We start from the raw sequence: 72,089 nt of genomic DNA, 5'->3' as shown, positions 1-72,089 counted from the left end.
TGTGTTTGCCGATGTGCCCGCACCGCCGCGACGACAACCGACGTTTCTCGCCCGTGTGTTCCCTAACGCGAGAGCGTTAAACGCCGAGGCGCTGCCGCGAATTCGAAACTAAAATCCTTCGCTCGTCCGTCGTGTTTCACTGGAGGGATGGGGCGTGGATTTGAGACACCTCGCCTCGAATTCGTTTGTATATACACAGCCAGTGAATCGGCGACATTCTCAGTTCGTTGCATTTTCTACGTAAAATCAAAGTGTTCTCAGCGCACGTTAACAATTTTCAATTACAGAAAGTATTTGCACTTACGCAATTGCACTTTACCGAAATTCGCCAGTCGCTAATGCCGTACCTCCTTTGCCTCTGGTACGTTGAAAGTTTGTAGATAATCGAAGTTTATCGAGGCTCTCCAGACATATTTATCAACCCTCTCCAGGACTTTCGAGCCTCGAACCTTGTCCGGACTGACTCGAATTCATCGTTGGGATATTTAAATTTCGAGTGTCTCATATTCCGAACGAACAGTCACGAGAGGATTCGCGGGCGTTCGAGGTTCGATCAGCGTTGAGGGAACCGCGGATTCATACTCCGTGTTAAACCGATGCAAATATCGGCGCTGGATCGAATTCCCCGTAACGATAACGCCGCTTTGGTCGCCACGAGGTAACCCGCGGCTCTCTTGTGAAGCGGACTTAACACCAGCCACGTTGCCAGCTGAAGCATCCCGGGGCCCGACAACAGGAATGCCGTGTGTTAAAATGCCTTCTTCGGCTGTGTGTATGCGTGTACGTGTGTACGTGCGTTCGTTCGAAACGTACGCGCCTCGTGCGTTCCCCCTGGCTGTGTGTGCGTGCCTGAGTAGGATGCGTAAAACGTGCGTCTGCGTTTCTCTCCCCGTGCCCAGCCTCGGGCCCAGCATCACCTGTCTTCCCTCTCCCGACCCACCCCTCTTCACCCTTCTACAGCCATCTAACTCTTCCTTTCCTTTCCTTTCCCTTTTCTCTTGCCTCCCCTGAACCCTTCCTGTATCTTAACTCTCTCTCTCTTTCTCTGTCTTCCTCTCTTGTTCTTTGCTTCTCTCTCTCTCTCTCTCTCTCTCTCTCTCCCAGCAGAAAAAAATAATAAAAAGTGCTCGAAGAGGCTAGTAGCAGGACTAGTTCGATTTTTTTTAAATCTTCGATTTTAGGTCTCTGCGATTCGCGCATTTCGATTTTGAATCGTCGATTACTTCCTGTCGCAGACATATAGCAAACGGGTAATTCCCAAAATTCTCCGATGAAAATTGAAATTCGATTATATACGAGATATTTTCAAAGTTAAATATTCCCGACGAGCTATTGTTCCTTTTTCTTTCTATTAGCGAAATTTATTGTACGACGAAGGATTCATTTTTCGATACCAGTTATTAACGTGTTATCAGTTATAATATATATGACAACAAAGTTGTAAAATATGAAAGAAGTAGTACAATTACAAGTGATTGAAATATTAATTATTATTGCCGTTACTCGAAGTTAAATTTCGATCCTGACCCATCATTCGATCCCTTGGGAAGGGGATGCGGAGCGACGACTTTCTCTAACGTTTCTTCTTAACGAACGGTGTCTCTAATCTTTTAATAGTTTCGTTGGACGTTCGCATCTAGAATCTCTGTTCCATCGACGCTGTGGATATCTCGACAATTTCCGGTTTTCAGCGGTGATTCTTAGTCGCTAACTGACTGTGAACTCACCGCAAAATAAATGTATAATACTTCATCCAAACAGTTCGAGAATCCTGATCTTTTTTCAGAGACTGCGAGATCATCGAAGCCAAATGTTCCGTTTCTTCTTAATAAAAATTAACGAGCCGAATATAGATTAAAAGCAATCTACTCCTCGATAAAGGGACAGATTGATGTTAAAAATGAAAGGAAGAAAAAGAGAAAGGTAGGCGAAACGGTCAGGCAATTTTTCAGAGATTGTAATTTCGAAAACGATGGAGCAAAAGCAAGCGGTTGCGCGAGGCTTGGGTCGATCGGCGGGTAACCATCGGATATCGGGAATTGGAAATGGACGTTCGCCTAGAAAGGGGTACGAACACGCCGAGATTTCCACGTGGTTGTTAGCCAGAGGCGGCGCGTGCTTGCGTTTACGGATGGTTGTGGTTTTGCGGTTTTGTACGGCAGGCATCGTCGTTTCTCCGGGCCGCGGTATTGCCTACCGTATTGCGTGCGCTTCCGTATTGTCTTTAACCTTCAGGTGAACGCCATTTTATTTTTCATGCCTCGCGGAAGTACAGTATTCGAACACACACGTGCCACGGAAGAACATTCGTTTTATTTTGCGCGTGTTATGTGAAACGACGAGGAGAGACACTGACTGTCGCCAAACTATCACGTACAAATTCTACGATTTACCACTAGTTGGTTCTTCAACCCTCCGAACAACTTTAATCTTTTCGTTTTAAATTCGTTCTGTCAGTTGCCACGTTAGTAAGTGAATGTACATTTCCTCTCTGAAGATTTTTGAAACTAGTTGCATTATAACCGAATCCAAAGGGAAAATTTGTTTTAACGTTACCATCTCGACTACTTGTTACGTCACAACGAAGAGAAATTTGTTATTAACAACAAAGAGAATCGTCGCTCGGCGGTGACGAAGAACAAAACTGTAGTGGATTGTGGTTGTTGTTGGAGGTTCGGGGAGGGACGAACGAGAGAAATCCTGTAATTTTCGAGTAAAGTTGGAGAGCGAGCGGTTTCATCTTATCCCCGGTCGCGTCGGTGCCGTGTTCAGCTATTCTCGGCAATGTTAAAAGCCGAGACTCGTTTAATTTCCTTTTTTTCGTCTGCACACGGGCACATCCCACCACCCTTTTGTGCGGTGCACCTTCAGAGGTCTGCACCTACTACTCCTTCGGGCCCGTTTCAGCGTGCTACGAGCTAAACGTGCCCCGCGGGGGCCCGTGCTCTCCAACGGACCCCTCGCTTTTACCCTTGACCGATCTCCCTTCGGACGCGTCTTCTTCTTCGACAGTGCTGCATCTACTTTGTTTCTCGCCCTGTGTCATTTATCCTTGATTCTTCTTCAGCTGTTTGTCAGTGTCCGAGCTTGTACTTACTCATTAGGGAGAGAGAAAGAGAGAGAGAGAGAGCTACGTTATTAAACCGATTGACCGAAAATACACATAAAAGGTAACAGATGAGGATTGTTTCTTTCAAATCTGACTGAGAAATGCAGAAGTGCAATTTTGATTTAGTTAATACGTCACGTTATCGATGCAGGATTCTACAATGTAAGGCTACTCGTTTTCGTTTCGTACTATTTGTTCAAGTTTTATTAATTTGGTTTCAATGGGACCATTATATTACCAGTTTTGAGGAAAATACAGGATCTAGTGGTTCTATATAAAAATTTAATTTTCAGTTGATAATTACGATTCAATTATTAATTTGGACAGTTGGACTTTTTTCTTAATAAATAATTATTCAGACGATTGTTAATTTGAAATTAGATGGTGCCTTATGGAGAGTCAGTTTTTTAACACTACTCTAGTACAGTATTAAATTAGACACAATTCTCGTGCGTCGAAGACTCATGAAAAAAAAAAAAAAAAAAGAAATCACCCCTCACGAGAGAAACGGAGATCCGAAAATCATTCACTTCGTCACGACGTGTTGCAGTCTCTCAACTTTCAACAATCCTCTTGTCTCTCAACTCTTCAATGAATCCTCGCCTGTAAATACACGGCGGCGATAATCGAATCGATCGTAAACTAACCGAAGATCAAGCCGTCTGCGATACTGTCATCGTTGCCGCAGCGGTAACTGCAGTTTATTAGGGTTATTATTCTAACGGCGTATAAGTAATCGGCGGGATTATGATTTCGCGCGGACGATCGGCGGAACTACCGCGCCTTTCACTTTAACCGCGAGGAGCCCGAGCCGCGGGTAATAGTCGGCGATCGTCGCTGTCGTCGGCGCCACGTGCACATACGTATAACTTGTAAGTTGCTGCTACGAAAGGGATCTTTCTCTCTACCCCCAACATATACGCGCGGATATCGTTTCTACGCTTGCAGTCGTGTCGCCACGAGGCAGAATGGAGAGACAGACGGACAGAGAGGGAGAGGGAGAGAGGCCCACGACCTCGGAACAGTGTTACGTGTCAGGTACCATAGCCATACGCGTGAATAAGTTATGGTCGGTCTGCCATATCCACGAGGCAGCACGCGTGCATCAGCCTCGGTCCACGAGAGAGAAGTGCAAGAGAACGTCGTTGTTTCCTAGTATCCGAGACGTTAACCTTGTATAACCGATTGCTGCACCTTCCAACGACCGGCGGCACGGTGGCTGATTTTATGAATCTACGTGGACGAAATGGAAATGGTGGTGTAGCACATCCTCCAGATATTGCACAAGAGCGATCGAGTGACTCACCGAGACGTTCTTCTGGTACGAATTTTAAAATACACGCTCGTCGATACGCTCGATTGCTGTGTATTGATTGTTGTCGATATTGGTTAATACCGGTAGATGTTGCACAACCGATTGTTACATCTTTCAACAATCGACGACCGATTTGACGAATCCACGTGGATGAAATGGAAATGGAAATTGAAGTATCCTCGATGTTGCACCCAAGAACGATCGTGGGTCACCGAGTTATTCCTCTGATACAAATTTTAAAATACTTTTGAACGATACGTTGATACATAGATAGACTCGATCGCTGTGTGAGGATATTGATTCTTGCTGATATTGATCATCATAAATTGATATTACGAAATAAAACGATGACCGTATTTGTTCAAAGTGTGTTATTGCAAAAGTGTGATTCAAAATCAGTTCAGAGTGTTCGCAAACAATGCCAGTTGGGGATGAGATAGATGAAGAATTCCAATTAACACTATCATTTTGATCAAATTTGGAGAGCCTAGTATTGGAAGATCTGGTAGTAAGAACAGGAAAGTTAACCATCTTTCTAATATTAACCTCGGATTACGACATAATTCGAATACTTATCCCTCCTCCCGGTAATTGAATCAGAATATTATGGTTTTCAGCACTTAGTAATCTACCAGATTGCAGGATAGTACAGAAGTCACTGTTTCGTGGATTGAACGGACACGGACGGATCGCGAAAAACAAAAAAAGAAAAAAATGGCGAGGAGGAGAGAAGGTTGCAGGGTGGTGGAGGCTCCCAACGACTCCCCATTGCGAACGGTGGCGCGAGTTATTTCTCGTGGACGTAATTCACGTCGGAGGGGGTGGCGTGGGCCTCCTCGAGGCTTTCCTCGGGGTCCCCATCGCTCGCTAGCCATTGTCCTCCCTCTTTCGAGGCGCATCTTTGAGCTCCCGCATTCTGCGTAGCGTCACTTTATAATATTTACAGCCCTCCGGTAAATTCCTTCCGCGCGCGGTTTTATCTTGGTGACGGTGGCTGGAAGAGGGAGAGTGAGGAAGCGACAGGGGCTGGTGCTGGTCGCTTCCTCCGATCCGAGAAAGAGAAAGAGAATGGGGTCCCATCGAGACCCTCGAAGAAGCCGCCTTTGCTCGATTTTCTTCTCTTCTTCTATCCGCTCCGCAACACGGACAAGGAGAGGAGACGAATTTTAGGAATCGAAATCGAGTCGAAGCTGAACCGCGGCCCACGAAGAGAGAGAGAGAGAGAGAGAGAGAGAGAGTACAAGGAGGAAAGAGGAAAACGAGAGGAAAGGGTAGAGTTATGCCACAGGGCGCACAGTGGTCCCAAATCAAGATCCGGCAAAAGAGGACATCTTTTCAAAGACATTTTAAATATTTTTTAATAATCACTGACAGCGAAGGTGGAACACAAAAGAAATATTGTTTTCAGTTGTCACTCGATTAACTGTATGTACCGTAACTACGACTAGACCGGCGGAGTTCATTTGTTTCCTTATTATTATTTAATTGACACGCCGGAGAACGAGGAGAAGTTTGCTACGCAAATTGGACTTCGGAGCCGATAGAACGAGGTTGCGGACCACTGAGCGGCGCAGAGAGAAAGAAAGAGAGATAGAGAGAGGAGAGACCGAGGGAAGCGAGCATCGGTCGTGCATGTCGTCTTCTATTTGTTAGGAGGAGGCAGAAGGGTTTCTGGTCGGCCTCGTAACCGCGGCCTCTTATAAGCCCCCCCTCCCCTCGATGGGCCCCAATCGCGGACACATGAAAGCCCAGAAAGCCGAAAGTTGTCGTTGATCTAGTGCTGCAGCGGCCGGTTAACTAGGGCCCGATACCTTCGGATAAGGGCCCCCATCGAACGTTTTCGACTGCGAAGGGACCCGCCGTCATCTATTATATCCGCCAACCACCCTTTATCGGGATCCTCCCGCCGACTATCGGCTACCATGATTCTTTTCGATCCGTTTCGCCACCATCCGACACCGGGGGTGGACGCGCGCGCGCGCGCTTCAACGTCGTCCTCTTTGTTGAGAAATCGGCAAACACTCTCTGCTCGATCGTGTAGATTCGTTTTTCCTGGTAGTATATACACCGCGACGACATCTTTCAAGCGGACAGACGCAGAGAATGAAACAGTGAAATAATTAAGAATGCAAGAAAATGTAATATATTTATGTAATATGTAATCAGAGTGAAGAGACGAAAGGAACATCGGGTTTCTATATGGAAAAATCTGCAGTCCAATTCTAGTTTTATATCTAGATTTATTTGCTGAGACGAGCTGAATAGACAGTGAAAATTGAAGGAAAAATACTGTTATTTATGTATCGCATCAAGGGCTTCATTTTGTATAAAATTTCAATCCAGATGATTTCTTTATCGCCGTACACTGTGAGCCTTTTTGCATATCGTAAATGATCGATTTAACAGTAATAATGTTCAATGCTAGACAGACGGAAATACACAAAAGTGAAAAAAAGAAAGAAAAATAGTATCATTACGTACCATTGAACGAAAGAAAAATCATCATTTCTTAACGTATTACGTAACGTGTTACACTAAGTACGAGAAAAAGCTTGTGGATTCGGTTTCTTGGAATAAAATTTTCCTCTCATCGGTTACAGAATTCTCAGTCTCTCTACAACATGTGTTGGTATATTTTCGCACAATACACACACACACACACACACACACACGCGCGCGCGCGCGCGCGCGAAAAAAATATAATACATATATATATATATAGAAATACGATGTTGTTCGTTATGCTACGCGCGACTCGACAAACTCCTCGACTTTGGAAGAAAGAGGCGAGCGAAGAGAGAATTCTTTTTTTCCTTTCCTTCGAGCAAGCTGAATTCTAGATGGACAGAGACGACACGGACGTGCGTTAAATGTTGGCAGTCAGCCGAGATTCAAAGGATCGTGTTCGTGTTGCAACGAACGCGACGCGTTGTTTCCACTCAAGGCTCTGCTTGGCGCGGCTTGTACAGGCGTCCCGTAGGCGTCGAGCGTTAAACGCATTCCAACTTAGAGGTTACGCGTTGCGAAATACGCGGCGCGTGAGCGTGAGCGTCTCGTTAGCCGCGATTCGCGGCGACCTTGCCTCAAGTTCAGCCGAGTCACGGTGCATCGCCGACCGATAAGGAAAAAGAATCCGCGACTTCCTGCGCGAGACTTCTGCCTCGCCTCGCCTCGCCATCGCTTTGAAATTGCGAACGAAAATTTGCCTCGCCTTGGTTTCTCTTCGATAGCCGCCGCTACCAGTGTCGCAGAGTGTAGAAATAATTCCTAACGTTTCGTGAAATGTCAACAATTGGCAGTTGTCGAAACAAGTCGGAGCACATAAAGTCACACATGACTACGTACATTGATTAACACACGAACATACTGTTATCATGGTAAAAACGTTAGATTTATTAAATAGGTACGGATTTTGTTGGAGTGTTAATGAAATTAATGTTTTATATAACGCACGTAATACATTCCTATAAGCAAGTATTAGAACGTACGGTCGTATCGAACGGATTAACCTTTTATTCTACGATGTTACATCATGTAACTTATGAAAGTTACATATCCACATAATTCACTGTTTGATAATTTTTTCCCTCGATATACATATTTGTTGCTTTGCCATACATATTTTCAGAAAAATCGTCAAACTAGTTACCGAAGAATCAATCCAAACAGCTACGATCGTTTGTTTCTCATTTCAACTGATCGCGCTTTTAACGCGTATCCTCTTTTTCGTACTCGATAAAAAAATGCTCGTCGGTTCGCAGCCGCGCGGTGGCGAAAGCCGCGGTTGCTTTCGACTGACGCAATTTCCGCCGCGCAGCTTTGGACCTCGTGCGTCCAAGTACGAACGCGCACTTGGCTTCTCCCCCCCCCCCCCCCCCCCCCCCCCCTCCTGCTCGAAAGAGAACAGAGAAAAAGAAGAGAGAAAAGAAACACCTGACGTTGATGCATGGACCGCCGTGGACACGGTTATCTACTTATCTCTATCACTGCCCGAAACTATGATTTTCAGTCACGATTCGTTATCTACTGCTGGCGTGTGCCAGTTTTTGGACGACGCTCTTCGAAAAGGACGATTTATGTTCACCGATCTCCAGGATTGTCCAGTCTTGTCGTGGCCATCTTCTGCGAGAGGTGGAGAAGGTGGAACGCGAAACCCGCGAGAGGTTTGCACGCGAGGCTGTAAACGAGAGGGGGGAATATTCAGCGCGTTGTGTCCCATCAAGGCCTGGCCTAGTGTCGCTCGAAATGTCACCCGGCGTGCTAAAAAAACAAAAGACCACCGACAGAGCCTCCAATTGCCTCGGGATACGTGCACGCGCCTTCCAACGCCTCTGCTTCTCGTTGCTTCTCGTCCTGTAGAAGATGGAGGCGCGTCGTTCGTCGTTCGTCGTCCAAGTCTCGAACGAGGTCGACTACGAGCGCGAGCCAGCTCCGGGGGAAAGTTCGATTTATGACTACTCGCTTTGGAGAGAACGACATTTGTGTGTGCGTGTGCGTGTGTGTGTGTGTGTGCGTGCGTGCTTCGAAATCTCAGCGATAATGCCTGTTAACCGAAAGGTCGCCTCCGGAGACTAGGAATCGTCCGAGGGCCCCTACGTATGTATCCACTCCTCTAGCGAATAGTGAATTTTAGGCGACATCGACTTGTTTCGCTTCCATCGTTGTTGAAACCCGATTGCTATCTCCCCGGAACGTGTTATCTCGATTGCTCCATCTGCCGAAATTAATTATGCCCCTGTGCAAACTTGAAATTGTACAACAGGTATTCTTCGATTTATGTGGATTATTATACTGATCACGTGATTCTTTTTTTTTTTTTTTTCTTTTTTTATACGAACGAAAGCTGGATGGAGTCTACTTCAGGCATAGATGCATTTTGTAAGAAAAAGTGCGACGATGAAAATTCTAAAGGACTGAAATAAATTTTATTCACTGTCTGTTCAATGAATTCGATTCCATAGGATGGTACAGTGGATCGGTCTCTGGTCTCTGTGGATCTCAATGTGATTTTATTAATTTTGTGTTTCTGTAGAATGGAGTTCTGTCGAAAACAAGGAAGATAGAAACGTGAAGGAGTGAGAGGAGCAACGGATAATTAGCAGATGTATACAGTTAAGTCTCGCTGGATACATTATAAATTCAGTAAAAATTACAGATAGATATCTACATTTCTATAACCGAGCGGTTTTTTTCCCACACGTACAGAAAAAAACTACGTATAAAAAGTACGTACTACGTAAATCAATGATTTCACATTGCGCATATCTTTTTTTTCCCTTTTTTTTTTTTAATGCGATATATCGTCGTTGGACTCTACATTTCATTTTTATACAACACTATTGAATGGTACGAAGCTCAACTCTTCAAAGGTTGACACTATATCGACAAACGTTTTCAATACAATAGTATTTGGATAAATTTCATAAAAAACACTCAGTAGCATGTCAGCACTTACGATAATTATGAAAGTATCGAAAAAATCTCGAGAGATAATGTTGTTGGATTCGATTCATTTGGCGGAAACAGAGAAGAATGTCGAGAAAGTAGAATTATACTCAACTCTTTGAATATAATATCGTGCAGATAATTTTACAATGTATCGAATAAATACATCAAAGACATTTCGAACGCACTTCGAATTGTCGTTCACTATATCAATGAACTTTTAGATTACATTTTGGGTAACATAATTTCGAGCACTGAAAAGTTTAATGAGACGCACGAACAAGATGACTGTTATTAATGTCTAATAATACAGCGCGGATGCATCAGTGTAGAACAACATAGACACACGTCAATTTTGCCACTGCGAACGCTATAATGAACGCAGTGACGTGCAAATACTCTCTGTATGGCGCTATAATTATCATGAATCGTTTCGCGCGGACGTTAAACGCATCAACGATGCGAACATGTTGTCTTCATCGGCGGGACTCTTGTACCGTGTATCGGATCAAGTCAGCGTGACACCTCTTGGTCATTTTCATCTGGCTGAAACGATCGAATAAATCTCTCGAGTCTCGAGTGACACGATCGGCGGCTGTTGTCCGGTGTTGGTTGTCGTTATTAATCGCGAAATCGGTTCGCGATATCGGCGTTGTTGCGCAGAAACACTGCTACGTTCTGCGAGGTTGTCCAGCTCCGTGGAAACGTCCAACGAGCAGTCGAAGCCAACCAAACGACTTCTACTTATTGCGTAATTCCGCGGTGACGAAGGCGAGCGGGATCGCGGTTCTACACCATTTATATATATATATATATATATATATATAGAGAGAGAGAGATATATCGATATATATGTATATACACATGATATATATATATATACCTAGGTATGTACATATACACTCAGAAAAAAAAAAAAGAAAAAACGTGAACACGTGTGAATGTCACTGTGACCGATGCTCGTTCGCGCACTGCATACGATCGGAGAAAGACATACATTCGTCGTTCAAAAGTATGTGGACATTTATCGTTCTTTTTTTTTTTTTTTTTCTTTTTTTGGATATCGTTCTCCTTTCGCGAATTTAGCCATCAATTAAATCCAATTAATTCAGTGAAGTTATTTTTGAATTGGCAGTTAAACGATCGTTGAGAAACATTGCAAAAAATGTATGTGTTAATCTATACTTATCCATGTTGATATGAAATTCAATACTTAACGTGTGTGTGTGTGTATATACGTATTAATAATTGAATTACCAAAAGGGAAAAATTATATTGAGATAGTTAATTACATGTGAGAATATTAATATTACAACAGCTAGAAATCTTGGGAAACATGAAACGATAAATATACATGTGTCCAAATCGCACTTATCACAGAAGAATTTATTACGTGTATATATTATAAAACATTTTGAAACGTCATTAACAATGCTGGAATAAAACATACGGCTGTTATAATTATACTTGTATAATCGGAAGATGTATATATTATATGATGTTTATTGCAAACAGATTTAATATACAGTAAATTAGTACATAGTATGAATCAGCTTCTTAAGCATCTGATAGTAATACATTTGTGATGGATAATGTATCGTAAAAATGTATATATGTATCAATCATTTACATTAATCTTGTATTCACTCGCATTAATGTTTAAATTCACTTGATACTTAATCAGAACAGTCGCGTATTAATGGGATTGAAAAATTTCATTAAGCGACGCGCGTTTTATGTTGAACAATTCCTGAGATAAATCAGGAAGAGGAAGATGAATGAATAGTTGATTAACAGTCGTGCGATATACGCTCTTTAACATAGAAATTGTTCTGCCATAATATCGTACTATTATTTAACCGAAGGATCATTATACACAGCCACGTGGTTGACGCGCAGATTTTATTTGCGATTGACAGGATGTTTAATAAATTGTCGATAATGTATATATATATACATATATATATTTTATCTCTAATGCAGAGAGTATGTAACATTCCACGCCTTTTTCCTCGTAGTTCCAAGAATTAAGAAAGTGTCCACATACTTTTGTGCAACAGTAGAGACATACATATGTATACTCGGGTACGTACATGTGCAAACAACCAACACTTCTTTCCTGGTAGCCGTTCCTTTTTTTTTTTTCTTCTTTTTTTTCTCCTCTATCTTTCAAACGAGTCTTCCCGATCAACGTCCGGTTCTCGCGAATTTCACAAGTCTGTGGAAGTCGCTGGAAATTTCCTACGAGCTCGTTTTACAAGTAGTATCGATTCTCGTTGCCACGGACCCACCTCTCTTCGCCCGTGTACACGCGTTATGTGTATTTTGGTGGCGAAGACAGCGCGACGCCGCGCTAATTCGAGGACCACTCGCGAAACAAATCGGACACGCGGCGGCATTTTCGCGCGGCGAGCGTAAATTGTCGTCGACTGACACGACCTCGAGGCTCTCCAGCACGGCCGAGAGAGTAGGCAGTAGCCACAGATCGAGATAACGGGGCTTAAACGTCGTACCTAAGGCTACGTTTCGTCTGCCACGAGAGAGAGAGAGTCTCGCCACCATTGGTGTCTGCTCGTAAGGTCATCACTTTTGTTTCAATTTTTCTTATCAAAACTTTCAGTTCATTTCTTCTTGATACATTTTTGTTAATCCTATGCATCCTGAAGCGCTCCCTCTTGCATCCAACGGTACACAATTCCCTGTGCTTATCCAATGATTCGATGATACCATTTAAGATTGATAACAGAGCGCGCAAACGTTGAACTCTCCGTGTGAAACATGCGTTATCGTGACATATAACACGTCGTGTTACGTACTGAGAAACGTTCGTTTCATCATGGAAAAATGTTTTTTATATATGTTGTTATTCACACTATTGGTATTGAGTTGAACTAATTGCACTAATTTCGTTTAATTAGTTCTGAACCATTTGAATTTAGCAATCTCAGACAATATGCAATTTTTCGTTCGTAATTGTTCTTCCTGTTGAACTATCAAATTCCTTCTGTCGGTGTTTTCGATTATTTTTACCCTTAAATCGTACGATTACAATAATTTATGGCACTTCGTTTCATATTCATCGCGATAAAAATCGAATAATTTAGTATTAAATTGCACCCGCTGCCGGATCCTTCCTTATTTTTCTTATTATATTTCATACTTCGCCAAGATTGTTCGCTGTATCAAAACTACATGATATTTCTTTTTAATACATTTTTATTAACACGATCCGTGTATGGAAAGTACAGAGCGTTTTGAAAGCTCCACTTGTGTCCAACAGTACAATTCCTGAGCTCTCCAATGATTCGATGATACCATTTAAGGCTAATAACACAGTTTTAAGTTTTTGCCGGGCACCGAAACGATCTTCATTATCCCTGAATGATAAAATAAAATGAAGGAAAAGAGGGGAAGGGGGGGTGGGGGGAGGTGAAAAATCAAATCGTGGAATCTCTGATACTACCAGCGCACACAGTCTGCCGCAATAACGACGTGCCTTTTACCGCGACAGGAGGAAGGTGAACTACATATTATTCCATCCCCAGCAAACCAGGAAAGATAGAGAAGAAAGAAAAAAAAATAAGAAAAGAGATTCGAAGGTGTCTCTCTCTCTCTCTCTCTCTTTCTCTCGAAGTGTCTAAAACCGGTACGGGTTAAGTGGTGTGGTGTCGCGCTATCGGTGATGATGGTGGGGGCAAAAACGAAGGAGAAAAATGAAACCTGAATTTTCGATCGGCGATCGTCGTAGATCGAGATAAAGAGCGGAGGTAAACGGAAGCCAGGCGACACTGGTTCGTGGCCAGGCTTTCGGTCGGAGCTGTTAAAGAGTTGGGAGCGGCTCTGTGACAGAAACTGGTCTTAGAGAACGCCTCGACCTCTTTGGAGACCTTCCTCCAGGTGTGTGTCTGTGCGTACCCGAAGGAGGTTTTCGCGAAGTTTAGTACAGACTAAGCAGACGATTTATTCGCGTACGCGTGTCCAGAGACACATCCAGTATTGATTGATGGATGAAAATTCGTGAGTAAGACCAAAATCACTTTCTATTAAAATTGATCCGTCATTTTTTTTTTTTTTTTTTCAACATTTGAGAGAAGCAGCTTTTAGAACACCATGAAAAAAATACAGTGTTTGAACTTGAATTTAATTTAAAATTAACAGAATCAGTTTCTTTTTATATCTTTGTGTTTTATTTAAAAAAAATAGGTGGGATGATACATATTGTACTGTGGATTGCACGATCTACAAACTAGAGCATCGAGCAGTTGATCGTTTCAATTTTGTTGGTATCGTTACAGAGACGATTTTGAATAACTTGAGTGGGCAAAATTTGTCTAATATAAATTATGGAAAGAATGGATTATTTTTTTTATCGGAATGAGGAGAGACAACGTCTGTTGATTGTCTATTATCAAATGTTCGCGTACAGTAACTATTTGACTTTCTGTCATAACATTAAAAACACCTCAGTTTGTTTAAATTTCGTAAAATTGTAGACAAAGCGAACCTTTGAAATTTCCTTTCGTGGTTCCAACCATGAAATATAAAATTCGATAATGTAAAACTGATCGAAAAGAATTGCACGATGAGTATACAGCATAGATCGCACATAAATCTGCAAGTCGATCCTCAATTTGCAAAAGTAGTTACGAATTCAGTAGTTCTTGTATTATATACGTTTGTTAAAAATATTCTAGAAACAGTTTTTCACGAAAATTGCGTGGAGAGCATAACCTAACTTATCCTAATCTACATTTAGATTAGGTTAGGTTATAACCTATATTTAACGAATTGATTGCAATCTGTGATCCATGAATATTTCAGAATGATCGCAGCCAAATAAATTTTCGAAATTGAAAATGAATGTCATTGACAAAAGGAATTCTGAATGGTATAAATGACCGCAGATTTTTACTGCAACGTGATGTTGCAATATTTAATTAAATATTATTCATATACGTCCCATTTCCCTGAAATCGGTATCTCGTATGAAAAATTAATCAACCAAGCCGCGAGATCGGTTCAAATTTGATAAAGTATCGAAAAAAAATGGGGTCAAGGGGGGGGGGGGGTCGAGCGTGTCATTCAACGTCGATGTTTCGCGTTTCGTCGCAGGCGAGAACCTTGCGCGAAAATTAGTCGGCCGGTTACCCACCCACTCTCTCTCTCCCTCCCTCTTTGTTGCTCTCCGACGACAACGATAATAAATGTTTCTTTCGCCTGACGCTGGTGTAAATTATGCAAAAGTTAACGCGTTCGCGGCGAGTTCTAAGGTTGACCGCTTCGTTACAAAACCAAGCTGGCGGCGCGCGTTCTTTTTGCAAGAATTTGCAAAGTATATCGGAGGCGGCCGAGCTGCATCGCCGCCAGCTTATTACGTACGTACGTATGTTCGAGGAGTATCGACGGGGAATATACGACGGATGAATTAATTAGGCGAACGCTTGATCGGCCGTCGTTTCACTTTTTTCCCCTCCTCTCTCTCTCTCTCTCTCTCTCTCTCTCTCTCTCTCTCTCTCTCTCTTTTTCCAGCTCGTCGAAGAAAAAGAGAAAAAGAAACGAAGAGCGGTAGGGAATTACGCAACGCGCGTTAACCGGTTAATTTATTCGGTTCCCACGTTGCACGTTGAACGTGGCTGCGTCGTTTCGACGATTTATTATATCGTTATTATAATACTGATATTAGACGTGTTTGGCACGGTGAAATGGGAAACAATATTAAAGTAAAATTACGAACCATTTATATACGCGATCGACAACGTTTGACCGCCGCGAGAACTTTACGTGGTTCCAAGTGATACTAAACGTTACAATAAAAACGCGTTCCTCCATATCATGGTGTTTTATCTGGTTATTGGCGTCGTGTTTAATGCTAGAATTTAATACTTTAATTAATATCAGAACGACGTGCGAATCGTTGTAATTCAAGTCATAACGAACTCGTGCAATCACGTTTCTGCCGAAACAAAAATTAATGTTAATTTCGACAGGAGCAGTTGCAAGAAATGAATATCTGAAGTCCGTCGTACTGTTCTGTTGTTAATATTCATTTATTTATGATATTCATCATTATATATGATATTCATTTGTTACAATCGTCGTTTCAATTTTAAAATTTGATGGAAAACTATGGAGTTTAAGGATGAAAAAGTCCTTAGAATTTTGTGGCTCTAAGACTTTGAACCACAATCTTCACCTTGACGTGAAGATTAAAGATAAAAAAAAATTGCAAATGATATGTTACATTGATGCAACTGGGATTCTCGAGGAATCAATTATTTAAAAATATTTGCAGGAATAGACATCATCAATCACTGTGACAATGTCAATTTGTTAAGCGTACCTTGTTTTTACATCTATAAGGGGAATCAAGAGAAAAGTCCATATATTCAATATTCTTATTATTTTTATTGATATCAGTGTACAGTCCAATAACGCGTGTTTTATGCATCAACATTTAATTAGACCGATCGACATTTAATAACAAAGAAATAAACAAGAGAGAGGAGTAAGGTTACAAATATTCCAACGATTACTTAGCTTGACCAGCGACTTAACTTTCAAACGTATTAGAAGAATTGGGGGGAAAAAAGAAAAAAAACTCCAACACTTATCGTTGTTATCGTCGTTATTGATATTCACTGGTACATTGCGCATCGACGTTGGATACGTTTAACACGAGGGAATAGACGATTACAAATGTTTCGATGATTACTCAGCGCGAGCAGCCATTGTCTCTTCTTCTCAAGTGTTTCTCAAGAGTCGAGAAAAAAATGTCCAACGTACAAATTTTAAGCAAATTACCAGACAAACGAACCACTGGCTCGTCGCTACGTTGTCAATTTTGAAGGAATCAGAGAAGGTATATTAATTCATCCGAGCGAGTTTCGAAGGGAGGGTGGTTACTCACTCCCCTCCCAATTCCTCGTAACCGTGACGAAAAAGCAGCGCCGTGATCGGGTGTTCTCGATTCCTCGAATCAATTTTCGCCCCGGATGATATCCCGGGCGGATCGATTCGCCGCCACGCGATTGGCGAAATGAACTCGTTCAGGGGAAAGGGTGGTATGCAGCGGTATTTATGCGCGGCGGTGCGCGCCGAACGAAAGCCACAAGGTCGGGCCGCATTAATAAAACAAACACAATGTACGACGCAATTCTGCATACAAGTAGGCTGTCCGTCCCCGAGGCGACGGTTTCCACGTACGATCGACAGCTACTATCTCGAGAGTGCCGGACACTGTTCGTGCCTCGCCGTTGTCTCTCTATCCCTTGTCCAGCGCCTCTCTCGTCTCCGCTCACTTCTGCCTCACACTCGGTCTGTGTATCCTGGCTATCGAGCACACGGCATCGCTTCTCTTCACCGCGACTCAAGTGTATACGTAAACGAATGATAAATTAATAATTGCCACCGGTGGCAATGACGAGATCGTGATTGATCGATCGTTGAATCTGGCAGTTTTACCGACTCTATTCCTTACGATACGATCTCGATACAGATGATCTGTAGTGAAAGTACTCCAACTACGCGATGCTTTTCTGGAATCGCGTTTGTTCAAAATACATCTTGCAATATTCTACGTTCATTCTCAAGTTTGTTCTCAAGCTCTGATATAATTACTAGAATAAATATACTAGTATAATTGTTAGACTGTGGATGTTTATTCAAACGTAAGAAAACTCTGCGTGTTGCGTGAAATATTTTGAATATTCTTTTACCAACACCACAGTGAGACAGAAGACTGTAATTATATTCTTAAAATTCGAGATCTGGATATAATTACAGTTAGTAGTTGCAAGATGCTGATCGTAATTCTTCTTGTTGTAATTCTTCTTCGAAAAACTTTCTCTCGTTCATTGCCTCGTACCAGCACGTTCGGTGTAAAACGACTCCAAGACTATCAAGCATTCAGATTCCAAGTTCGAATTTTAAAAAGACAGAAACAGCTTGATAAAAGTCAAATCGTATGGAATTAATGTGAGATTCGTGCTGGCAGTTTTCCCTCTCTTTTCCCTGCCGGCGAACTGGGTTTCGCGCGGAACTTCTCGCAAAAGTCTAGGTTAACGGTAAACCGATGAAACGACGTCCGCGTTTAGCGTACTAAATAATCATTAACCGTCGCAGGGGAATCAAACGGCGGGGAATTAACATTTCGCATAACGCGCCAGCCCGTTTCGTCGTTTCGTCGAGCTACCGGTTCCAATTAGCGCGGTGATTTTTGTCCAACGGATGAGCTAAGTGACTCCTCGTCCACCTCGCCGAGCTGTAAGTATATTTCATGGCGTCTCAGTCGTTTCGAGATCTTTTTATTACAGATGCCACACTGCGTTATTATCGAATGCATTTCTAATTAGCCACAACTCACGCCTCTGCGTTTCTTTCCTTTTTTTTCTTTTTTTCACTTCTTCCCACAGGAAGAAAAAGCGATTGAAAGTTGTGCTTGAGGATGTTTTGCTTTTATATTGTCAAGTTCCGAAGGTTTTAATCGCGATTGATTTTTTTTTTTTTTTTAGCACTCGTGACGATCTAGATCCGTTGTTCTAAAAATGGTCCACTTTTTATCTTTACTGGTTTTTGCTTTCTACGGAGAAGAAGCCAAATTTTTATGCAAGATTTGATTTGCCATTTTTTTTTTTTTTTTTGTATTTTCGTCCTTTTGCAAAAGAAAGAAATGGAAGACACCAGCAGTCGATAAGACGAAAGCGAACGATAGACTTTAAAAGTGGCTAATTTTCTTTAGTTTACGACGATGATCTAACAAACTCGAAATGTCCCCCTTTTCTCTCGATCTCTTTTCTTCTCAGTCTTTCGCTGTTTACAAATTTACGCAATCATTCACACGACAGGAATTTATTCGATCAAGTGACGTACAGTTTATTTCCTCTGGTATTTTTGATGATCCTAAGTCCTTTTTCGTTTTTTTAAAATATTAAGTATTTTCTTTTTAAAAACACGTTTATAGAATCGTAACGATTCGTCTCGTTTATGTTTTTAACGCTAGAATTATCGACGACCGAAAATTTCAGTCAGAAACATTAAAGTGAAGAAGGTTCTATGGTAACAAGTTTTCATTTATATATTTTACGAAAAATCATTTAAATGCACCAAAAATGCACCGCTTCGTATCTGTAAAATTTTAAAAAAAGTTACAATCACCTTGGTGGTTCTAGTGTTAAAAAAAAAAAAGAAAAGAAAATGGCCACGAGCGAATTTCAATTCACTCGCAACAGAACAAACGTTCGGTTTCCATCGTAAATTAGTGTCACTAATTATTAATATTACTAAGTTACTATCTAAATAAACTAGTGATACTAATTTATTTAGATCACCCGATTTTCCGCCATTTCGCATTTCAGGAACCGCGAACGATCGTTAACTAGGAAAATTCCGATTTATCCGATTGAACAGCGAAAACTGAGTCTGATTTTCTCTGGTATCTGCGACGATCTGGTTCTGTCGATGATGTAACGACAACTCGAAATGTCGTCGGCCTTCCAGGCATTCTGTTCCCTCTAGACACCAACGGAATCCGAAGATATATCCAGTCTTTCCCTTCGCTCTTTCGTCCCTGGCACGTTTCCTCATCAACGTTTCGTAAGCTCGAATTCCGACCTGTACCCTCTTCTTCTTCTTCTGCTTCTGCTTCTGCTTCTTTCTTTTCGTGTTTCGCGTGATTTCACATCGTTCTGGAGGTTCGACCGATTGCCAATCGATGAATAGGTACCTTCGCTCTCATAATCTCTCCTGGGAGAGATGCCTTGGGCAACGGTGAACCACGAAAACCGCGGGGGGCAATTGGGTCGCGATTAACGGTGGGATTTGGGACACTTGCAGTTGCATCGAATCGGTATTCTGTACAGGGATATATATCCGAACAAATTTCCAGTCGGATATATCTGAAAATTCGGCGGAAAATTTCGTAGAAATTCTTCGATTTCGAAGTTCGGTGAATTGACGAAAGAAAGTCGCATAGAAAGTTTCAGAGGGTTCATCGTTTATTCGGTCGAGTGAAGCAAATTTTTTCAGCGTTCTTGAGAAACGTTCAGAACAGTGTCTTCATTAGATATCAAGACATTTTTCGTGAATAATAAATTCAGAAAAATTGTGAAAGTAGAAAATTCATCGCTATGTGATATTTCTTGTTATAACAGTCCAAATGTCGTCAATTTTTCGGAATATTGGTAGTTTAATGTTGGTGAGTTTATGACACTGTGTTTAATAGATATTCAGAGAAATATCTATTATATCTATTATATCTAAATATCTATTATATTATAGAATGTACCATTTTGTATATTATATCTTCTAATTCCCCATCGAAAATCACATTCGAACTAGATTGTATAACCTACATTTTTAAAGAGTGGAGTTGCCTTAACTTATAAAAAAAAGTACCATTACATATATACATACAATGCTATATCGGAATGACGTTTATTTACTGTTCTAAAGAATTCGATACTGAGAAATGCAAAGACCAGGGACGCAGAATATTCCTGTTGCTCGTCTTCGTGTTCCTTTTCTTTCTGAAAGAAGAATAAATTTGTTACTAGGTCCATTAATTAATCAAGAAAGCGTAAAAGGGATGTTACTTGAAATTTAATATCAATTGAAAATTTAATGGATCCCATATTTATTTCAGAACAGAATTCTGGAATAAAGTGAAAGATTTAAGCGCCAGAAATTAAATATGCAAAAAATACTTTCTGTACATTCTCATGTTCTGTATAATAAACAGATAGTTTAATAATGTCCATTTTATTCTGGTATTTCCATCCAGAAGACAGCGGATTTTTATGCATTTATGAGAAACATAAAAATACAAAGTTACGAAATGTGATATGAAAAAAAAAGGTGTGTAAAATGTTCGTAAGTATAGTAGACTACTTTCGATACGTGAAATAATTCCGTAGATCTCGTGTTTCTCAATCACGTTTTTTTTCAAGAACGTATTTTTGAATGTTAGTCAAAAGTCAGTCCGAAAGTTCGTTAAGTTATCAAACACGCACGCTCGGTTCAGAAAAATCTGGACTGTTGCAGATGTTGGAAGCAACTGAAAGTCGTCGAAGTCGTCGCAGTTCGGACGCAACGACGTAAAAGCGAACGGGTACCTACACGCGAGGCTTTTCGTCTTGCTTCGCGCCGATCGCGCGTCGTCCCGTCGTCGCGATCGATCGTACTATGCCCATTTACGCAATCGAGCGCGTTAAGTACGAGTTCTGCCGCGTACGTTCGAGCGGACCTGAACGAACGCTCGTTAAGGTGTCTCTCGTGGACACCGATGACGTCGTCGGATGAACATTGCGACACGTAGCGACAACTTGCACACCGTGCTGGACATCCTTGACTACTCGCGCATACCGTAGGGAAAAAACCTTCGCGCGCGCGAGATTTTTCGTATCGCGAACGTTTCGGTCTCTCGGAAAAATCGGCGCGACAAATCGTTCCTGTAGATTCAGATATCGTCGAAAACAACGAGAGAGAGAGAGAGAGAGAGAGAGAGAGAGAGCAAAATTAGAAGAATCGAGATTAGCTTCGATCAAGGAAATTGTTATTAATTCTAGCGTGTGATATTCTCGAATTGGGAACAGATCGGGATGTGACGTTTCTTTTTCTTTTCTTCTGAGATTTTTCGAATCTGGACGATTTCGACGAACGTGCAAAGTTTCACAAAGCGTGCGAGCGCTGCGCGCATGGATGATGTAGTCGGATGAAAGTTGCGACACGAGCTGCGTAGCACGGATGGCGGCCATCCTTGACAGCTCTTGGCTCATTCCAGCCACGGTAAAACTCTCCGTACGCGAGAGTGCACACGCCCGGCTGACTGATCAACCGATAAAATGTCCTTGGTGTAATTCATAATGAATGTAATTCAGCCGGTGTAATTCATAATTTTCTTTTCATCGTTCTCGTATTTAACGTTGACGCGTCCGGTTTGTTCGAGCTGTTAAATTCCTAATTGATCTTTGAACGAGTTCACGTACGTGAAACGTGAAGATTTTTTTTGAATAAGAAGACAGTGGTTACGCGTCGTGCGAATTTGAAAATTCAATTCAGTGTCATGTAGCGACGTATGAATTACTTTCATTCATTTTTAGTTTCCTAAATATATACTCTCGCATATGTGATTGAAAATATGTAATTACATATTGGTGGTCAGAAAAATTCAATTAAAATTGCATAGTTAACAATTATGTCGATATATTTTAATTAATAATATTTAATATTAATTCTTAGTTAGTAATATATTGATATATTTTAAATGCTTCTTTGCACCATGTGTATCTTGTGCAATTCTGTATTTCAAATTTCCTCCAAGTGCATAAAAATCGACGTCCTTGGGTTTTAGGTAAGGGATTATTGTTTTGTAGGAAACACTAGTACTCTGATTAGCTTGTAATCATTCTTCCACTACGTGTATCGTGCCGAAATTCCTAGAAACGCGTAAAAATCCGCAGTCTAAAAATCACAATCATCGTCTCCTTCTTGTAACCATCGAACGCGACGTTCGATTCTTTGGGTTAGGTCTCAAATTAGGCAATCGTTTCCAGGACTCTGTTCACGTCGACGTACTCTCCACTCTGCCGACGAAAGCTTCCCGCTATCATTTTCATTATCCTTCGCGCCGCGACCGAGCAAAAAAAAACTTTTTAAATTAGAAACGCAACAGGGCCGCAGAATCTTTCTCTCGAGATAAGTTCTCTTCTCTTCGAGACGATCGACCGACGTGTGCGAGTCTCTTAGTGGAATCTTACCGGCGGCAGTAAATCTCGCAAGAAAGCCGATCTCGCTGACCCTGATTCTCGACGAACGTGGACGTCGACGGGCAAGAAGATATCGGCATCGGTATGGTGGTTCGTTTTAATTTTCACTTACGTGTGTCGGAACACACGTGGCAAGAATTATTGGCTAGGCCTCCGGAGACGGGGCCCGAAACTATCGAAAATTTTCAGACGATCTTACACGCGCGCGCGCCGACGTTCACCTTTTAGTTGGTCAACGCGGTTCATCGTCGTCGTCGTCTGCTGCTACCTCGACGAAAATTAACTCGACGATTGTCGCGCCAGGTGCCATTTCCGACTGAGAACTCGTGTAAAAGCCCCCCGTTTTATAACCGTTGCAACAGCCGCGTGGAATATGCGTGCCCGATATATTTATAATATTTCGGGGCGAGGGCTAATTAGCCGACACGGTGTGTACAAAAAGCGAGCCGCGCAGAAGGGAAGATCGGCAAGGTAGATAGAGAATAATCGAGCAGGTGAGGTGGACGTCTCGGACCTTGCGTTCCGTTGAACTCGAGCGTCTGCTTAATCCTTTGGGAACGACGTTTGCGAACTCTTCAATGACAGAAATTATTATTCATACGCGTTTTGAAACGCAAATGTTTGTTATGTATCGACAGTATGCGATACGAAAGATAGAAAGGTCTGAATCGTCGAATCAAGGTCTAGACTTCTTCTTCATCGTGTTTTGGATATCTTGCAGAGTGAAAGAGTGTCGTGTACGAGGCATTGCTTTGCACGAGATATCTCTGTGATTCAATGATTTGGATGTCAATTAATTTGTGAATATGGTGGGATATATTCTATTTTTCTGTAATATTAAATACTTAAATACTATGTTTGTTATATGTTAAATTATCTATTAATAGGAGACTATTATGTGCTAACATTAATTCGGAAAAATTCATCGATATTTTCAACGTAACGATTCCTTCATTTCTAATAGTATTCGTAATAATTTTTCGATTAAAAATAAATTATATCGCAAACTTTCATTTGTAAGAACTTAGAGAGGGATCAGTTTGTCCTTATCAATTATTAATTTCATAATTGACTCGATTAAGATCATCCGAGACCGACGGAACATGAATGAAGTGAATTTTTATCACAAGTAATTACGTAAGATTTACATATTTTATTTCACATGTTAACCAAGCTCTTCATCTTCGTCTGTTCTCCACCATTTGACATTTTGATACGACTATGTTCCCAAATTCGTTTTCGAATCTAAACTACATGCCATCTGGGCTTGCAAACACTTTCACAATGCTCTGAGTGAATCGAATCAGGTTCAGCAGGTTCACTGGTCCAACTCGCGAGCGTTCTATAACCTGCAGTTAATAGACACTATGATTTTTTTTTTTTTTAAATCGTGTTGGTTCTATTGCACACGTGATAGAATTTATCAACGTTGATTATACAAATAAGAGAAGAAAGACAGCGAACGTATATTAACGCTTATTGAAAATTGAAAGCAAAGCGTTGGAATTATCGCGATCGGCGTGGATCGTGGAGCAGCCAAGCGGCTATCTGTTACTTGGACGACCTTTGACCAGCATGCGTCAATTTCAAACGGCGAGTTTTATCACCGCCAGGTGAATTCAGGCTGGAAGGAGACCTCGTTGATACGGCGAGCGTACGAGCTTCAGTGACACCTGTGTTCTCCAGTAGTTCACCTATCGGGCGCACACACGCCCGACCAATATCATTCCGGCACCGTTCACTTCGCAAACGCGCGAACCTGCTACCAGTATGTAAACCAGTATGTATTTGTCGAATCGCAAAGGCGTCTGAGGTACGAGGTGATTTTGAAAGGCAGACGTCGACTCGTAAAATTCGTGAAAAACGAACGAAACGGATGAAACGCGTGTACAAATCCACGTTAACGTTTACGCGTTCGCAAGCAGGAATTGCGAAACGTCGAACTCAACGACACGCCGCGTCGTTGTCACAGTGAATATATACTTTGTCGAATTCGAGAAATCTCTGCCAGTTAAAAAATCCTCTGTCGCCAATTGAGATTTTTAACATCCGGAGTCAATTTATGTACGTAGATGTTTGATTCCATAATGGTTCAACGACGAGGCGATTGACGGTGGCTATACATCCAAGGAAAAATATGAAAATGAACTGTTGAATCATTTTGACGGTTGAAAAAATTCACTTACATCGAAAGAAGAATATAATACAATAAGAATAAAACGCATTGACAGAAGATAAAAGAAGTAAAATAAAATAGAGAATGAAATACAAATGAAACAGAAAAATATAATAGAAATGATCAGAGAATGATACGTGAATAATTAACGACTAAATTGGCGCATTTGTAAGAAACGATCAGTAAGTGTTACGTACTAGAAATTAATTATCTATGTGTCACGTGTCACACACGCTCAAAAGCACGATCTTCAGTTTTCACCCTCGCCGTTCCCTTTTCGCCCTCTCCTCTAAGGATTTAATCCACCCAAGCGGATTTCTAATCCTCTGCTCTCGTCCAATTTTCCTCGCATTCCACTCGTGTCGATATGTGGAAGAAGAAAAAAAAAAAAAAAAAATCCAATCGTGTGACGTACTGCGAGACAGGAGAGGGGAAAAAAAAATGTAACCGGTTCGCGATACGCGAAACGCGTGCAAAACAACCATCGCGACTGCACGTCTTTCTGCCGTACGATAAAACTGTACACGTTTATGCGAACTTGTCGGAGGATAAATAGTTTATATAATTGGAGTCGGCGCGAATAGGAGCCCATTCATTTCTCCCTGCTAGGCGTTGTTTGCAGGAGTTTGGGTAAAGTGGATTGGACAAGTAGGAGTCAAATATTCGATCTTGTCGAGTGAAATTCTTTCGTACTGTAGCTGACAGTAGAAGAAAAGGTCGTGTTCAGTTTTATTGTACGATATATTCTGGCAAAGTCAGATGTATGAAGTAAGCAGGTACATGTTTGACGACGGAGCGAAAAGTCGCGTTAAAATTAATCGAGTTTAACAAGCAAGGTCTGTCAACTCTGTTGTTATGTTACTGTAAAATTTATAATTTTATGGTGTAGGACAAGTTTCACGTGGTGTAATTCTACGTTGCTCCAAAGATTCAATGTACAGTGTCGTCTGGGAATATGAAGTATGAAGAATTCGATATGAAAGGTGACAGGTGTAAAGATAGACGACAGTCTTACAAAGGCTAGGAACGTAGAATGTTAATGTCGTCTAGTTTTAAAAATTATCGACTACAATGGGATAAAATTTAACATTACTGATGTTACAGTTGTAACTTTTATATTACGATATATAAACGTAGTAACTTGTGATATGAAATTTATTAATATCATTGAAAAAAAAAAAAAAAAAAAAATTCAATAGATCTGATAGAAATCCACAATTACACGAAGCGAAAGGTTGCGTAAAATTAAACGTGTAACAATTAAATATCTTTTTCTCCATTGTAACAAACTGTTGTTCAACGAACATTTCGTTCTGACACGGGCGCTGCATCTCGATTCTGTTTCAATAGAAATAAACGTGTGAAAGGCATCGGGGCCCACTCGAATTGAAATAAATTGAAATCGAAATTAATGTTTGAGAAGATGAACGCGATATTCGACAGAGAACGATCGTCATCACCCTCCCCCATTCGCCATCCGTGGTTTGTCGATTTTAACCTTGACATACGTGACCAGGATCGATTAGCATCGGGGTCCGTACCTGCCGTAATTTCGATTCGCAAACATCGCGCGGGTCACGCATTATCATACGGCTAATATCTACCTTTGACTTTCAAAGCGGGCGTGCGCGCGCGGATACGTGTAATTGCCGGCGCCTAGATGTGTAACGTTAGGCTGCCGTAATTGCACCGTTTCTCGAACATCGAGCATCGGCCGACTCGCCAGCTAGCTCGCTGTGTTACATCGCCGCCGTAACGGAATATCATTAACACCGCGTTAGGCAGCCACGACTCTATCTCCGTTCCCATAGAGGTCTCGGTTGCGTCTTTATCTGAAGCACCGCTTGTGTTTATCGGTTAGCGAGGACGCTACGCTACTGTTATTTACGTGTGTATGTACACTTTGGAGTGCGAGTTTGAAAAATATCCGAGCTTTATCACTTTTTCGTCTTTTTTTCTGAAACATTTTTTTTTTTTAGAAAAATATTCGCCTTTCGGTAAATAGGTACACTCTACCGAGACTTTGAGACACGTAATATTATTGTTGAACATGCTCTTACGAGAGAGAAGAGGGAGAGAGAGAGAGAGAGAGAGAGAATCGTTTTACCGAGGACGCGAAGAGGAAGATATGCAGATCGTATGGTAATCGTGCCGCAAGACAGGCGCAACCTGTATCGCGTTGCGCTTTGGAAAAAAGCGAAAGCGGGAAAGAAAGTGGGGGTAAAAATAGGAGAAGAAGGGATCCTAAAGTCTACGATTTTCAATTTTCAACTGACCTGCTGGCGCACTATAAATTTCGACATCGTAGCGATTATTACATTGGGAACAATTTGAAACCAATTTGAAGGTGCGTATAGGAGCATAAACTTGGCGCGTAGTACAAATAATACAGTGTTTAAGTACTCTTGTATTTTTATATATTAATATATACAAAATATATATCATTCTGTACCTTGTAACTTTCAGATTTGTTTCAAGTTTTATTATTAAATCGTAGGTAATTCGGACGTACATAAAACAGTCCGAAATTTTACCAATACTCGATTTTTATCATGAATCAGAGTTCAAAAATGTATATTGAAGTTAATAAGATATTTATCGCAGACGTATATGTAGGAAAAAAATTACTATAAAGTAAAAATGATGTATAATTCGAGAGTGGACAACTGATGGAGGAAATATATAATTCTTCTAATAATTTAATAATTTTGTAATATAACAATTTCTAATAATTTAATAAAAATTAGCAAGTAGCTATATTTGTAAACGGATAATTATATTGCAAGGAATTAAATACTTTCGTGATGTTTGCGAACTGTGTACAATAACTTGCTAGACTTAAGTCAGGGACTATAAAATTTTTCACAGAGGAATCATGTTCGACACAGCGAAACTTTTGCACACAGTTATCATTATTTAAGTTGTGCAATACCTGTTCAAAAAGTTGTTGTGAACATTCAGATACATTCTTGAGCAACATGCACGTTCATACGTGTGCACACAGTGAAGTAAAAGCTCTATTTGCACGCCCGCATCCGCACGATCTCCAGTCGTCGTCGTGTTATTTGCCTCGCTAGCTAACAGCCACGAATCATAATCTTGTTATCTGGTAACGAGTATGCGATTTACGATGTTTTTCCTTTTTTTTTTTTTTTTTTTTTTTTTTTTTTTTTTTTTTGTCCTCGCGCTACGCGAGTTTTTCTCCATCAGCTGTCCACTCCCGTACGTTGGTACACAGATCTTGGATACGTAAGGCTCGACTCCACAATCCATAAATTTCGATCAGCGAGTGGGAACTCTTAAGGCTCGGTTCACACTATCGACAGGTCAAGCTTCGTTCGAGCTTTCGATACGTGTACACGCGTATCCATTTGAAAAGGAACGTCAACGATTTATTTGTAATTACAAACTGGTATGCGCGTGTACGTAACTGTAGCAGTGAGCATTAACATAACTTGCAGATGTTTGAAACTGTCGTAACTTCGCAGGAAGAGATAGTAATCCATTTGGTTCTCGTTTCGAAGCGTGAAGTTTCTACGCTTGAAAGTCCCGAGTTTGTTTCTTTTTCAATGATGTTTTTACATCGTGCAGCGAGCGGGGAAGTAAAAATACCTTTCAAACGTTTGCGAGAACGTTGAAAAAATTTTTTTTCACGACTGGATCCACCGTGGCGTTGAAGATTGTAAATTTTCCTCTTCGCAACGGGTCTTTAAAATTTGCTGTGCGAATTTTTTTTTTTTCTTTTCTTACTATTTTATTATTACTTTGAACATTTAAGATTAGGAATTTCTTGAATCTTAACGGAATTGTACAGCAAGTTTTGAAATCTCGTTGCAAAAGGGGATGCTCTGAACTTGAAGATCGTGGTGAATTCCATGGTGGAACAAAATTTTTCAGTCTTTTCAGATTTCACTTTACTCGAACTTTGACAGAATTACAGTTCAGAATTCAATAAAATTGTGAAAAGGTGTCTTTGTGAAGGGGAGACTTCAATTTTCAGTGTCCGCAGAAGTTTTCGCAAAAATTGTTCAAACCTCTTTCGAGACGTTGTTGCGTCCAAAATAAATCCATCGAAACGCCACCGACCTGCAAATGAAAATGAACATCAGTCGGCAATATATGCGAGTGCAAATTAAACAACACCGACAACGATAACATTCAGTCAACCCAACGAATGAAGCGAGCTAAATTCCTAATGAGATTAATAGTGTGAACCGTGCCTTAACGGTCCCCGGATCGTCGTCGTGGATCGCAGGAACGATCGGCGGATATGATTTTCGCGCGGTTGTTACGTCGCTGGCAGCGGCGTGGCCAGTACGTTACGCGCGGAGAAACTGGTTTGCGTTACGTTGGCGTTCCTCGCGGTCGAAAGGACGAGCAGGACGAAGAACGAAAAAAGGAAAAGAGAAGGAAAAAGAAAAAGAAAAAAAAGAGAGAGACTTTACGAAACGGGAAGGGCAGGTCGTGTCACATACCGGATTTTCCGGTATATCTAGACGTAACTAAGCGTGCTCTCCGAGCGAACCCGGCGCGAGTGAGGAGCGGTGGAGAGAGGAGGATCGAAGGGGGGAACGACGCAGGAAGCCGAGTCTAACTACGTAAGTACGTACGTACGTACGTGCATACGTGCTCGTGACTTTTCGCAATACGCGTTTTGAATTAAGCGGCTGTTGTCCTCGCGCGATTTTACACGCCTTGCCCCGCCGCGCCGCGCCGCGCCGCGGGGCCAAGTGTCAACGAACAACTCGGACAACTCGCGAGAGAGACCGGATCCTTTTCCGCGCGCGAAAACCGCCGCGAATAAATCCGGCGCACGGCGCTGGACGAGTCGTTGCCCGTTCGTTCTTCACCTGTTGACCGAGCCGTTTCTCAACTGAGCACTCGGATTTTCGTTCGAGACGTGCGCGACGTCTGGCTTGGAAAAATTTATTTCCCTGGCTTCCGAGAGTACATCGAATTTTAGGCTTTTTTCGGGAATTTTTCGGGAAAAACTCAAATGACGTTTTCTCGTTTAAGAGTTGAAGAAAATTAGAAATGTTTTTTTTTTTTTTCTAAAAGAAAGAAAAAGAAATTGATTTTGTGAAATGAATTGTCGATGCCTCTTTCTCAAAGAAATAATGATTTTGTGAAATCAACAAATGTTACGTTTCCCGACTTTTTCGACAATTTCGGGACCCGTTCCGACCATCAGGTTCCCAACGTTTTCTCGCACAAATCTAGAACTAGCCTGATCATAATGATAGTATTCAACGTATTATTATATATAATACTATAATTTTAACGTTATATTGGCTCACTTAAGAAGGTTTACCTCCGTAATCCGTGCTTTAATGGTTTCGAGCAGGTAAACTTGAGAACAATTCCGGCACTGTAATTGATGATGAAACAGACTGAAATATCATGTGATTTGTTACGAGAAAATATTTTCAAAATAGAGTCGGCGGTTTTCTCTCTTCTATTATTTCAGATGAGAGTTTCCATTTGGTTAATAATAACTCTAGGAACCGCGTGTCTTAAGGAACTATGATTCGACCAACTTTAGGAACCATTGACAAGAAACTAACTCCAACTGAAGAAACTAGCTCAGTTTTAACAACTAGAAGCTAGCGATGAATTTCGGATAAATGTTACGATTGAAGCGTTAGAATTGAAGATGTTGTTCTTCTTGAAAGATTACACTCGTTTCGACAATTCAAAATTACACAAGGACCAGAATTTTACTAAAATTCATCAGAGAGAAATTGAAAACAAGTCAAATTATATCGATTTGAAGCGTATCTCATTGGTGGCTAGGTGGTGAAAGTTGGACGTGAATCTTCAAATAAAATCGTCGTCGATAAACGATAAGTCGATCGCCGATGTGTGTTGGCGAGGGATCGATTGAAAATACGGTAGCGGCCAGGCAGCAGCTCGGAACACGCAAGCCGATTCGGTTGCAATCGGTTTGATTAACGAACAGCTAAAGCAAACCATAAATAAAGTGCTTGCTCGCGCGCGGCGCTCCGCGTTACGTGACCGCGTCACGTGCAAATTGCGCATCGAGATACAAGCGCGGTTTAATAATGAATTTCTCGGAAGCGACAAAAAAGACGGAGCAACGTTTATTAATCGATCTCTCGGCTCTCGGCTCGTGTACGCGATAATCTCTCGCGCACGGCGTTGCAGGACCCGGCGCGTTGCACGTTCTTACTCGAGCATGCATGTACGTACGTATTATGGTCAATGTGTGTGTGTGTGTGTTCTCCTTGCTTTAATGGGTCAACGATTCGATCCCGAAATTGCGATCTTCTGACCCGTTTCTTCATCGACAATTTTTTTCGTGATGTTCGATTTCCCACACTTAAATGCGCAATTTTTTTTTTTCTAAGTTGGAAATCTATAATTGATGATAGAGAATTAGAATTAATGGCACATTTGCAACGTGACGAGTATGTGTATCTTTGAACGTATAATTTTTGACATATTTGTTCACAATACGTTGTACAATATATATTATTGTACATGTATCTTATGTCGTGTTGGAAAGTTTGACGTTTTAACAAGTGAATTATTTCGGTCGATCATGAGATTATCACACTCAAATCAATCGCATTTCGACTGATTATAATAGATTCGAAATTTTTATTTAAAGTGTATTCAATCAAGTTCATTTGCAGTTTTCATTTAGAACGACTTTAAAACCCTGGTCCTACTGTTCAAACGTTCGACGTTTTGGATTAAACTGGTTACAATTCCTCCCTACGTATATTAAAACACAAACTCATGTCCAAAAATATAAATCACAATGTTATATTTGCAGAAAGTATTGTTTCTTCGATAGTTGATTTGCTACAACTTTTGTTCAAGGATTATATCAAAATGTCACTGAGAATTCTTCGTTGTAGACCGCTGTGCGACAGGTCACAGAATGAATAGAAGAGAAAAGAAAAGAGAAAGAGAGAGAGAGAGAGAGAGAGAGAGAAAAAAGAGTGGCTACGGGGAGGTAGATCGCACGATTGGTACCCGAAGCTAAATGCGTTAACCACGAGCAGGTCGTTCGGGAAACATGCGGGTCTACGGTCGTAACCTGTGCAGCGATCCACGCGGTGCACGCGCGCTTCTTCGGTTCGTTTATTAACCGGCGGGGTTAATTCGCCGTTTAGAGGCCCTCCGCCGGTCGCCTGCATTATAAAGCGAAATGATTCTCGCGATAGGGATTCATTAACCATCGTTAATTAAGACATTATCACGTCATAATGATCTCGAGGCCGAGGTTTAATGAATGAATGAAACACGCCTCATAAATAATTAATCCGCCGATTAAGCTCTAGCCAGCGGCCGTGCGCGCCGGCCGCTAAAGACGCGAAAACGACACAGGATACGTCCACCATTTTCTACCATAGCTAGCAGAGCGAACGTTGTAACGTATAATCTCTTTGGTATTTGGTATAATTTCCCCTTTTCGGCACTTTGCGGTTCATTGATTCTATTTTACACCTACTCTTTTATTGAATGGCTATTGAATTAGAACCACCTTTGAGTGGTTTCATGATTATAGTAGAATTGAGTGTTTTGCTTTTTATCAGTCGAATTAGAGATTTTCAGCTGAATTGGATTTTAATACAATAGATGTATGCCACGTAGCGTAGAGAGCTACTGGATGGTGTTTTACATTGCTTAAAATTGTGGAAATTTTTATTTTGATTTTGTTTCGTAAAAAAAATCCAAAAATGCAAAGTTCTGCGAAGTATCCGGAATACAGATTCATTGAAAAAAAAAAAAATTATACTTTCGTGCAACTTCGGTGTTGTTCGATAGTCCTCCAATATCCGTTTCCTACTCGAAACCATAAAAATCCTTGCTCTCAGTTAGAAAATTGACTGCAACTCGAATATATTTCTCTAATTCCATACTTAAAAGAAGAAAAAGAAAGTACAAGTTTGCGTGAAAATGTTTCAGTCGTTTCCACACCGAGAGAAAAAGAAGAGAAAGACCGACTTCGCTCGACGAGTCGCGCTCATCCCACATTTTTCTCTTTTCGCGAGTCCTACGTCCTACGTCCAACGATCCGGATCCGGTTGGACGTCTTCCGGTGGACGACTCGATCGCGGTAATTAGCGATCGGAGTACACAGGACCAGAAGAGGGTAACGAACCAGTGGCTCGGCGACGTCGTCGTTTATGGTGAATCGTGTGAGCAACCAATATTAATCTTACACAGATCCTCCTCCCTCCTCTTCCGTTCCTCTTCCCCTCAACGATGCTAGGTTCGACTGGGTGTACGCTTGATATACACGCGGCTAACCCTAACAGCGGCAATCAGTCACGGCACGTTACGATGATTTCATTCGCGTCTGCCGCTATTAATTATCGCTCGAGCAGGCCGCTAAGCTTCGTATAAACACGGATCTAGCACGTCGAAGTAACTAATACCACTGGCAGGAGTAAAGAAGCTGGGGGTAATTAATGAAGTGCTTCGCCTGATACCATTTTAGTCGAACGCGTACGGACTGGTTCTTTCGATCGCATGCACGATCCAGTTGTGGCACGTCGCGATTTAAATAACTAGAGTCGTCCTGACTGGGCTGTTACATCGATCGCTGACTCGTCGTTGTCGCCTAGTTGCGTTACGATAATTGAACGAAGGTCTAATGGTTTGGTGACATGTGGAGAACAATTCTTGGAATTTTCTCTACTGTTTTCTCTATTGTATAATAATTCTCATTTTATTGCATTTAAACATTGCGTTGCGTGAATAAATATAATTGCGTTGCATAATAATGATAATGAAAAGAAAATGTAACGTGAATCGATTGAAAAGAGTTGCGGAACATTTTATTCGTCGATTTATATTTTATTTTTAATGCCTTTATAATTTTATTTACAATATGATGGCAGGTATTAACACATAGCTAGTTAAAAATGATGGAATAAATTAAACGGGTGATACTTGATTCAGTAGATATTATTTGTAGATCTTTACAACATGATTCAACAAGTGATTATTTATTAAATAATCTTTTAACAAATAATTATCAAATCTCTCACATTACTAATATAATCTGTGACAGTTGACTGATATAATATTACTTCAACTCGGATTCATGCTAGATCATTTAATTTTAATGCTATGTCTTATATACAAGTGTCATTGATGGACTTCGTTTCGTAACAAAATACAGAGGATAGAAATTAATACAATCTACCACGATACTGAATAATATTAACATAAGCTTAAGAGCGAATTAAACAAAGTATTAAAATTGTTTAATGCTTCTGCGAGTGATGGATTCGCGATCGTATCCAAGCCAACAAGCGTGCCCCACGGACTCGCCGCGATATCGAAATTCGCCGCACGAATTCCTTAATTGCGGGCGAATTCGGCTGGCCGATGGTGAAACGAGCAGAGGCCGCGAAATCAATAACAACTTTATCGAAGGAAGTAGAAGGTAATCGGCGGATTGCGTTACTCGTTCGAACGAAACGAAACGAAACGAAAAAAGAAAAGAAGAAATCGGGCGAACCGGTATAATCCGCTGATGCACGTGTCTATAAATAGAAGATGAATTCGCCCGGCGAACGTTTCGATTTTTCACTCTTGTAACTCTGGAATCTGCCGATCTCTCTCTCTTTCTCTCTCGTTCTCTCGCTTTCGCTCCCCTTGGCCGATAATTCTATTATGTACGGTTTAATGTACAATTAACCGATCACTTAGGAGCTGACGTTACGCCGAGTCACGATGTCTTATTAAGTCTCTACCGCCGGAGCGGCTCTCGACCACGCACGGCGGCGCGGTAGCACGCCTTGAAATCACGCGGAACGGACCTCTCTTAACACTGGTGCCTGATTAATTTCAAAGTATACTTTTCATCTACCAACTGAGCTGGGACAGTCAAACTCCTTGCCAACGTGACGGACTCTTGGCAAAATTTCTGTTTTTACGATTTAAATACAACAATGCAAATAAAGTCGATTTTTTAATCGAAATTTTGTGTTCGAAGGTATCTTTTGTCATTTAGATCGCAGTGATTCGTATTGTGGAATAGTTTGACACGTATTGGAGAACAGTTGCAATAGCAAAGGAGAAAAATTACCAGTTAATTGATGCGTATTTGTTTACTTCTTTGAATAGCTACATTTCGTGCAGTAAATCCAGTAGACCATGGTGACCAACTATCAATTTGAAGATACTACTGAAAACAAGTAGATACTACTCGAAGTATCTTTGTTATGTGACTAGAATTTCGTTTGCTTATTAAGTAGGCTGCGAATTTTTACGGATTTATGGAAAATTGAATTTACTCTCTACAATTTTTCAAACGTTTCACTTTCTTAATCACACCCGCAGGAACATAAAATTGCATAAACTCCAGTTTCAAATCCAGATGCTAATCTGGTCTTCTATATTAACGAAACACGTAGACAACAGACAAAATGGTAAAAAAATCAAATCTCACGATCCACGCGTCAGAAATACCAAATCTTTTTTGGTAAGTCTCTGTGTGTAATCGGAAGTTAAACGGTCGGCCAATTCGTCGCGGGGGCGCAAGCGAGCAGACAAAAGCCTCGTCGGGCTCGTCGATGTTTGGCTCGAGCTTGTCTTTTTCCAAAGAGGATGGACGTTGGCCTGCGTAACGAGTAGCTTGACGGCGAGTTGGCGCGAATCGGCGGACATGCCGGGCATCGGCTAATTTAGGAGTCCATAAAATTGGCCGGTCCTTTGGTCCCTTGTCTCGATGCTCCCGATCCCTCTTTCTCCCTCCGTCGAAGCCCCACTTCGGCGAAGACACGCCGATGTACCGGTCCCTAACGGGCCCACACCGATGATATTTCAGTGTTAATTGCGCCCCGGTATCTACCGGTTCGAAACCCCGGGACTCACTTCTAATCTCGGGTTCATTAAGGGGCCCTCGAACCAGGCGCAACCGAACTATTTTCAGATCGGGACGCACGAATGCGCTCCTCTAACCTCTCTCGCTCTCTCGCGGCCGTGGCTTCGTTTCCGACGTGGTTAAGAGACAGGAACAGGAGGAAGAAGGTTGAAAGAAGGTTGGATGAGCAAGTTGATACGACCGGGGGTCGTTGTGTACAACGAGAAAAGCAAAGGAAGGGACCGAGAACGACCGCCGGATGTGTTGCTTTCGTAGGTATATATGGTATAGGTATGGTTCGCAAAAGTATTCGCACGCTTGTCCAGTCGTACCGTTTTTATTACCTGTGTGTTTAAGAATCAGGTCGTTAGGTTTAGGTTAGGTTGTCACGACAATAATTGGCAAGATTCCTGACGATTTTGAAAATGTTTCCAAGTATTCAAACTGGCATTTGGCAATTGGATTTATTTCTATTAACTCCATTGCGCTGGCAACTGGTTCGCGGACCATAACGAGCGACCGCGGACCGTATATACAATAACTCGTCGCTTTCTTTTTCTTTTGAACCCGTCGGTATGATATCACTGGGCAGAAATTATTGAGAAGTAATAAATTTATTATTATTTATTATTCGTTTCGCCTGAGTTATGCTTAAATATACTGTTGCAATTTGGGACAAAAAGTTCTCGAGAGTGCGTGGAATGAACCTTGTTACATGTTTAAAATGACTATTCAAATTTGTACCAGATGGATAGTTTAGAAGATAAGTGTTTGTTAAGAATATGTAGAAGACAGAAGACAGAATTCTAATTAAAAGAATAAGTTCGAAATTCACAAAATGGATTATTATACGACGAAGAGTATAGTGGATCATTAAAATTTATTTTCTTTTACATATCTGTTATGTTATATATCTTAGAGTTTCCTATTGTGTTAACAAAATATGTTTTATCCAACATACGTGATATATATACATAAAAGTTCTTCTTGAGAATTATTGATAAAATCTGGAATCGTATAAGGTCATAATTGTTTCATTGAAGCACAAAATGACAAAAGTTCTATTATATTGATGAGACTTGAAACAAATCTAGAAATGTAGTAAGATTTCATTATAGTTACCAGATACAATTGTATCACTCGTGTCTCGTTGCAGCGTTAATTAAACTTTAAAATATCTTGTACCAAAATGTGCACCAGATAAATAAAAGTACGTAAAAATTCTTCTATGGTACGTTTCTGTACTACGAGTACGTTCACGAGCTATAAGTACACACGTGTGCGAAAGATATGAACGCGTAGTGGTTGGAGGGGGCAAGAACGGAGGCCAGATAGGAAGAGGAACGAAGACGAAATGGCCACGGCGATCCCCGATTTCCATTTTAATTGAACTCAACGCAACATCATACTTAATGCCAGAAACGCGTCAGAAGCTCCAATTAAACGGCCGCGACGGTTCGCTTTATCTCTTCGTACATTCGTCTCGATTGCTCGGCCGATCGTCCGCGGTCGCCCATCGATTATACACCGTGGAATTCAACGAGAGTAGACGACCAGCGCGCGAAATTCGCGAATCGTTCATACGAACAGACGTCGTTTTTCTTCGAGTCTAAATAGAAAATAGTTTCTTCTGTATTTCGACAAGTATTTTACACATTTTTGTTACGTACAGCGTAATTTACGTTTGAAAGCCTCTGAGATATACCTGTTGTTTTTTTGGAGTACGAACAATTTTATTTTATTTTATTAACAAGAGTTATTCGGTACAGGGGGCATCATAAAATGGCAGTAACGATTTTTCCGCAGACGGAGATTTCGAGATCTCTACTGTTTCAAATGAAGTGATAAGAAATGATCCTTTTCATTCATTCAATTGATGTATAATAACTCGAAATTATGTCGAGAAACAATTTAAATTTAAACGTAAAATTTATAGTGTTACTGGCGAAGAAAGAACTAGAAATCTTCGACGTTCTTTCACTTACAGTTAAAGAAAAATTGTGCTGAATAACTTTCGTTGAAAATAATTTTTTCCGCCAAAACAGTGTTTACGTATTGAAATCTTCTGCACTCTTGAATTATCCCAAAGCTAAAAACATTCAGCTGATCGTGAATAAAACACGAGAAACGGAGAGCAGGTAATTGATGCTGAATTACCCTAATCACAATAATCAATCAAACTGGTCTACTTCAGTAGTCTCGAAAGACATAATTGGATTGATTAACCGATTTTACCTGTCGTATAAAAAATTATTAGCCGAAGTAGAATGTTACTCTACGCAGCAGAACTATGACACTCGTTGATTACACAATCAGAGTTCCAAGTTTGCTCTTTTTTTTTTGCAAGATTCGCTCGCTCGAACAGAGAAGAAAAAAGACAGAACGAAACATGGAAATCGTCGTTGTGATCGATTTCGTTCTTTACGAGAGGCGGTTTCGATGTTTCGCGATCGACAGTCGATTTGTCTCTCGATATAATGTCGTGTGGTCCCCCCTTTGAAAGCAGAGGGTTCTCGAGAGTCCGTGAATTCTGACGCAGGGAAGGACAAGGTTCGACGTCGTAACGCGTTGCACGTCGCGAAGAGATTGCCGAGGAAGTTTCGGTTTTTTCTGGCTGTTGCCGAGAAACGAGGCGAAACTGTACTCTCGGCCAAGAAGACGACGAGGACGACGACGACGACGACGACGGAGGTGAGTCGCGAAGCGGTTGAGAGAAACGTTGCGGTTGCCTCGCGCACCGCTACCGGCTTGATTTATTGACAGGAAAATCTAGTCGCCGTGTTCGACTCGGTTTGGCTTACCTCACCGATTTCTCGCTCGTCTTTCGTCTCTCTTTCGCGTCCTTCGCTTCGAAAAAAGAAAGCCACCTCCGGTGCCGGTCGGTATCGTATTTAAGTTTGAAGTTGAGGAACTCGACGTACGAATTAAATGAAATTCGACGAGACTTGCCTTTCATTCTAACATTGAGATATATTCTCACACTCTTGTATCTATACTGAAAAATGTCAGAAACAAAATTTTAATGAGTTCGTAGGGTTAACTTAACTTGGCGCTGTTGGATCACAGATTATTGTAGCAATACAATGGTCTTGGATTTTGTGTTCTGCGTTTATTTCTTCATCGATCGAGATGAATAATAAAATTTAATCAAACTGGAGATATTGAAATTGAGAATTTTAATCATGATAACGTTATTTGATTTTAATTTATTTAAGTGTGACTTTTCTTTCCAATATTCGCACATATCAGGTAAGAAAAGTAGTTTGAACGTATACTCTTCGACGTCCAATTTAATTAATAATTAAATTTTAAGATGAATTTCATAAGAATGATATTCATAATTATAATACACTTTCTACACAATGCTTTCGATTGATCTAAAAGTATTACAATGATAGCTTCGACTCTTTGCTCTGTTTTCGTCGTTAAAAATCCAAGTGCAAGCAGTCAGCTTTTTCAGCCGCCGTATTTTATATCGGAATAAAATCCCCGCTCGTGTATTCGGGAGTACGTATACTTTGTTGCAAAAATTCGTGTCTCGTATCGTTGAGAGGATCCTCGAGGAACGGGAGAGGGGGCGAGAAAAGGAAAAGAGAGAACGTGGAATTTCTCGAAGTCAAAAACGACGACGACCGATCATTAGCAAGCGAGAAAAAAAGTGTCGGCGAGATAAGAATCACGATCGCGACGCGGATCGAAAACGGAGCCAGGCGTTTTTCTGAAATTCCCAGACCGAAAGATCTCGAAATTATGTTTTTTCGAAAACCGGTAGAAAGACAGCCACAGCCGTGCGGTTGCGGTCGCGCGAGGCGCGTCCGCTTCTGCGGAAGACTCGAACCGAGCGCAATCACCCTAATTCGATTCTTTATAATCCGATTAAGCCGGGCTATTAGCGGAACCTAACGCGACGGATACGCCGCTAATGGATTTTTCAGATTGAGATACCGCCGCTGCTGCGCGACCGTTCTTCTGATAACGGTCATGCATCCGTGAAAGGCGAAATCGTTACGGTAGCCACGGCGCTTCTTCTTCTTACTCTCCTTGATCGAAGGTACGCTGCAGTCACTTTCGAAAGTTGTTCTCGAGTTTTCGATAGTTATTCTCGGTGCTTTAAAATTATATTTATATTCTCGATAGTTGTTCAGTTTGGTCTCGAAGCGCGTGTCCACTTGAGGGTTGGTAATATACGTGCGTGTGTGTATGTGTGTTTGGACAATTTTCACTCGAGTTTCAGCAACTTGGCAATATTTGAACCTTTTCGCTATGGTAATCCTTTGCATGAATGCGGTATGGAGTAATCCTAACGCAGATGGTTTTATTTCTATCGAAATTAAGAGTGAACGCAAAATTTTATTGGGTGGCTAAAATCGTCGGTAGTACACCGAGCATCAGACTTGATTGACTATAGTCATCATTAGTAGCGAGAAAGTTGAATAAAGATTTAACAAAAGGTAGTATAAATAAAAGTCACTGGACTTCGAATTCCTTCCACAAAAGCGCACCTTCCGATATTACAATTACTTCATCGTTTCCAGTTTCGGTTATTTCAATCTCTCTCGAGTGTTTCAACGTTTCGAAATGTCCCGTCTCAACACGTACGAGGCGAGAACGCGGTGCCACGTTCCTCGAGCTCTACCACCGTTCTCCAAAGAGTTACGACGGCGTATCTAAATTGTAACTCTCCCTGAAACAAAGTTGCTGGAACAGAGAGCGGATTGAAATCGGTAAGAAGGTAGACGTCGGGAGTGAGAGAACAACGGAGTGGCGGAGGAAAGAAGGCGAGAGGGAGCAGGTTGCTATTCGGGAGGGAGTTTGCGGAACACAGGGTGGAGAGATGCATCGAAGAGGGCCGAAATCAGAGAGGAACGCCGCCGTAGGCTACCGGTGTTGGGCAGCTGCAGGGCCGGGGACGCGCTCGGACGTGGGTCGGCTTTTTCTTTCGACGTCGACGATCCCTCTCGAGGCGGCGGACTCTCCGCCGATCGCCGAAGAAGCGCGGAACGATGCTCCGCGACGAGTCGAGTCGAGTCGAATCGAATCGAGTCGAGTCGAGTCGAGTCGAGCCGAATCGAGTTGAGTCGAGACGAGTCGAGTCGTGGCCGTGCTTGAGGCCGGGGGGGAACCGAAAAATCAGCTCTCCGCCGTGGCTGTGTGCTCTCTCGGGCAACAGGGGCACAACGGAGAGAGCATTGAGATGCAGAGAGCGTTGGTGCTACCGTGCGATGGTCCCGATACCGCCTAATGGACCTACCCCGCCCTCTTCTCCCTTCGCCTTCGTGCTCGATCTTTCTTCTCAGCCTCCCCGGCACCTTCCACCTTATCTCCCCCCTCCCTCCCTCCCCCTCAACTCTCTCTTATCCCTTTTCCTCTTTACCTACAACTGCATTCTAACGCCACTTTTAACTTCCACCTCCGCCGCCGCCTCCCTTGGCCACCACCGTCGCTCCTCGAGTTCACCGGATGAGGGGGGGTCCGTCTCTGTCTTTCGTTTCATTGTAACATTGATTCCACCCGTTTTATTTCCTCCCTTTCTTTCTCATTCGTCGAGTTTCCCTTCTCGAAGCAGAGTAACAAAGTCGCTGAAAGAGGTCAACTGAGGACACATTTCTATCTGATCACAAATATCTGTGACACGATAATGCAATCGATTTGATTCTATTATCTGAACGTATGTCAATCGTTTGTTCCGAATGTGATAATGAAAGGAAACTCGAAATGTTGCAAAGTGAAGATTCAGGGAGGGAGAAGAAGCCTTGGAATATTTGAAAGATATAGGATCGTATCATTTATTCAGTTGTAGTAGTTGCTAGTAACACGAGAAAGTGGATGTTATCTAACCTGAACGCTTAATTACAAATATATAAGTTAAATATAAAAGTCGAGAGAGCCGTGTCTAACAGTGTCTAACAATGAGAACGAGAAGATCGTTTCGATTGGTGAGTGACAACCACCCGAGTCTTTCGATCTTGTGACTTTTCTTTTATCGCTGCCTCCGAATTTTCGTTCGGGCAGTACGAGTTTCATTGGACTTCGCAGTCGCGAAGCGAGATATATATATTCATACTTTTCTTTTTTGTTTTCCTTTGCGAATGTGTCCATACAGTGCTCACGCGAAATATTTACATTTCTTTAGCTGGAGTGAAACTAACAGTGGCCGATCTTTGGGTTTGGGATTTCGATACGATTATGGACAATCAGAAGTCAGTCGATTCGAATCTGAAGGATCTTACAATACTCTACGCTCTGTGGATAGAACCTGAGATATAAAAAAAAGGATCCATCATACTATACGCTTCACGGTAGACAAACCACACTTTTCGGATCTTCACTACGAGTTTCTCCAATACTTATATATATATATATATATATTCATACTTTTTTTTTTTTGCTTTCCTTTGCGAATGTGTCCATACAGTGCTCACGCGAAATATTTACATTTCTTTAGCAGGAGTGAAAATAACCGTGGCCGATCTTTGGGTTTGGGATTTCAATACGATTATGGACAGTCAGAAGTCAGTCGATTCGAATCTGAAGGATCTTACAATACTCTACGCTCTGTGGATAGAACATGAGATATAAAAAAAAAGGATCTATCATACTATACGCTTCGCGGTAGACAAACCACACTTCACTCCAATACTTTTCTAACGCTCGACGCTCACACACGTTCAGAATCGAAGCGAAATCCTCGAGGAAATCGGGCGACGAAGATGATTGCACGTCCTCGACGAGGAGGAGAAACTTTTCGAGTGATCGGGAGCGAAACTAGCGATGACTAGGAAGAAAGAAGCACGTCTACGCACCGCGTACGTGCTTATGTCGGTGCGTTTTGGTATCCTGGCGCACGGTAGCACGGCTATAACCGCGTCGCCGCATCATTTATATTTACGAGACACCGCGAAGCCGAGCCCGGAGCCGCATTGTTACCGGGCAAGGGCCTCGCAGCCGCCGTCTGGCCCTTATAGGGCCGCCACTTGCGATCTCCGCTCCGTTTTCTTCCTTCGGTTGGCCGATCGGTTGTTCGGACGACGAGAGAAGTAGCCAGGAGGAGACCGGTGGTTCGTTCCCCCCGTGGCGTACGAAGCGGATCACGCTGTCTCCTCGTTCGATCCTTCGATCGACGCCGTCCGGATTTATATCCTGTGCCCTCTCTCTCTCTCTCTCTCTCTCTCTTTCTCTGTGAAGGATTCACTCAGCAGCCGACGAGTTTCAAATCGTTCTCTTTCCATCTCTCTTTCCCTCTGGCGCGATTGACTCTTGCGCTCGGAATCGAACTGCATGTTCGCCGTTTCCTCGGCGAGGAAATTGGGAAACTGGGGCACGAAGATAATTCCGAGGGATTCGGGTTCGAATCAACGGGACGACACGTAACGATGATCCGTTTTTTCTTATCCCTGGAACAAATCTCCAATTGTGCCTTTAATTTTATTTCGTCCGAGTAAAATGATTCATTTCTTGAAATTGTGTCAACGTACAAATCGTACAGAGGGCAATTATACACCGGTGTGTATCTTAATTTTAGGCAAATCACTCTCGTTTCGTTGTCACAAACTACAAATTGGCTAGCTTTGTAATTCTATTGAATGGGTGTAGCCTGTGCTTGGTCTTCGAAACTGAGGAGCCAAGTAGAGACCTTTTGTCTCTGTAATGTGTCTCTTTATAATTCTGTTATTGGTTTTCAAAATTGGAGGATTAAATACACCTTTTCCTGATGTGTCTTCATTAAGTAGATGTAGACTGTGCTTGGTATTAAACTTGGAATTTCAATGTGTCTTAATTCGATTTGATTCAATAAATCAAGATTGACGGATGAACGATTCGTACCATCTCGTGTTTCGTCGAACGCAAAACAATTCCTGAGTTTGCACAGCAAAGTGCAAAGACACACTCGGAAATTTGGACCGAGTTAAAATTTCGAAACAGACAACAACAGCTCCCGCGGTTAAATAAATATATATTTCATCCATAGAAATGAAATGGATTCAGACGTTGCGTCACAATTAAACCCTTTAAACATCTTCGTAGCGTATTAAATGAAAAAAGTAAGCGTTGTGCGAGTAAAGTGCTCGGAGAAGTCGTGGGAAGAGAAGAGAAGAGAAGACGAACGTAGGACGAGGAACGAGATTTACCGGCGATGCCAGCGGCTCGCGCCAATCAAGCCACGACGCGGCGCATTGCCCGCGCAGATATTTCACAGTTATTGCCAGATAAACCACGACCTTAGCGGCGGATGTAGCGCCGTTTGGGGAATAGACCCGCATCAATGATGCAACGTTCGACCCCCACGGCAGCATCGAGCGCGCTCGCGTTTGTCTTCCTTCGGGAAGTTTATAGTCGCGCCTATCAGGTGCGACTTCGCTTCCGTGACGCGGAGCGTTATTCTCCGTGACGGTGCGCCGCGTGCTCCTCCGATATTTCACCCCACGTCCCTATCGAACCGCGCCGTGTAATTGCTTTTAATTGAAAGACGGATGGCGGCAGCGAGAGGAGGAAGAAAAGTGGCGCGAGAAGAAAGTTCACCTTGAAAGAGGTAGCTTAGCGTCTCGGAGATATCTCGTCTTGAATCGAACAGGCGACGGATGTGGTGGTTGGTTTTCACTTGGCGAAGCCACAGAGACTGTGTGCGCTTCCCGTTTCGTTCGCTCGGAACAGATTCCACTGAATCTTCCTCTGATTCAGTTTTAACCCTCGGACGACTTCGTGACGGATGCAGAATAAATATTGTTCGCACGCGGGTGTATTAAATGTCAGCTTTTAGTTTGGAGTTTGCTAGTACATTTGGGGAACGGGGGTGATTTTTAGTGAGAAATATTTTATATTAATTACGTAATTATATTGTATTATTACAAGATAATCAAGGGTAATTAATTAAGACAATTTCGTTAAAAGAAGTAACAATCTTGCCTAATATTCATATATAGGTTCACTCTTAGTTGCATGAATAGGAGCAAGAAGTGATCGTTGTGAACAATTTCGAGAATTCCAAGTCACATTTATATATCTCGATCAAATTCTTCGTTGATAGAAACGTTGTCTATTTAAAAAATTTCCAAGCTTCGCTTAACGTGATCCATCCTCTCGAATGGAAATATTATCCTTGGAATATATATTCATAAATCACCCTGCACCATAGAATATTCTATTACATAGAATATTTCAGGCTAATTGGAAGCGAAATTATTTATTTCTGGCTCGCGGGATAATGATCGCCCTCCTGGAACTCGACGAGTATGCGCGGCGTTGTCAAAAAAAGAGAGAGCGAATTCCAGTTTCCGTTCTGTCATCCTCGTTCCCTTCCTCCTTCTTCTCGTCGTCGAAACAAGAGGGTAGTCATCGACTGTAAAGACATCGACTTGTACTCGAGGGTAGCTCTCGTGAGTGCAAGTGAAGGCAAGGGCCCGCGCGCGCATTTCTGCTGATCAGCCTGCTGAATCCCGGAGTTGCTGATGGGGTCGTTCGTTGCCGATCGAGAACGAGACGACGACCACCAACCACCACTACCACCACCACCACCACCACCACCACCACTACCACAGAGAAGGGAGAAACGACAGAGTTTTAAACCGCAAACTCTATATCTACACCGTTCCTGGATCGTAACCAACCCCCGGTGTGTCTCTCCCTCGGGGATCTCGTTGGTGGAAACGACATGTCGCGACATGTGCCACGCCGGGGGTAGCGGTAGCGAAACGCGTGGGCGGCTACACGAAAAAAATTTGAAAATCAGAGCGGAGAAATCGCTCCGTTCGATTAAAAAACCACTGTTCGCTCGACGAACATTTTTTTTTTTTTTTTGCAGTGGCTGTTTTAGCTTCTGGGGAGTACGGGAAAGTGAGAGAGAGAGAAAATGGTATCCAGTAGATGTATTATCTTTGAGAGATTTTTTTATGTTTGAAAAATAAATGGTTCTATAAATCCAGTGACGTTTTAAGTAACGACGGTGTACGAATGAGATTCAAATGTCGGTATTTTTAACATTCGTGTGGTATTCGTTTCTAGTTGATAGTAAAGAAAAAAGGAAAATATTCAGAGTGATATTTAATTGATTTTGTTGCTTGCTACTTATATATGACCAAGTGATAATCTTTTTTTCTCTTCTACGAGAAAACAAAATTCTGGCCGCGCAGAGATTTCCTCCCCAGTCTGTTTTCTAAATAAATCGACGATTTTCGTTCGAGAGTGTAGAATTAAAAACACCCAACTGTGCGACCAACCGAGATTTGCCTTTGAAATATTCTAGAGTATTTCTTAAAATTATTCGTGTAATATTAATTTTCAAACAAATGCGCGAATTCCAATAGGACCTTCCAGAAGCGAAGAAATTGATTTATATTATATTTATACTATTTTCCATTCATTTCCAAATGAACCCTGGGAAATGCGACGACGATGTCAAAAAAAAAAGAGAGAGAGAGAGAGAGAAAAATAAATCAACGCAACTTGGATTATCTATAAAATCGACCAACGCGCGCCCATTTAGATAACCACTACTCGGCGGAGAGCGGGGGCTAGTTGCTTTGGGACTAATCTGTTGGCAAAACAACGCGTGCCCTCCGTCCGGACGAGAAAGGAACACGTGCGATTTATATAAAAGTTGGGCCGAGTAGATCGGGGCAACAGCGACGCGGAAAGTTATCAGGATCGATAAAAAGTCTGGCAATAAGCTATCGATACGGCGGCGGCGGCGGCGGTCGTTTTATTGTGTCACGTGCGAAGCCACGCCAGACCACCCCTCCTCGCCTATATATCAGTCGCGTCAGAGGGGAGACGTCGATATCCCTCGATCAATCATTAATAAGGCCTGAAACCCCAAATACGTAAGGCTGGAGGATAGAGAGAGGGACTCTCTCCTTCGTCTCTGTCCGTTCTGTGTCCGCCTGCGCGAGCCTTGGGCTCTCTGGTCGCGCGGTTTTTACAGACGCAGCACCGAACGAGAAAAATGTATCGTGGGCAATGCCGCTGTTTCGTGCCCGCCGCGAATTGATGGAATTTTATATCTTCCCGGGCGTGATTTCTTATCCCCGTTTCCACGGACCGTCACGTTTTCGGTTTTGCTCCGGCATCGGGCACTTGCTTTACCAGGAACGGAGAGAAAGAGAGAGAGAAAGATAGAGAGAGAGAGTGTGAGTGACTTTCTGGCCGGCGCGATTTATGGCGGCACGAGCATCGCGACACGATTTTCAACTTATCGTCGAACAACGCTATTCCCCGAAGATCCGTCTCTCTTATAAAAATAAGTCGATCGCTTTATTATATCGAGCGCGGGGGTGGTCACGGTCCACCCCGAAATCCACGATCCGTTCAAGACGAATTTTTCATGTTCGTTGTTTTTCTTGTTGTTTGGTGTTTTGGAACACTATCGTCCGAAGGTTTGCAATATTTGTTCGAGATGGACGATGTACGGACATGTATGCTCTTGTTAAATGATCATTAGATATCGAGTAATCATTTGTTGAGAAAATTTTATTTATACCAAAGTTTTGGACGATGGTGTAATTCATTGACGAAATACAATAGCGAGAGGAGTTATTAAAATATATAAATACAGGATTTTGCGATAGATCGACGTTTCATTTATGAACGAAAATATCCAAAATGTGATTTCACAGTAAGTGGGAATGATGAAGATTCTTGATGCACAAAAAGAACGAGACTCTACAAAATTATTGGTGCTGAAAAAGATTAGATAATTCAACAGCCTTCCAAATAATAACATTCTTAAATGGACTAACAATTTTTTACAATTTACATTTAAATATATGTAACTATATATCGGAAAAATTGTTCTTATTAAACGAAAATTCCATTAATGTTCTTATTAGTTTAGAATAAGAGAAGATCTACAGATACGCAACTAGAGTGCATAAATGTGGCTAAATAGCCACAAGTATGGATTCCCATTCATACAGGGAAATGACTTTTTAGAATCTTCGTGAGATGAACGTTTTCATAGAAATAATTAATTTGAGAATCAAACGTCGTTAATTTGTACTTAGGTAACGAAACTAAGAAACTTTTCTTCACCTACGTAATGAAACGAAGAAAGACAAAAAAAAAAAAAAAAAAAATTTATCCGTCTTCTCAGACAAAATTCAGCTGGTAATCTCATTGTTCCGCAAAGGGGGAGGATCTTCTTCAAATGCGCGCAAATAATTTGAAGAATCGCGAAGAAGAGCTAAAGCGAATAGGGACCGGGGCTCTCGCAATTTAATTCGCAGGGAGTAAGACTAATCTTCGTAAGAGGCCCGCGAGTCTTGAAAGTACCAGGCATAAAACTGCGAGACGAAACGTACGCGCGAGTCCGTATGAGGAGGAGGTGAACGCGACGGCACCGAAGGTGGAAAAGCCACGTGAATCCCCCAAGGTGGCATTAATCCCGGCCTCTATCCTCCCCCTCCACCTCCCACGATGCTGCTTACCCATCTAGACAACGCAACGGAGACGAAGCAATCATATTTTCTGCCCCAGAGGCACGATACGTGTCAATGCGAATCAGGCTTACCGATCTAATGTGAATTCCGATAGTGTCTGATTTACTTCCGGCAGTGTCTGTTCGCGGCAATTTTTTCCCGCCGCCCTTTTTTCCATCCACGGCCACGATCACGCCTCGTTTCCCGTCCGAGATTCCGCCACGAAAATTTCTTTTCTTTCGCCTCGCTTTTCGAACGAAATTCGCTAATTTTTTTTTAATTGAATCGTGGCAGATACTTTCCAAGTTTGTCAGTTACTTGCCAATTGTCGCGTAGTTCGTCGTGAATCTAGTGAAAGACTAGAAAGGTGTAATAAATAGAGAAAATGTGTGATAAATGTTGCAGGTGGTAGCATTGAATATTGGAGTTTTATTAATAAATTACAGATTCTTCTATGCAACAGTTAATTATGAAAATTGTACATAAAACTCTTGTAAAATTATTTTATCTGTTATTAAATATTAATAATATTAATATATTATGAGTATTAGTATTAATTAATATTAATAACATTAAATATTAAAGAAATCTTCGTGTTACGTGCATTCTGCGTAAATTTCCTACGAGTTCATGAAAATCATAATATAATTTAATACAATGTAATGTAATTATTGATGTAATTTATTGTTTAAATACTTTCGTGAGCTTTACATAATAGAATATAAAAATGTAAAATTGTAATTATAATTACAATAATTATAATTTCTGTATATATATTTCTCAGATTCGTTTCAACATGATCACGGTAACCATGTTCCATTACAGTGTCAGTAAAATATCGAAACATTGTCATTATTACATGATTTAACAAATATTCCCGTAAATTTTCGAATATTTTCGCAAGCAATAGTGAAAAAAATTTTAGATGATGTAAAAGAGCGAAATTTCACAATGTTCAATGATACTAATCAAAAATACAAAAATTAGACGCAATCTTATCGCGCGAAATTAATCGAGAATTAAATTGCGTCAAACAGTTTGCGCGATCGGCTTCTTAGTCGCCATGGTCGCGATTCCCCGGAAATTCGCGAGCGACTTTTTCTCCACCGCGCTTCTGCCCGCTCTTTCCTCGTTGCTGCTCCCCGCTTCGCCGGTCGTTTCTACTCCCGTCACGTATGTAGCGAGAAAAATTGCAGCCGAGCGCTTTACTCGGTTCGCGTTCTTCACGCTCGACTCCCTCGTCGCCTCCCTCGCTCTCGTTCTTTCTCTTTCTCTTTCTCTTTCCTGTTCCCGAATACGTTTCGGAGGGAAACTCCGCCGTTAGTTCCACGCTCGATAAGAGGGCTTAACAAATGAGTGCTCGTTCGTGGAGTATCGAGCCATCCCGCGTGGCATATTTTCCTCCTTCGATCGAAGAACTCGCTCTCCCTGATCCTCGCCGACATTCAAATCTTCTCATTCACCGACGAAGAGATCAATTCTCGACGTTTACAAATTTTTCGACATTTTATTATATTCAGTGAAATGCCGCAGTAGTAAATAATGAAACAAGTACTTGTAGTGATTACATGTGAAAACGAGAAATTTCTGTTGATTTATAGCATAGTAGATTCTAATTATTACAGAGACACGTGTAACAAGCTATTTTCATTACGAATACCTAAAGTCAGTTTTGTAACACGTACTGTGTTTTAGCTATATTTTGCAAAATCCTGTCGTGGAAAGTTAATAATACTTAGCTGAAAACCGAATAATCACAAATTTCCTTTATTTTTTAACATCCCTTTCTAACAGCATGGTTTTTTTAATTATTGGAACACGAACTCTCTAACGTCGTACGAACGAAAAATCACTGCCAATGAATCCTGTAGATTCTCAATCGTGTCCCTATCCTCCATTGACGATGTTCATATTCAGTTTGAGAATCAAAGGGGTGCAAACTCGTTTTCGAATAGCTGGCATATTTCGCTGTCAGTGTTAATTACTAGAAATTGCCCCTCCATCGATTCGGTTCGAGCAATCCTTCGAGTCGCCATCGTGTCTTTCCTCTCGCGAACATTCGAATTTCGGGCAACGCGTGATCCCGGATCCCTCAGGAAATCGAGCGTAACCGGTTACGTCGATCCGATGGCTTCCACGCAGCACCCTTCTCTCCCTTTTGATACTCCCGCTGGACTACTTGTCCGCGAATCTCCACTGTTATTAGACACTCTCCTCGACGCTGCCGAAAACCTCGAAAGTTCAATCGCGCTCGATGACCCGCGGCATCGCGGTTTCAGCGCTTTCGAATTTCTCGCGGTAGACGGAACGAATTTGACCGGCGGTGCAGATCTTCTTGTTGTGTACGGATGTTTAGGCCTAGGACTTTTTACTGTCACAGAAATTTCAATGTAATAATATCTATATACAATATTGTATATATTGTATTGATTATCTCTATGATAAATCTGTATGTAGGTATATGTACCTTATTAAATTTGTACACATGTATAGAATTCACAGATATTAATATTATATATTTATTATTATTTTAATATCTTATATATGTATTATTCTAAATATTTGTATATTTATTATATCATTAGATATTATATTATATAATATATTATATATTATACAGTATTAGGTATTATATTATATAGTATATGGTATTAGGTATTGCATTATATAGTATATTATATGTATTATTCTAAATATTTGTATATTTATTATATCATTAGATATTATATAGTATATTATATATTATATAGTATTATATCATTAGATATTATATTATATTATATATACGCATATAGTACACAATAATGTTCCATCAGTTGAGAGTAAAAATTCTTGCGAGAAGTTAGTGAAAAAATAAAATTCTGCCAAGTTGTACGATCCAAACCGTAGGTGGTTTTCAACGACAAAAATGGCCCCTCTGCGTCGAGCTCGATACGCTCCCATTAGTAGCGGCGCCATGTCACGGAAACGCTATTATTTCCACGGTAATACAATTACGCGGCAATGCAGTTCGACCAACATGCACGAGCCGAGGCCGCGTCGTCGATCTTTCGTCTTTGCTCCATGCGCTGCTCTTAATTAACTTCTACTTGCCGAGACACTTGACCCGCTGGCATGCTACTTCGAATGCAACGCGACAGTGTCGCCTGGCAAGGCTGCGACTCTGCTCCCCGGAGTCACCCACGCTCATCAAAATATTTTCGCGATTGTAGATCAAAGTCGAATTCAACGAATATATTGGAGACCGATGGCACAATCAGTAGTATAAACAGTATAAATCTGACTGGGGAAACAGCGAAAATTGAAATGTTTATATTAAATTTGTACAGCAAAGATGATACGTAAGAAACTTTCTTCTGTAACCGGGTTCACCACCGTTTCAAAAGTCAAAATCTAAAACCCTAAACTCACTGTACTATTTATTTTCTTTTTATCGAAGATTGTGAAAATTCTAACGTACGTACGTTAAACAATTTTTTTTCCGTTAAATCGACCACCGTTTCGAAGATCGATGTCCCTTTACAGCAAATCCTTGAAACTCACTGTACGATTTTCTTTTTCCCTTTTCATCGTTATTGTAGAATTATCTGAACATCGGCGTTAGAAATGACGAAATAGAATTAGGATTTCTCGAGTTTCTTGTCGATTCGAAGTTTCTTCGTAAAAATTTCCAAAATCCACGACCCGCTGTTTCTTTCCACAAGTCGATCTGTTCGTCGTGATGTGCCTGATTCTAATTTGATATCCATCGTGGTGCAAATCCGTGTCACTGGAAAAGAAAGTAATCAACTTTGTTCGACCTAACTATCGACGTTCTCTCTCTCTCTCTCTCTTTCTCTCTCTCGCAGAAGAAGCAACAGAAAACAAAGACCGACGGACACGATATGATAGTGGAGCTCTTGGTAATTACAGGCCCCGTTAATCGACGGTGATAGAAGCTTATGGCGGATTTGTATGAATTTACGACGGGCACCGATGCTCGCGGCGCGGTCGGTGCTCGTCGTGGGGGGTGGCGACGAGTAGGAGGACGAGAGAGGATGAAGTTCAGCAGAGGCGCGCGTCGTCACGGATTACCCAGGATGCGCGTGTCTTCCCTTCGCCGGCTCTTCAGTCCATCCCGATGGAAATCGCCCAGAGAAACAAAGAAAGGAAGAGAAAAAACACGCGCCATCGGTTACGCAAATGGTTTCATGCGATCGGAATCGGTCTGCTGCTTGCGCCATGTACCTGGTAATGAGATCCCGTGGATTTGTCCCGAGAGATAGGCATTCTTCGTTTCCTTCCGCGCCATTAACACGTTCCACGCGTTTCGGAAACGGCCGAAACCGTCTTCGATGGTCGACGATATTTCTCTGCTCGTCGATCGAATTAAGAACGATCCAAGCGAGACACGAGCGTGTTGCCAAAGTGATTTTTGTTTGCAGGTTAGACGAGATCATTTAAGTGATTTAAATTAAATTAGAGGTTAGATTCAGTTGTTCAATTACGTCATATTCGATTTTATTGATTATTTAAAACTGTAATGTTACAGGTATGTTATGTGACCATTTGAAGTGTAATGTTACAGCTATGTTACGTGATTATTTAAAGTGTAATTTTATAGTGGATTAATGCTTAATTTATTGGCTTCATATATCATGTGACGTAATTTCTTTACAAATTAAAAATTTTAACGTACGATATTCTATTCAAAAGGTTGATTATCTGATTCTTTTTTTTCTTGTAAATCTGATGTATTTGATGTATTTGCTCAATATATTGTCAATATCTATTATCTCATAAGTAATTATTTTATTACTCATGATAGGATTATACATGCAGTCATAGAGTTGATTATCTTGAGAACGAAAGTTTAGAAATTTTCTTTTTTGTAGATAATTATTTTCACGCATTAATTTACGAATATTTTAATGCATGGAATCACGCGAGGTATACGTAATACGCAGAATAATTTTCTGTCTAGGTTTTATTCTCAAAAATATGAATTTACACGACAGTTCGCGGATTAGTAGTTATGTATTAAACGAAAAATTCCGAATTTTTTTTGGAGAGATTTTTCAGGATTTACAAGCGCGATTTTCAGCTTTAAATTTCAAAACGTGTTATTTAATTTATTATCTGAAATAATAATTAATGTGGCACAGAGCTTTAATTATTGCAGAAATGACAACACAGTTTGTAGCAAAAATCAATTTAAAATGTTTATAAATAATTGAAATGCCGAGAGAATTGTACATCATATACTTTAGATGATACATTTCTACCAGTCATTTCCGTAAATCAACCGAAATTTTTTGCGTCGTGAAAATAGGAAAACATTGTAGCGTAAAATTGAACTTTAAAGATTTTCACGAATTTTATCTGTCTTGGGTGACCTACCCCCTGAATTCACATATTTGAACGTGAATTCTTACTACGTGTCACGCAATTCCCATTTCTATTATATTATACAATAAATGGTACAAAATCAATAGACTCTTATCACACGAACTTACCTATTATACATTATAATCTTACGTAAACTATTTACTCTCCACGAAGTTGGTGTTAACTGTCACAGCTACGAACTCGCGCTCACTTGGTTAAATATCCAAATGCTCGTCCCCTGTAAACTTCGCGCTCTGGAAACCTAGAAAGAAATTGAAGCACACCATTATTACTGAATTACTAATTTCGTTCTTGCATAGCCCTCTGTTTCTTATTTCCTCTCATTCACACGTGCGTGCAACAGAGGTAAATAAATAGTCTTACACAAGTATTCCTGTTACACAACAGTGGCGACAAACATCAAAAAGTCGAACAACCATTCACCCGTTTTGGAAAATGATTCGCGTGCGACGCGGGCGAAAGTTTTCGGCGAAACGGTGGAAAGAGAGAGAGAGAGAGAACTAGAAGCGTTCCAATTTCGCGAGAGGGAGTTGGGGTCCTCACGCTTTCGTCTCACGTGGCTCTCGTCCTCGTGGTTGGTTTCCAACGGCGGCGTTGGAAACGGCGCGTGCTCGGGATGCGCACCTTCGCGTCCTGATTAGCAATCCAGACCGGCGAGGCGAAGGCCAATGGCACCCTGGCTGGCTTTTGCCTGCCTGCCTGCCTGCCTGCCTGCCTGCCTGGCTTGCTTGGCTGGCTTCCTGCTTCCCTGCCCTGGTCCCTCTTCCACGCTGACGGCGTAAGGGGGTTGGTAGCACGAGCTGAACTCTCCGGGCTGAGCGCGAAACGCCTAGTCCCGGAGAACAGAGAGAAAGAGGAAAGGAAGAGCGAAACGAGGCGAGAGTGAGAGTGTTCGAACGAATAAGAGAGACAGTGTGAAAGAGAAAGAGAGAGAGAGAGAGAGAGAGAGAGAGAGAGAGGGGTTGGTTGGATGGTAGTACGGTGGAGGAGGCGCCGTCGGTGGTGGTACGCGCGGTGCACGACATAAATATGTATGTATCATCCGCTGCGACCTGCCCCACTACCCGACTAGGTCAGACTCATGCTTCATCACAATGAGCACCTTGCCTTGCCTCGTCCTGTTCCTTTCCTCTTCACTCTATTCAAGTGGATGGTACGAAGCTACCCCCCGGATCGTGAATCCGGCGTCAGCTGATCGATCTCAGCGTTCGAGCGGCCAAGCTGTGAACGCTGGACGAAAGAATTATCATTGGCGAGAGCCGTTTGTTCCGTCGGGATGTCGGATGTCTGGACCTGGGACTCTGAAAGTAGTAGAGACAGTGGTAGAACGATTTCGTGGAGTTGCGTAAACCTTAAGAATGGTTTTGGAATTGGCGGACTGTAAATATACCAGAAGTTAATATTCAGAAGCCTTCTCTTATCCATTGCTTTGTGTCATTTCATTTTCAACGTTCCTTGTGCTTTTAGTACAATCAATGAGTTCGAATGAAATTTGACAAATGTTTCACATGCTTTGAGTGATCGAAGAATGCCTGCTTGGCAAGTGGTGGACAGATATTGTTCCATTGTACAGAAGCAGTGTCATTGACTCGCCAATTATCGTTTCAGCTTGGCCCTCCTCCAATCGATCGACCCCTGGTCCTTCATCCCTAATCGAAACAATTCCACTATCGAGTTTTGTTTTCATTTTCAAACTGTTCAAAGAACGAGGAAATATCTCAAGTTGCTCTCGTGCTCCAAGAGATCACACGCGAGAGGCAACGGCCGAACCCGAAGGAACCACAAGGCTCGGAAAACAGGGTGGCATGCTGCTTCCGGCGGTGACGGTCCGTTTTCAGCTGGGTTCGATCACTGACGTTGCACGCAGCCGGTGACGTGGTCCCTCTGACGTCACCCGCGCTCCTCTCTCACGGTGGTTGCGCAAGGTCTGGAGAGGAGGAGGAGGAGGGACGCGAGGAGGAGAGGGTGGGTATGGTAGAACGCGAGGATGCGAAACAGGAAGAGGTGGAGGAGAGAGAGGGAGAGAGAGAGAGAGAGAGGGTACAGGAAAGGGGGCTAACGGCCCGAAGGGGGGTAGCTCTTACATATTTATGCCGCGTTCTACGCGCGCAACACCCGTCCTGGGGGCGGCTGGAACCACCAACCCCCTCTTTGCGTTTCCTCGTGCCGGTGGTGGTTAGAGGTATGCCGACCTTGTGCACGCTTTCTCTCCGCGCGTTGCCTGCCAGCCAGCCAGCCAGCCAGCCTGCCTGCCGATGCTAATCAGCTTGCTTGATAGTGCGTTGTTACTCCGGGACTGCACTACACACCTTTCGCTCTCTCTTAGCGTATTTGCGATTCTACGTAATTCTTGGGATAATTCGGTAGTCGGCTGGTAACCTCAACGACGCGCTGTTGCTGCTTTGCCAAGGAGAGCATTAACACACCCTCTCTCTTTCTCTCTCTCTCGCTATCCGTTGGATTTTCAGCCCTGGTGTCGCTCAGCCTTCGCGCCCAAGTCGAACATCCGCTTTAAAACGCACGTTGGGTTGCTTCTTCTTCTTTCTTTTCTTTTCTTTTCTTTTCTTCGTCGACCCACGTTCGACGTTACTGGAACGCGGTGTAAGACTGATCGAAGTCTTTGGCGACTTGAAAGTTGTCGGTATCGTTGGTGATATCTGCAGAGGAGATTGTTACAGTTGTGAAGGTTCTTGTGAAAGAAAAGAAAAAGAGAACGAGAGAGAGAGAAAGGACGGTGCGTGTGGGAGAAATATTTTTTGATCCTACTCAGTCATTTTTGTTATTTCACTGCAAGTGGGTAGTGTATATCTTCAGGTCGGAAGAGATGTCTTTTAAAATATTTTGATTCTTTTCAATTTTCAGTGCTCAGTTTGCATTAATACAATAATAAACGATTAGTTTATTTGTTAAAAGGTTCAAAGAGGATAATGTATTGTTATAATAGATTCAATTGTTAGATACTCCTTCTAATTTCAAAGTACATAATCCTCGTATAATCAGAATATACATATAATTCATAGAATCCTCGAAATCCTAGCACAGATAACTACGACAGTCCCAAACAATAAAAATCCAAGGTATCCATTTTGCACTCTACACATCCCCTAGAAAAAGATGACCAATAAAATCGAGGCAACTGAAGAATTGTCGACGTGCAATAATTAATAGATTCCGGAGACTATGCGCTATAAGATCCTCTCGATCCTCTGAAACAGCAAGAGGAGGCCCAGAGACGACGTCCGGAGCCTGAGGACAGGCGCGCGCGTTGTCGCTCGCACGAGGGGGGGTTATTAATCAGAGTGGCAGAGTTTGCTTGGAATAGCTCGGAAGGCTTCGCGAGAAACTGTCATCCTATTAATCGTGGCGGCTAATGACGGCCGGGGCGAGGAGGAGAGGCCAGGTTTCAGCTACCGGAGCGACAGAATCGGTGGAGCAGCAGCAGCGAATCGGCCGATCGCTCGCGCCCGCGTCGTCAACGCGCTGCCTGCCACCACCGTGGACAGTCACGCGATCCAGATCGCGTTTCAGCCGGCCGACGTGCAATTATAACGAGAATGCGCCGAGAGCACGCACTTTCAGGCCTCTCTCAGGGAAGAGAGACTGTGCGCGCGTGTCCCGTGCCCCTGGAGGAGGAGGAGGAGGAGGAGGACGACGATTTTATTTCTCCGGCAGCGGCGGGGCCTGATCGCCTCGCGGAGAAATCGATCCTCGCCTACGGGCTCTGTTGCACGACATCGGGGAGAACCCGGCAGATTCCAGTGCGCCTCTGACGTTTCACGTTGCCCGAGGATGCGCCTCTTGAATCACCGTTGCAATCCTGTTACGATAATGACGACAGCGCTTCTTCACCGCTTCGCGCGCGCGTCTGCGTGTGCGTGTGTGTATGTGTGTGTGTGTGTGTGCGCGCGCGCGCGCGTCGAATTGCCAGCGCGTCGCGCCGATGGATTAAATGCAAATTAAAATGTTCCCGAAGCGAAGCAAGGAAGAGTAGATTCGAAGACAAAATTGCGGCTTAGTCTTGCTCTGGCTCCGAGTTGTTCGTCTCTTGATCAGGGAGGGGGATCAAGTTTATGGTTTTCTTCTTTCTTCTTTCGCGTCCGCGAGTCTGGCGGCGTCGAGATCGAAGAGATCACTCGGTTCGGGATCGATTGAGATACCTGTGACACCTGTGGGAATGATGAAACGAAACTTGAATGACGAATCGTAATGCTTCAAATGTTTGTCAATGTGCGAGACGATCGAAGTAGTGTATCACCATAATTTCTTTCCGATCTTGGAGCGTGTATGATTTGAATAATTAAAAATTTCTTTCGAGCGCAAGAAAGATGTTCATTTTTAATAACAGATGTTAACATAACACGTTATTTACAGAGAGAGAAACTAGTGACACGCGCTAACTTTTATTAATTGTAAGAAATTCTTAGCGGCCCAAATCGTCAAATGTCACACATTTATACATACTTTTATTACTCGCATTTGCAATACTCACATTTCTACAAACTCGTACGAAGTCGCGTCTGCGTCCTTTGTACGAGAAGAACTTAACTCGACCAAGGATCGATCAGACGAGGGTGATCGATCGAAAATAGACGATTTACAAACAAACTCGTAGACGCCCACGCCTGCTACACGAGCGCACTTGTGCGCAGAAGTGCACGCGATCGTTCGGGACGGTCATTTCCCCAAGAAGTAATCGGTGATCGTAGGCAGATCCTCCACTCTGCATCGTCTTCGGCTATGTTCCTCCAATTCGACGCCAACACCAGCATTAAAGGCAGTACGCCATATTTGGTATATCGGTACGTTTGACGTATCGAGCAGCGTAATACGGATCGAAAAGTTTGAAGAACTTCACTTCGTTCGAAAGAGTACCTTTTCTTTTTTACAAGTCCTTTCGTGTAATTTGTTTGTCTTAATATTAGAGCACACTGTCATAATTATGAATACATAAGTATACATTATAATTGTAATTCACTATATAAATTGTAATTATAATTTACTGTATAAATTATAATCCATTTTAATTATTTTAAAATAGTTGTAATACTAATAAGGATGGTTAGCTCGATCTGTTGAGTAATTTCAATTCAGTTTGTTAAAGAAAGTGCTTCTTTTTATCTTCACAAGTTCCTTTGTATGATTTAACGCACAACTATTATAATTCCAAATTACATACATATAAATGTAAATTATAATTTTTTTTTTTTTTTAATATCAGGGTACATGACCATAAAATATAAATTACAATTCATTTTAATGTCACGCACGCACTAATGCGGATAGTTGTCCTATTTCGTTGTCATGAATTCTTCTGTACAATTTATTTTAACCAAAGCACACAGCCATTATAATTAAAAATACGAACGTGTAAATATAAATTATAATTCGTACGATAAATTATAATTACAAATGTAAAAATATAAAAAAGTATTAGGCTCGTTTATTCTTTTATCGTCACAAGTCGAATAATTTAATACTAATTCTGAACAATTTAATACTAATGCGAACCTAGTTAACACAGACAATTAGCTAACAAAGCTAGTAAAGCTTTAATTTAATTCTACCAAAACGGCCAAAATTTGGACCATTTGAATATTTTTCGTACACATTTCATAAGTACGAAACAGTATATTTTTGAAGACTTGAACGATTGTTCGTAAATAAAAGCTTGTGGTGGTACCCTATTTGGTAAGTATCACAAAGATTTTTTGTTACTTTCAATTTAGAAATATTTTATTTTCAATCAAGTACCTGATGGAAATTTGATGCTCTAGTCGCGTTAATAATACCCTAATACTCCAAATATCCTACGTTTTCCCAGCTCGTTCCACATTCGACTATCGATATCAACGTTCGCACACGCATGCTGTACCGTAATTTCCTTCGTGAAATGTTCTCCCAAACGATCGATCTCCACGCACGTAATCGCGTGGCGTTAAACGCGACGCTTTACGTACCGGACCACCGGATGGTCGTCGTTGGTTATTATCAAAAAGATAATAAGCGGGGTGACGGACGAAACATGTTCAGTGACAAACGTTAAAACAAGGAAGACGGCCGCGGTGAGAAAACGGCGGTTTCGCGAGTTAAAACAGGGGGAAATGAGCGGTTTTGCTACCAGCTACCAGCGATCGGTGTCGATAACTGCGATTAACGCGATTACGTTGTTTAATCCTTAATCACGAAGGATTTCGACCACGGCCGAGGCCATTCCGCCGATCGGAACGATTTATCGCGAGTAATGGCGTGTAATGAACGCGCGCGGAGCGAAGAGGCCGCAACTCTCTCTTTCTCTTTCTCTCTTTCTCTCTCTCACTTTTGCTTTGGTTTCGACTTGCGCCGATCTTCTCTTCGAAGAAAGTCATCGGTGGACAGAGCAATTTTGCGACTCGTTGTGATTCGAATTCAGACAGAATTTTCTTTCTGTGAAAAATCGTAACTTTGGTCTATTTTTGTTAAACTAAACTTAACTTTTGTTCATTTTGTTCATAAACTACTGAAAAGTGACTTTCGTTTGTTTTTATATAAATTTAGTTTACATTTCGTACGGTGTGTTCGCATGAAAATCCGCAGTCCAGTTGTCAGTGTCAAAAGCTAGAGAACGGAATGAACGGACAATTGTACAATTGGTTTGCAATTGATTTATTTATTAATTGATTTGAATCTTGCGAAATTTTGCCTCAAGACAGATAAGATAGATGAGAACCTCTTGGCTGTGTCGCCAGAACGACGATTATACTTCTCAAAACACAGAGTACGTACATACTGCTCTAAAATTGAAGGAATTGAAAATTGAAAATTATAAGGCAAATGACACTAGTTTTCTTTTTTTTTTTTTTAGGGGGAAAATTTTTTGAACAAATAATTTTACTGTTTAACTTGACACTGTTTAACGTACATACTGCTCTAAAATTGAAGGAATTGAAAATTGAAAATTATAAGGCAAATGACACTAGTTTTCTTTTTTTTTTTTTTAGGGGGAAAATTTTTTGAACAAATAATTTTACTGTTTAACTTGATCGATATTAATTAATCAATTAATATTATAAGAAAATATTTATAAATTATCTAAATCTCAAACTATCCCAAAACGCCTGAAATTTGCAAATATGCTACATTTTCCAAAGAAAATTCAATTCAAGTAGCAAATTCTAATTATACTCTTCTCGCCTGAGTAGACGAGTGTAATTACACTAAAAAAAATTGCCATTTCCTTCGCGACGAGTATGCTCGTCGTTCGCAGCGGAGAGAGTTAAAAAAGATCTCTGAATAGAGTGTACGTACAAATTGCTGCCTCGTTCGTCCGCGTGAGAGCGAGAAAACGAACGGGTAGAAGTTCCTCTTACACTTACGAAAGAAGGAACGAAAAAAAAAAAAAAACGCGTCTCGGTGACAAGACGTACTTAGTTAAGACACCCGTGCGTAGTGGCAGAAAACGGCTAAAAAATAGTAGCCCTAAAACGGAGAACGGACAAACGAGAGGAGATTATGAAAAGGGGTACGCGGCGAGTAAATGGCGTGTAATGAACGCGTTCTCCGCCTCGGTGATTCGTCCGCCTTTTCGTTTCTCTTCAACTTTTGCCTCGATCTCTTCCCCCTTGCCTTCGATCTTTCCCCTTCGATCTCGTTTCTTCAACCTTGCGCGTCGATTGCACGCGGAGGACGCGCATCTCGCGTCTCCGCTTCGCGAAGCCAGGACTCGACCAGGTGTCCTTGCGCCTTAAATAAATGCGAAAACAGTATAAACCCGAACGCGGACTGTCGATGCCTCGCGATCGTGTACGCCCACGCGCACATACTCTCTCCTCTTTCTGTCTCGTTCGTTTTTCTTCGCCGTCTCTTTCCCGCCATTGCTCCGTCGTCGTCGTCGTCGTCGTCGTCGTCGTCGTCGTTTCCTCGTTACGCAGAAAATCAATGTTCCTGGCATTCCGCGAAAGAGCGGCGCTCGCCATGCAAAAACGCATGTAACAGGATGCGTTTATCTCGCTGTTATCCGCCCTTTTGCAGAGCGGCTGCGTCGATCTAACCCTGATAAGCGACGAGGGAAACTTTCGTTGCCGATCAAATGAATCATGCCGGGAGAGATCGGAGATCCGCCGATCGAGACTTCATGCCGCTGCTCGCCAAGTTGCTAAAAACGATCGGTTTCGTGCTGTTGCACGAAAATTGAAATAAGAAACTTGACCAGGAAATGATTGATTGTTGTCGAGTTTCACGTGCCTGATATCGGTATCGTGTGTTTGAGAAAAATGGAAAGTAACCATTCTGTTATTAGTTGGTTCGACTACTAACATTTTTGATATAATTATTGAATTAATAAATATTATTTATGTATAATATATTAATAATTTTATACATATATATATAATTGTTAATATATTATACATAAATAATATTTATTGCGTTATTATCGTATTACATATATATATATAGGGTGTTTCGTAACTTGTGGGACCCACTTCGGGAGCTGATTGTACGCCTAAAAAATGATGAAAAAAAAGTCATAAAAATATATGTACCATCTGTCTTCGTTTATAAGGTATAATGAATTTTTGATTTACTTATTGTACAAAGGTAGCATAATCAATTGATTTTTAAATGTAATCTTGAATGAAAGGATTAGTGAAATATATACTTTCTCATATATAAATTATGAACTTAAAATTTCAATAAAAATGTCAAAATTCTTTTATGGGACGATAAGAATCATTTGACATTTATCATTTAACGTTTAATTGGCACTTAATTGACATTTAAGATTTATATATATGTATCTTTCTCTTGTTAGTTTCCCATTTCAACAGGGTCAATCGTTTCAATAAACTGTCACTTATAAACGCGAGGCGATCGAAACGATCGGCGGAAGGAAAACGAAACGATAATCTCTCTTCGGCGATTTCTGTGTAATTTCCTGCTGCGTATAACGCTCCGCGAGAATCGAAACGCGTGTTGCCGCGATTAATGCCTGCTGAATATTAATGCCCCAAGATCGTAGCTAATTAATTCTGCGCGTTGGTTTCGAAAGTGGGATCAGCTGATCCGCGCGGAGAGAAAAAAGACTGTTAACTGAGTAACGAACGTGTACAGAGGTAATATTTATCGCTGTTCACAAAGTGCAGCGACGCCTGGTCCATCGTCCACGGAAGAACGACACTGTCTTCGGAAAGTGAAAAAAAAAAAAGAAAGAAAAAATGTGGCAACTGACGCAACACGGTAGTATCCTCGATCCGAACTGAACGTTTCTCGATTTCATCGAGACTGCAAAAATTCGAGACGCCACCCTCGTGGGACGTCGCTGAACCTCTCCAAGTACTCGCTCTCGCTGAGGCGAAATTAGCAGGAGCTGATCGAGGGTTGGAAAAAAGAAAGAAAGGAAAGAAGAGGAAGAAGAAAAAAAAAATTGGCGGCAATAAAAATAAATTACATGCATCGTAACGCCCGGCAGTGCTGGCGGGAGAGCTCGCAGGCATCCATCCTGCTTGCATACTTCGGGTCCTGATTAAAATTGGGGTGCGGTGGGAGAGAAGCCGATCGGCTCGCCCCCGAGTCTCGTTCTCCGTTCCTTCCCCCTCGTCGTAACTTCTTCGTTCGTGTATCCTTCCTTTCTCTCTCTCTCTCTCTCTTTCGCGAAATTACTCGTACAATTGGTAAAAGAACGACAGTCGTCGATAGTTCGATATACGCCGCGGAATCGTTTGGCCTTCGGCTCGCTCGTTTATCGACATTGTCGTTCGCGCTCTCCCTCCCGTTTATCTTAATCGATGGCATGGTATCGTTTCATGCTCGATACACACGCGTGTATGGCTCGAGTATGTTCACGATCCCTTTGGCGAGTTCTCGCGAAACTTTCGGCGAATTCGAAAGCGGTGCCTGAAGTGGAAAATTCGCTGGTGGGTAGTTTCAGTCGTATAAAAGTTGCAGGTGGTTCATAAGCAAGTGGAAATCCCCACTGAAGCGGGACGTGAGTAATACATAGAACGATTCTGCGAGATGTATATAAATAAGAAATCACGCGAAGTACGTAAAAATGTAATTTTTATTATACCTTTGTACGTAGAAGGAAGATTTTGTGTGAGAAATCACGCAAAGTGTGTAAAAAATGTAACTTCTATTATGTTTTTGTACGTAGAAAGTAGGTATTAAATTGCACTAACCCTCGGAGAAGTATGTCGATTTAATTTATTTGTATCATTTGGGAGAAAGTGTCACAGTTGGAAATACCAATGACACAGAATACAGTGCAAGAAAGTATGACATAAAATATAATAGAAGAAAAGTATAGACAACAAAATAATCAAAGAAATATATGCGCGTGAGTCAATGATTGATATTTTTAAATTTTAAATTTTATTCAGACTGTAAGATTGTAAAATTGGTAAACAACGGGTAAATAATTATGTAATTAAAAGAACCTACGGGGTAGAAAAGTATCTCATCGGAAAGTGAACTTTCTCGTCTTATTTCTGTCTTCAACCGAACCCAGTGTAATCGTTTACCAGATAATTCATCGTGTACGGGTTCAATCTGATGTTTTTTCCTTTGGATGAAATCGTGGGGAGGTTCGCGGCAAAATTATACAACATTAGACAACATCGAAAGGTAGTCGGTAATCGGCAGATCGGATTAGATAGCGCCATAGACGAGCTAGCACCCGGTAAACTCGTTATCAGATCGATGTAGCGAGATACATATCGCATGCACGGAGATGAACGAGGCAGAGGTTATGAAATTCAACGACGTAGGGCTATGCGAATCACTCGAATTAACTCGTTCGTATAACTTTTCAGATGTACATACATCATCTACGTGAATATACTAGGGGTCCAGGAACGTGTGTATCAATTTCGTCGCTATTCCAAGCATTCTTCTGTCGAATTTCAATGTTAATAATTAGACAGTGATTAAATCGACAATTTCTCGTGAAAATTAGGTTCTTTTAACCGCTCTTTCTTTTCTTAATATAGCAGACGAATTTATATCTCTTACATAGATTTATCGTAAGGAGATCTTAAACAAAATCTGAACTCTCGGATGATAATGATAATATATTTTTTAGCGATAATCAAAAGAAGTCTGAAATAATTACAAATGTTTGTTCATTTATTTGTCCTAAACGTAACAAAAATCCTTCAAACAAGTATAAATCGAAATTTGATATGAGTAGCATACTGACGTCGCGTCATGCAAAGTAAACAGTATGTTCACATGTAAGTGTGAAACAGAATGGAAAAATTTGCGGCACCATTTTAAGAGATCATTTCCCTTTCCATAGATACTTGAAAAAACTGATTAAAAGGGGAAACATGAAATAATTACAGATATTTATTCCAAACAAACGTAAGTCGAAATTGCACGAAGTAACAACACACACAATCGTGTATTCACTGTAAAACAAATTTAGAAAGAAATGCAGCGCGATTTTAGGAACGTGTCGTTGCACGTTCCTTCGAAATGATCATCCCTTCCTCATCATCGAGCATCAACGTGACAGAAAGAGAGAGAGAGAGAGAGAGAAATCGTCCTTCCCCTGTCGCGATTCCTTCGAGTTCGGTTGAACGACCGTCGTCGAGAACTGGCGTTCACGTAGCAGTATCACCGATTGGAGATTCCCCGGGACCGTTGCCGCCGTGTTCCCCGGTAGCTCGCTTTAAAGGTGGCCAAGATTTATAGCGACCCGGGGACGCGTAGGAAGGTGGAGCAGCAGCCGGCGGGGGAAAAAGGGGGGTGGCGCATAGGGGAGGTAAAAGAGATACACAGAAGTGAACGGTGGGTTTTGAGTTTGAGCCGCGGGGGTTATTGCAGTAAGCCTTCTCTTGGGGGTTCAAGAATATTACTATCCGCGCCGAGCCTACCCTACGCCTTCGTCTAAACTACCCACCACCACCCCCTTTTCTCTCTCTCTCTCTCTCTCTCTCTCTTTTTCTCTCCACTACCCTCTTCTCGAGAAGCTGACTCCCGGATCCTACGCTGTTGCTATACGGAACGCTTAGTCTCCCCCGGCGCGTGTTCGTCGGACGAGAGGGAAAACCGTTTCCCCGGAAAAAAGCCGACCGCGCTCATACATGCTTTGCCGATCTCTTTAAACGCGCCTCACTTAAAAGAACACGGTTTACGTTTATGGGCATTCGTTCATCGGGATCGAGGGGGGGGGGGGGGGGGGGGGGGAGAAGGGAGAGAAGCGAATGAACACACGAGATTCTACGCAATTCGGCACGGAGGGCCGGAAACTACGAGGGCCTGGGGTGTGGTCTGACGAGCAGTAATGCCTCGGCAGGGAAAACGAATTAATACGACGTCGTTTGTTTGGCGTCATTCGTAATTTTCGGCCGATTGCTCCGGAAATTAGCTACTACAGTTTCCTTCGGCTCTTTTTGCTTGCCGTGTGTTGCTCGGCTTGAAAACTTTTCGTTTTTAATGTACGGTATGGTATTTTTATTTTATATGCTTGTTTCATTTCTCTTCCTGCGTCATCACTGGTTTCTGTTTTTTATATTTAGCATTTTCATTCGATGATGATATTTGGTATTTAATATCTTGAGTGACGATGATAATATTTGATATTTGGTTTTCAACGTTATTGTATATTCTGGTATTTCGTACGATATTGTTGACTATTGTAACCTTTATTATAAAATACTACAAACTTTCTTCTATGTCGATGACACAGATATATCTACAAATCTGTGATTCAGTCGTCGATACACGGTTCTAGTCTGAACAATCGATCACTCACAGAATTTTGTAAGAGTTATGACTCGAAAGAAGCCTCTTTCTCTCTCTCTCTCTCTCCGATCAGTCGAGGTTAGTTAAAAAAAAAAAAGAAAAAAGGAAAAGAAAAGAAAAAGAAAAATGAATTAAAAGCGTAATCCGCGCCCTGATTGAGAGGGTCCACGTGCCAACCAGAGGAGGAGACTTTGTCGAGAGATGGAGAGCAGCTCGGTCTCGCCTCGTGATTCCTTTGGCTCTCCTGGGGACCACCTCGGAAAAGAAGCTGCCTAATTAAACGCGGGGGTCGATCCGCTACGAATGAGCTACCTTCTTCCGGAAAGAGCACTTTTTTCCTTCGAAAGAAAAAAAAAAAAAAAATGAAAAAGACAAAACGGCTCATTTTCTTTCTGAATCACGATCTAACCCCGTGAACGACGCCATTAATTTCTCCCGTCTTGCTGCGTCCTCGACAATTTGTATTATCTGGAGAAATATATTTATTATTGGAGGTTTGGGTTAGGTATTATAATAATATAATAATTTCGGTGTAGTTTACGGGTTAAAAAATGATTAATAACAAACAAGCTTGACCGTTTATATTTCAAAGAAATATTTTAGAAAATCTATGGTCTGACAAATGTTAAGTATTTTGGGGATTTTATTTTGCCTGTTCATTTCTTTGCTTTTGCATTTCGTCATTCCTAATCTGAAAATGATACATCTTGATATATATATATATATATATATGTGGAATCGCGCGTTTTATCTCGTAGTCTCGTTCCTTGACATTTGTCTTTCACCATCGCTTGTGTGTGAAATTTGAGGGTTGTGTATTTAAAAAATTTTACTTTCAATCTAGAACAGTTATTCGTTCCTAGATCTCGAATTGGAGTAAATAGCCATTGTTCGATTAACCAATAACCTTCTGATCTTATAAATAAATCGAATTCTTACATGAAACAATTATATAATTTAAAATCTTCCGTCTATCACTTCGTGACTGGAAATCAATTCATCAATTTGCCTTCTTGTTCGAATTCCTCAGCTACTAAAGTTTTCACACCTTGACACCTAATCTCCGGCTGGTTCTAGCGTTATAAAACCCTCCGTTATCTTTTACACAGGTGGATGTGCCTGTTCAACGAACGCCGTAACCGTAGAAAAGGCGGGAGAGGGGAGAAAGGAAGAAGCATATCTCAGCTCGAGATAATTTCCAAGAGTGGCCAGTATCTCCTGATTTACCTACGATTTACTAGGCAGTCCGGCCGTTTCCACGGCTCACCGAAAAATCTCGCGTTTTCTGACGAAATCCCCATCCCAAAACGGAAAAGGGATCCTTGCCCTTGCCAGCGAGAGAGGGTCCCGCCCTCGCTGCCGCGTTCACGTTCCTAAAGAACGTTTACGTCTCTTAACCACCGGATCTGATCTCAGGGATCGGCTTAGTCCCGTTTTATTTAACGCCTGTTTAAAACTAATAAAACCGAGAGAGCCGCGGTGAAGTTGCGAGCTTCTCCAGATCTGCAAATCACAGTCGAAATTCACAGCATCCGACAGGCGCGTTAGTCGGTTCTTTCTCTCTTTCTATATATGTCGTAATAAAAATGAATGATACTTTGCCTCTCTTGAAACAACTTTTCTGTTGAACAATTTTTTATTACATGCATAAATTAAAAGTTATTTCAGGTGTCTATGTTGCGTGAATCACACCTATATACGGACATAGGTGTGAAACTGTATAGTTGTGTGTGTAAACTTTTAAATTATGCGTCTAATGAAAAATTGTTTAATAGAAAATGTGTGTTGTGTGATTTTAAGGGAGGCAAAATATGGCGTGCGAATTTTTCTGCGCGTGTTGAATCGTTTTGTAAACTTCCCAGGTCATCTTCATTCTTTTTAACTGTACCATACATTTTATACAAGAATATGAAATTCCAAGTAAAAAAGTATTTGAGCCACATTGGTCCCAAATCTAATGGTTAAGATAATTTGTCTCGAGGATGATTTATACATATATGTATAGTAAAGCATTTAAAAAGATTTTATTAACGTTAAGCGACTGTTTTTAAATTGTCGTAGAAATTTGAAAATTATAGAAATCCGAAAGTTTTCGAAGATATTTATTTCCAATGAAAATTCAACGAAAAATTAATGATACAGTACGAACAGCGAGCGATCGTTCAATCATGTGAATAATCAAGCATATAATAAGCATATAATAATGACGGTCCCGCTGAATATTGGAACTTATTACTAGATTATCATTATCATTTATTATTATACCATAATAAATTATATACTAAGCTTAATTTATTTTTTAAACTACGCTGCAATTATTATTATCAGATTTACTTATTCATTTATTTTTATTCTGTATTTTATATATTTATTTATTTTTTTTTATTTAAATTCGAAACATGTATCGTCTGCCACTTGCATTAAATATCTCGTAACTTCTGCGCAAATATTTCGATTTAGTTGGAACTTGATCAATGTATAATAATCGAGATGATTGACATATCAGCGTAATACACTTGTGAAGAAGTTTCTACAAATGTTCGAGTACTTTCGTTGGCGTGGCCCTTGAACCGAGTAGAAAAAAGGGAAAACGAGAATGACGAATTACTACGGCAGTTCTAATGAAACTTCGGTCGTGCAAGCTAAACAATTATCGCTTAAGCCTGCGGCAGCTTACCGCGACAGTTTCTCGTCATCCTCCGAACGCTGGTTTACCCCGTCGAGGAGAACACGGATCGTTAGCGCGATTAACCGGCTCGAAAGTTTCGAGAAATATTCGATCGATCTGCACATCAAGACGAATATCGTCACTCAAGCGTGGCGAAAATTGAGGAAAAAGACTCTTAACTTCTAGTGAACAATTTGTCTCGTATCGTGTTGGTTATTTTTGGTGTTTTTTTGGATTTGAGAGAAACAGGTTCTTCCTAGGAATTTTCATTTATTTATTCTTTGCTGGCAAAAATCCAGTAAAGGAAGAAAAGATAAATGTTAAAAAAAAAAAAAAAAAAAAAATGGTACCGATTAAGTGATATGACACAAAGCAAATGAAAAATATAACAAGGAGAATGTAAATGTAAAAGGAACAATTTGTATATTTCATTGCTATCGGAGAAAATGTGAAATACAAATTAAAGCAAGGTTGAATTTTAATTATATTCAACGACAAAATGAATGAAATTGTTCAAGAACGCAATTTGAACACTCTAAATTTACAAATAACTTTGAAAATCTGTATAATGAAGGCTAATTTTTTAACTTGAAAATTAAAGGATAGTATTAGACAATTATGCACTATCAAGATTTGCTTAGCTTTAATTGATTAATTGCACGAACTTTCGAGTGTCCGATCGATGACAAATTTTAGAACACTCAGCGGCCAAATTAAGTCCAGCCATTCTATAATTTATATCATCTAGGATAAAACGCTGAATATTAAAAATTAGTGTTTTAAAGTATTTTCAAAGCTTTTGGGATGTGTGTTTCAAGTGAATAATGTACAATATTATACAAAATATTATAGTCAACGATACGAGCGTATACAAAGTGTATCTAGTCAGGTTTCTTTCGATCGGCAATGCGTATTTTCCTGTACGAATAAAAAAAGTAGGCTAATCGCGCTGCGAGAAATGCACACCGGCACACGATTTTTAAATCCACCCTTCGTCAAATTATGGAAATATCAACGCATTTTCATAGCGCGAACGTTGCGTGTACGTACGTATTTGATTCGTGGCTGGCAACCTAAAAAGAAAAGTAACGAACGCATAAATTAACGCGCGTATCGATTTTTTGTGCCGTGCTTGCTTCCGTGATGTCACGCACATTACACTTTCGAGGAAAAACACATTTTTCTAAGGAAAATCCTCCAGCTGGAAAACAACCGATCGCATGGTCTTAATCAACAATGCGCCCACCAGTTCCAGGGCGAAAGTTCAGACAATGGCGACAGTCCTTTTTGCTTTCTCGACACCTCACGATCGTTCGCTTCGTGAACTCTGGAAAATTCGGGTGAAACCAGCGTACGCACGCACGGCCGCTCCACCACCTCCGAAAGACGAAGCCGGTGCCAATAAAACGATTTACGTGGCGTTTAATGGCTAGTGGACGAGGAAGGTCCGTTGGCGTTGCTAATACGAAACACATGTTGAGGACCTGTGCCGGCCTTGCACCTGAGATTTCACACCGGTTACCGCAGTACAGTGGTAGACGAGGGTGGATGTTTGCAGGGGGTTGCTGTCAGGTGTGGGCCGCGTCCAGATGGAAAGCGTTTTCGCTGGAAATGGACAACAGAGGGATGGCCCACGTGCCGAACAGATGTGCCGACCGTAACGACGACAGGTACACTCGCTCACGTTTTTCGCGTTTACGGTGAATTCCTTTGCGTTAGACGTTTGCCGGTTCGACCTCGGCTCTGCTTTTTCTTTTCTTCTCACCCAGTCGAGCTTTATGGCCGGTGTTTTCAATAACACACCGACTCCGTCGGTCGTTGGGAAACTGTGGAAAGCGAGAATGAATGGAGCCATGGTAGGAGCGGTGGGTGAAGGTGCGACGCTTTTGCCGGAGTAAACCCAGTTGTGAATTTTCATTGTGTAGATTTTGCTCGAATTACGAATGACTTGGTGTGGATTTGTTTCTATTTTATGGACGAATGTGTAAGTGTAGTCTGAGATTCTTCTTTTGTTTTTTTTTTTTTTTTTTTTTTTTTTTTTTTCGTTTGTTAAGAGAGCGTGAATTTTTATCAATTTATTTGGTAATTATGTTGCCATTTACGTGGACACGTGGCGTTACTATAACTTCACGCAAATAAACCTTCTGGTTGTTTGACGACGTCGTATAAATATAGTTTCTTATCGCGTTTCTTTAGCGTTACGTTCGATCGTCGTTTATCGGTATCGTTGGTCGCGTTTCTGTGGTGAGAGCGGAGCCAATGGTTGAAAGGTGGCCCCGGCTAATTTCCCTCGTCGTGGCCGCGCCATTCAAAATCCGGATCCACGCTGTCCACGCCTGGAAATCATTAAAAGCAAGTTAAACGCCCCCGAAGGACGGCTTTACGAGTTGGCCGCATTCACGCGGCTAAATTATTACGTTATAACGCAGCGGTCGGCGATCCGAGAGAATCGGCTCGGCCGCGGAGAAAAACGGGCCTGTTTCCTCTCTCTTTCTCTCTCCCTCCCTCCTCCGTGACTTATGTACGCGCCCTCCGGAATCTACGATCGCGTTATGGACGCTCGATTTCGAAAACGAAATTCCATGCCGCGAGATTTTGGAAAATTTCATCCCAATATTTGAATCTGTACAGATTATGCACAGAGTTTGTACATTTATTTGTATTCTTGTTCATACTATTGTACATTTGTACTGTATCATATGTTATATATTATGTTTATATAAATATGATATTATTAATTAAATATTAATTTATATTATAACGTATAATATATAGGTATAGATTTATACGTGTTATATATTATACGTTCATGTAAACTAATATTTATACTATATTATATTTATTTGTACCTATTTTTGTTCACAATATACATAATGTACTGTATTATATGTTATATTTATATAAATATGATATTATTAATTAAATATTAATTTATAATATATAGGTATAGATTTCTATATTATACGTTCATGTAAATATTTATACTACATTATATTTACTTGTACCTATTTTTGTTCGTAATATACATAATATACTGTATTATATGTTATATTTATATAAATATTATACTATTACATTTATATTAATTTATATTATAACGTATAATATACAGGTATAGATTTATATATTATACGTTCATGTAAACTAACATTTATACTATATTATATTTGTTTGTACCTATTTTTGTTCATAATATACATAATATACATTATATGTTATATTTATATAAATATATATTAATTTAT

The 72,089-nt window shown here is 41.3% G+C and overlaps 2 long non-coding RNA genes across 2 annotated transcripts; one reads left to right on the top strand and one right to left on the bottom strand.

Moving 5' to 3' along the window:
* The first annotated feature begins 24,293 nt into the window (after positions 1 to 24,293).
* LOC122534006 lies at positions 24,294 to 27,269 on the top strand. Its single transcript, XR_006307818.1, has 2 exons — positions 24,294 to 24,988; positions 26,786 to 27,269. It is a non-coding gene; the product is annotated as an uncharacterized LOC122534006 (long non-coding RNA).
* Positions 27,270 to 28,555: 1,286 nt separating this feature from the next.
* LOC122534007 lies at positions 28,556 to 54,140 on the bottom strand. The gene is made up of 2 exons (XR_006307819.1): positions 53,561 to 54,140; positions 28,556 to 28,892 (listed from the first exon to the last, which is right to left on the bottom strand). It is a non-coding gene; the product is annotated as an uncharacterized LOC122534007 (long non-coding RNA).
* Between the last annotated feature and the right edge of the window lie 17,949 nt (positions 54,141 to 72,089).

Source organism: Frieseomelitta varia, unplaced genomic scaffold (genome assembly GCF_011392965.1).
Source record: "Frieseomelitta varia isolate USP_RPSP 00005682 unplaced genomic scaffold, Fvar_1.2 scaffold_565, whole genome shotgun sequence".
Classification (NCBI taxonomy): domain Eukaryota; kingdom Metazoa; phylum Arthropoda; class Insecta; order Hymenoptera; family Apidae; genus Frieseomelitta; species Frieseomelitta varia.
This window is presented reverse-complemented; position numbering and strand designations above follow the sequence as displayed.